Below are 72,089 nucleotides of genomic sequence, written 5' to 3' on the forward strand. Positions count from 1 at the left end.
AGATGTTGCAAAACTACAACTCCCAGCATGCCCGAACAGCCAACGGCTGTCTGGGCATGCTGGGAGTTGTAGTTTTGCAACATCTGGAGGTCCGCAGGTTTAAGACCACTGGTTTAGGAGGTAATACTTACGTGTCCCCGCCACTCCGGACCCGTCACCGCTGCCCTGGATGTCGCCCTCCATCACTGTCGCCGCGTCCCCGGGGTGTCCCCGTCGCTCCGGAACATCTCTGCTGCCCAGGATCCTCGCTCTCTGTCGCCGCCATCATTTCGCTACGCACGCCACTTCTCTTGGATGACGGGACGGCGTGCGCGACAACGTGATCACGACGAAGGAGAGCGCCGGCCATGCAGGGGATACCGGCACGGAGCAGTCATTCGCCGATCGGACACCAAAGAGGCAGATAAGGTCCCTCCCGGTGTTCTGTAAGCTGTTCGGGACGCCGCAATTTCACCGTGGCGGTCCCGAACAGCCCGACTGAGCAGCCGGGTTAGTTTCATTCTCGCTTCAGACGCGGTGGTCAGCTTTGATCGCCGCGTCTGAAGGGTTAATAGAGGGCATCACCGCGATCGGTGATGTCCTGCATTAGCAGTGGGTCCTGGCCGTTGATGGCCGCCGGGACCGCCGTGATATGACAGGGTTTTAATGTGTATTTTCCCGTATAAGACGCACTAACTTTCCCCCCCAGTTTTGGGGATGAAAAAGTGCGTCATATATGGCGAAAAATACGGTATATAATGAAGAAATTTAAAGTGGGTAGTTTTTCCTGATATATTTATGACTGGTCAGAGCTTCAGAAACCACAGAACAGAATGGAGTAATGGGTCCAGCATGCATGCTTCTGCTCTACAGTCTATGGGACTGCCACACAGAAGCCAAGTACAGTGTTCTGCTATCTCCATCAATCTTATAAAGTTGAATAGAGCAGTGTGCAAGCTTGACCATCACCTCATCCAAATGGGTCAGTTGTGACCTCATTTGTTATCCCCTAATAAATGTTTGTGGTATAGCCACAACAGCCACAAAAATATTTTTTTCTGCAGATTTTCTGCTGCTAGATCCTCTTCATTGAAAGCAAAATATGCACTCATTGTGAGTTAGCAGTGAGTTTCCCGCTGCAAGTTTCCAGCGGAATTTCCATTGTGGAAAATCTGCCACAGACCCCATTGAAGTCACTTGGGTCTGCGGCGGATTTTCGGCAGTGGAAATTCAGCGGATGTAAATTTGCCACTGAGAGCCTGTCCCCATTCAAACTTGCAGCAGGAAACGTGCAGCTAACTTGCAAAAAAATCGGCCCGTGTGAACCAGCCCTAAGTCAACAAAATAACTAAACAAGGTCTAGTTGTATGACTAGGTCACCATGGTGTAGAAATAGAGTCTACACATAGGCCCTGATTTACTATTGTAAACCCGACCTATTTTGTCAGGTTGTGCACCAAAATGTGTGGCATTGCACAACAAATTGTGTCTGTGCAGAATTTTAAAAAACTCTCCATTTTACTGTGAAAACCTGAAAAAGGGGCATGGCAGCAGGGTGAGGGGGTGTGTTCCCGACATTTTCGAAAAATCCCAACATATTTTCTAAGGTTTCCACAGAAAATGTGGTGGATTTAAGCTGAGGAAAACCCGACAGATCAGAGCATGTGTGAGAAAAGCAAAGTGTAGGAAAAAGTGCAAAACGTAGGGAAACATTAGTAAATACTGTGGAAAAATACTTTTCGAGAATCAAAACCCTACACTCCACTCATAGAAAATCAGGGCCTTAGCCTTCTCTATTAGACTCCACCTCCTTGATAATCTCAATGTACACTGCAGTAATCATACCAGCAGGCACAATGGGGCAAAAAAGTATTTAGTCAGCCACCAATTGTGCAAGTCTCCCACTTAAAAAGATGAGAAAGGCCTGTCATTTTCATCATAGGTATACCTCAACTATGAGAGACATTTTCTGATTTTTAAAGAATTTATTTACAAATTATGGTGGAAAATAAGTATCTGGTCAATAACAAAAGTTAATCTCAATACTTTGTTATATACCCTTTGTTGGCAATGACAGAGGTCAAATGTTTTCTGTAAGTCTTCACAAGGTTTTCCCACACTGCTGATGGTATTTTGGCCCATTACTCCATGCAGATCTCCTCTAGAGCAGTGATGTTTTGGGGCTGTAGCTGGGCAACACAGACTTTCAACTCCCTCCAAAGGTTTTCTATGGGGTTGAGATCTGGAGAATTTCTAGGCCACTCCAGGACCTTGAAATGCTTCTTATGAAGCCACTCCTTTGTTGCCCCGGCGGCGGTGTGTTTGGGATCATTGTCATGCTAAAAGACCCAGCCATGTTTCATCTTCAATGCCCTTTGTCCTTGTCCCTATGCTGTAAAACAGCCCCAAAGCATGATGTTTCCACCCCCATACTTCACAGTAGGTATGGTGTTCTTTGGATGCAACTAAGTATTATTTCTCCTCCAAACATGACGAGTTGAGTTTTTAGCAAAAAGTTCTACTTTGGTTTCATCTGACCATATGACATTCTCCCAATCCTCTTCTGGATCATCCAAATGCTCTCTAGCAAACTACAGACGGACCCAGACATGTACTGGCTTAACAGGGGGACACATCTGGCACTGCATGATATGACTCCCTGGTGGCTTAATGTGTTACTGATGGTAGCCTTTGTTACTTTGGTCCCAGCACTGTGCGGGTCATTCACTAGGTCCCGCCGTGTGGTTCTGGGATTTTTGCTCACCGTCCTTGTGATCATTTTGACACCATGGGGTGAGATCTTGCGTGAAGCCCCAGATCGAGGGAGATTATCAGTGGTCTTGTATGTCTTCCATTTTCTAATAATTGCTCCCACAGTTGATTTCATCGCACCAAGCTGCTTGCCTATTGCAGATTCAGAAAACAAAGGAAGTGGCAGCGCTCCGTGATGTAATAAAAGAGGATCATTCAGAATATATGTCAGGATTCGGCAGGCTGATGGTGGATCCTCTGTATCAGAGAGGGATTGGCGTGGACCGTACCGGTGGACCGGTTCTAAGTTGCAACTGGTTTTTACCAGAGCCCGCCGCAAAGCAGGATGGTCTTGCTGCGGCGGTAGCAACCAAGTCGTGTCCACCGGTAGCGGCTCCACCTCAGTGACTGCTGAGACTGGCGTGGTACAGGAGGACTAGACAGAGGCGAGGTCAGACGTAGCAGAAGGTCAGGGCAGGCGGCAAGGTTCGTAGTCAAGGGCAACGGCAAAAGGTCTGGTAACACTGGTAAGGGCACTCACAAAACGCTTTCACTAGGCACTGAGGCAACAAGATCCGGCAGGGACAGGAAGGGGAAGTGGGTTTATATACACATGAAGCAGGAAGCTAATTGACACTGATTGAGCCAGGCACCAATTAGTGGTGCACTGGCCCTTTAAATCTTAGAGAGCCGGCACACGCGCGCCCTAGAGAGCGGAGCCGCGCGCGCCAGGACGTGACAGCCAGGGAACGGGACAGGTGAGTAGATTGGGATGCGACCCGCGGGCGGGCGCGTCCCGCTACGCGGATCGCATCCCCGCCGGCAGTGACAGTGCATCGCTCCCGGTCAGCGGGTCTGACCGGGGCGCTGCAGAGAGGAGAACGCCACGAGCGCTCCTGGGAGGAGCAGGGACCCGGAGCGCTCGGCGTAACAATATATAAAAAGCTGCATAGCTGCTCACCTGATCCAGTTGTGTAACCACATACACCACAATGGTGAGCGTGTGATAACTGGGTGTCCGCAGCCCACCGGCTAAAACAATTTGTGGAAAGGAGGTAGCTTCAGCAGAAATGCCGGTTTGGCATGGCGCTGGACACAGACATCAGAGGGTGAGTAAAAGCAATGGTGTTTTACTCACCCTCTGATGTCTGTGTCCAGCACCATGCCAAACCGGCGTTTCTGCTGAAGCTACCTCCTTTCCACATATTGCAGATTCAGTCTTCCCAGCCTGGTGCAGGTCTACAATTTTGTTTCTGGTGTCCTTCGACAGCTCTTTGGTCTTGGCCATAGTGGAGTTTGGAGTGTGACTGTTTGAACTTGTTTTCAGTATAAATGACACCTGTCCACAACCTCAATACAGGTGACGAGTGGAGGACAGAGGAGACTCTTGAAGAAGTTACAGGTCTGTGAGAGCTAGAAATCTTGCTTTTTTGTAGGTGACCAAATACTTATTTTCCACCTTAATTTGCAAATAAATTCTTTAAAAATCAGACAATGTGATTTTATGAAATTTTTTTTCTCATTATGTCTCTCATAGTTGAGGTATACCTATGATGAAAATTACAGGCCTCTCATCTTTTTTCTTATTCAAAGAGAGTTTTATTATAAGAAAACATGGCAAAAAACAAAACATCAGTACAATGTCAACAGTAAAAAGAGGCGATAAACAGTAATCTGTAACTGTTGGGTGATAACCACTACTACATTAAAATATTGGTATAGTCCTCATGGTTCTATATATTATGGAGTCCAATAGTTGGTAAGAGTACACTTCGGACCAAAAACATACTATGGTCTCTCTCATCTTTTTAAGTGGGAGAACTTGCACAATCGGTGACTGACTAAATACTATTTTGCCCCACTGTAAGTTAGTCATTGACCACATCATTAATCCTGGATCCTATATAAGCTAGATAACTCCTATAAAGGGTAACTGCAAAGTTTAACTCCTGCCTGTTCTTCAGATTGGCCTAGTGAGACGCAGGTCCACACTGGGCAGTCAAACTGCAGAGGCAACAATATGAAGCCCAGTGAGTTCCAAGCACTAGCCCTTATCTAACTAATAGGACTCATGCACTGAACTCATTGGGCATCATACAATAGTCTTCTTGGCAGCTTGACTGCCAATGGGACCGGTGTGTCTCCATACCAATACGAAGGGGAAGTTCAACTTTGCAGGTGCCATTTAATTCCTTACCTATGGTGGATAAAGCAAGCACATGGCATCTGTCAGACTAATGCACAACCCTGTGTTACCACGGGCCCATACCTTCTATTACATTTTTATTACAAAAGCAAGACAGAAGCAGTAACATCACTTATTGTTATTATGTAATGATTTCTGCCTTATCGTACAGTTATATTTCACAGGATGAGTAGTTCACAGAGCATATATGCCATTGCAAGATAGACAAATTTTGCAACGCAAACAGGAATACAAAACATGTCCACTGCCATCTTTATTTTTGTAAAACATCTCCCAAGTTGAGCGTATACTCCAAAAAGGGCCACACACACCTTGTATGTCTTTAAGTTCTCATTCGCGCTCAGTCTCTCATGAATCCTTTTTGTAATCAGGTGTATAAAATATGATCTGGAATCCATCCAAATACTCCTAAACTCCTAAAATTCCTCAGAATGTTGAGACCAAAAGAATGTATTTGGCACATATGAGGTTCCCATAAATCCACCATTGGGAAGAGGACTTCCATATTCTTTCCATCATATAGTTTTTCTGCAGTTTAAGCTGTATCTCCAACATACTCAAAATTCATGAGAAGCAGGAATCGAGAAGGACTTTCTGTAAATCTTTGCATCTATCTCAGTTCCAGGATAAGGCGGTGGTGGGATATCATGAATAGAATCCAGTGCCAGAGCTTGTGCATAGGAGGGTGGTCCATTTTGTGTTGGGGGAGGTGCCGTATTCTGAAGTGGAACCAACTCGTGTGTCCTTGATCTGACCGACGCGTTTCTACGGTCATGGTCTTCTGAGCTATAGAGAATAAAGCACATTCAAATAAATTAATCATCAAATTAATTAAAGTACATGAGACTAATGAGAAAGATATAGCTCAGACTGTTTCTGGTGCATTTGCAAAAGTAAACATACCCCACTATTCATGATTGACCATGTAGCTCCCCAAATGATGGCGAGAATCTCTGTCTTCAGAACCCCAACTGCCCAACTTTTTTGCCCGCTGTAGTCAGTAGTGGAAAATAGAAAAAGAATTTGTAGGGCATACTATAGCCAACAAAAACCTCAGCATCCATATCTGAGATATTTATAGTGTTTTGCTGTTTTTTAAGGCCTGGGCCTCAATAATATCATTTATAATGATAATATATCGCCATCTTTCATTCACCATCTCCATGATGGAATGGACCAGTCCTGAGAAAAAAAAGGTGCAGTGGTGCTGGCATAATTCAGGAGAAGGGGTCTGTGACTATAGAAAACTTGTCTGCCTGGGTAGGGTCAAGGAGATCTCTCGTTATTATTGGAATCTCCTGAAGATTCTAGAAGTTTACAGAGAATGGATCATCCTCATGAGGATTAAACCAAAATTGTCTTACATAGGGAAAAGGGCATCTAGTGAATTAAAGGGGTATTCAAGGAAAAAACTTTTTTTTAATATATATTTATATATATACTGGCTCCAGAAAGTTAAACAGATTTGTAAATCTTAATCCTTTCAATAATTATTAGCTGCTGATGTTGAGTTGTTGTTTTCTGTCTGTCAACAGTGCTCTCTGCTGACATCTCTGCTTGTCTCGGGAACTGCACAGAGTAGAAGAGGTTTGCTATGGGGATTTGCTTCTAAACTGGGCGGTTCCCGAGACAGGTGTCATCAGAGAGCACTTAGACAAAAAAAGAACAACTCAACTTCAGCAGCTCATAAGTACTGAAAGGATTAAGATTTTTTAATAGAAGTAATTTACAAATCTGTTTAACTTTCTGGAGCCAGTTGAGATATATATATATATATATATATATATATATATATATAAAATGTTTTTTCCTGGATAACCCCTTTAAATACCAAATAATGCAAACCCAAACAATACTAAAAAACGCAGGGCAGTAAAACTTTAAAACAGGCATACATATAATAGGACCGATCAACGCTGCAGATCACTCATCACCACTGCCGGGATGTTGCGGATCCCCAACCACAAACCTGAGTAACTAAATGTATGTGCTGCAAATTCTTTAGTATCAAGATGTATGGGATATCGATGTACTATGCCTATATTTTCAGCTTGCTTTTAGGGAATGCTACTACTGATGTTGGCTTACTGGCAAGTGTAACCACGTCTCTGGGATATCTATTTAGGATTACTGTTAGGTCCCGTTCACAATACAGATATCCTGCGCAAAATTCTCATGAAATTCTGCTTGTATCACCCTCCCATAGATCTCCATGTGAATTCCGCTACTTTTTTTTTATTTTACACATCAGAACTTCTGATGAGGAATTGGATTCCAGCAGAAGATTGAGCGGAAGATACCAAGCCACCTGCATTTGTGGTTGCGTAACCTCTATGCAGTGGTAGTGAGTGATCTACAGTAGTGTTTTGCCTTTTTTTTGGCCTATAGTTATAGAGGGGGCAGAATTTGCAGTTGCGCATGTCAGAGTGCCTCAGGGGACTTAAAGACCCTTCTGATAAATAAGAAGACACCTGTACACATGGCACATGTGCCATGTGTACAGGTGTCTTCTTATTTATCAGAAGGGTCTTTAAAGGGTTTTTTTTAATGGGAAAAAAAAAGTTTTCAAATCAACTGGTGACAGAAAGTTAAACAGATTTGTTAGAAGTTACTTCTATTTAAAAATCTTAACCCTTCCAGTACTTATCAACCGATGTGTACTACAGATATACTACAGAGAAATTTGTGAAGTTCTTTCCAGTCTGAACACAGTGCTCTCTGCTGACACCTCTGTCCGTGTCAGGAACTGTCCAGAGCAGGAGTGTTTTTCTATCGGGATATGCTCCTAATCTGGACAGTTCCTGACATGGACAGAGGTATCAGTAGAGAGCACGGTTGTCGGATTGGAAAGAACTTCACATTTTTTTCTGTAGCAAACAGAGGCTGATAAGTACTGGAAGGGTTAAGATTTTTTAATAGAAGTAATTTACAAACCTCCTATTTTTTTTTTGTTTGAACATGTGTCTGCACTCTTCCCCACCCCCTCAGCCCAACCCTATATAAGTAGTAGTTAGCTACACAAGGGCCATTTCTTTCCTAGCAGCCTCCCAGTCTGACTGGGAGAGCATGGTAAGTGAGCTGTTACACCTTGTTCACACTGGTGTGGTGCTGTGCGGCGTCCGTTGCTGTCATGGCGCCGTGTCTCCAGGGGGGGGGGGGGGGTGTAGGGGTGCGGCCCATAGACTGGTTTGAGTGGCATTGGGGCCGCTCTGCCAGTGGGTCATTCCCCCCCCCCCCCCCCGTGGGCACTGGTGTCGTGGCGGTGGTGGTCGCTGCCCGGTGCTACGCCATTTTATGCTAGGGACGTTAGGGACCCACTCTAAATAGGTGGCCTTGACGTGGCGAGTGGGCTTGTACTTTTTGATCAAAAATGTATACTAACAACCTGTTAGTTTTTGATATTATGCTGAGAAGCAAAGTAATTAGATCATTATACAAGATTATAGATGTGCGACCATGTCTGTTTCTTCTACCTGAATTTACAAATCTGTTTAACTTTCTGGTACCAGTTGATTTGAAAACATTTGTTTTCCACTTGTTTCCATCGAAATTCCCCTTTAAGTCCCCCGAGGAACTCTGACACGCGCAACTGCAAATTCTGCCCCCTCTATAACTACTGCACTGGCATACCTGTCAAGATATAGTGTATAGTATGATTTAGTGTTACATACATGAGGCTATACGATCGCAATATATGCCAGAAGTTTTTCCCAACATATAAACTAAATATGAAGCTGGAATGTTTTATGTTGTTCAAAAGATGGCCGCTTCTAGCGGGTGGAAAATAATAGATTTTTTCCCCTTCTTTATGTTTAGTGCTATTAAGGAAACAGTTGGCACTAAGTTACTGAGTGGAGGAAAATATTAGATATTCTGTACGGTGTCCCAGGCTCTGTAATTACAGGGGGATAATTGCAGCTTTATATGTTTTCGCAGGCAGGCAAAGCTATTATTCTGCTATAATTACACAGCCCTGAATCTCCTCATGCACGAGCTTTAAGACACCAGGAATTTCTTTAGTAAACTGCAGAGAGAGCTGGGATGTTATCTCTTTGCCGAGCTTGAAAAGTAGCTTAGTACTGCGCACATTTCACGGTCGTTTGCATTTGTATCCAGATCAGATGCATCACAATAAACTCACCAGACGACTTTTCTGTTTTATAAGAAGAAAAGGTTGGAACATAGTTTGGCCACTAGGGGAGCTAAAGATCTCTCCATAAACTCTATACAGTAACCCCCCGACCTACGATGGCCCCGACATATGATAAAATCGACATACGATGGCCTCTCAGAGGCCATCGTATGTCGATGTCAGCATCGACATACGATGCTTTTATATGTCGAGGCCATCGCATTAACTGCTATCCGACAGCGCAAAATGCTTAAGCTGCTGTCGGATAGCAGTTTAAGCATCCCTGGCAGGTTCGCTCACCTATTCCCGCTGCTCCGGGTCCACTTCGCGATCCTCCGGTGTCTTGCGCATCTTCTCCAGGGTCTGGGCCTCGCTTTCCGGTGTCGTTATTACGTCACTACGCACACCGCGCCGGCGCAGCAGCATAATAATGTCACCAGAAAGCGAGGCCCGGACCCTGCAGAAGATGTGGAAGAAGCCGGAGGATCGCGAAGAAGACACCGGAGCAGCGGGACAGCATCGAGAGCCCCTGGGACAGCATCGGGAGCCCCTGAGGACCTGGTCCGGAGCGGCGGGGACAGGTGAGTACAGCTTCCTATACTTTACATTGCACGGATCCCTCAACATACGATGGATTCGACAAACGATGGGTCGTTTGGAACGAATTACCATCGTATGTTGAGGGACCACTGTACAGTGGTCCCTCAAGTTACAATATTAATTGGTTCTGGGACGATTATTGTAAGTTGAAACCATTGTATGTTGAGACCAGAACTTTATGGAAACCTGGTAATTGGTTCTAAAGGCACCAAAATGTCATCCAAAAATAGGAAAAAGTGAGGATTAAAGAAAAATAAGTAGATAACTAATACAGATAAAGCAAATCCTTACATATAAAAGTAGGAAAGATCTGCTGGGAGCTGTAAATCACTGTCTATGTCAGTGTTTCCCAAGCAGGGAGCCTCCAGCTGTTGCAATACTGGGAGTTGTAGTTTTGCAACAGCTGGGGCCACCCTGCTTGGGAAACACTGGTCTACGTAGAGGACAGGAGCTTCTTTGGGGTCCTGTACAGTTCACACAGTGTCCTAAAAATGTAACATGGAGCCGCCCTCACCTGGTGTCCAAAGGAGCAGCTAAACATGATACAGGTAAAGTGTACAGAACATGTAATACCAGACACCAGTCAGTGCATGCACTTCAGTAATACATGGGTTTTACCAGTGAATGCCCACTTTGATTGGTCGGTTCTTCCGGCCATTGACATGTATCACTGATCTGGACTGTAGGTAGCATTGTATGTTGAGTCTGGTTTCAACTTACGATGGTCCAGAAAAGACCATTATATGTTGAAACTATTGTATGTTGAGGCCATTGTAAGTCGAGGGATCACTGTAGTCATATTTCACAGTTACATCTGTGATTATCATTACGCTGGATAGAATAGAATAAGAACACAGATTTCACAGCGTTTTGTTAGCACATTTCTTATTGTATCCCCTATGTTTAATGGAACATTCATACCTACATGTCCCTTTAAGAGACTGAGCATCTGGTATCTGCCAAAAACGCTCTCAAAGTCAGTTTTATGAAATAGCTTGTAATTTCTGCATGCACAAAAGTAATAGATCTGGAAGAATTGGCTCCCTCTAGGGAATTGGCAGATAGCAATAAGTTAGACTCCACCTTCATACCCACTTTGCAGGACAAGAAGGTTAATATTAGGAATGCTTACTTTTGGAATTTTCACATAAAAAGCTACAGGACTGCGAGAAATTTCATGGACTACTAACCGATTTGTTAACAACTGCATCTAGTCTGTCAAAGGACTGCAGATATTGCCAATTGTAAGGAAGAATTTAAAGGGCTTGTCCAGGAATAGAACAAGAAGGTATGTTTTTTCACCAAAAACAGCACCACAGATACACTTATAGGCTGAATCTGCTATTGTGGCTCTGACTCATTTAAAGGGAATCTGTCAGCTGTATTTGCTGTTAAGAGCTGTATACACTTTTGGGTACCTATTAGGCTATGTTCACACGTTCGGCACCCGCGGTCCCCACAGAGATTTTCCATGCAGACATTCCGCAGACTGCGGGCGTCGGCATAAGCTGCCGGCATTAGGACCACACCGGAATGCGCCGTCTCATAGATGGCAATGCATTCTGTGCGGATTCCACAGAAATTCCGCCATGTGCTCAGCGCAGCAAAATCACATTGAATACAATGGGACTCTGCTACAGTGGAATCTCTGGCGGAATTCCAATGCGGAATTCTACACAGAAGTTCCGGACGTGCGAATATGGCCTTAGGCTAAGTTTCCACTTTGGAAACTTTCCACTGCAGTTTTTGAGCCAAAGTCAAAAGTGGATCCATAAGGGAGGAGAAGTGTAAGTCCTTCCATTATATTTCCCATTCCTTTTGAATACACTTCTGGCTTTGGCTCAAAAACTGCAGTGGTAGTTTTCCAAAAACTGCCAGAAAAAAACAAGTGGAAACTTAGCCTTAGGGTATAAAAGCAACCTGTATCTTTCCTGAAGCTGATGGTAATTGCTTATAAAATCGTCTTTTTATTTTTCATTCAAGTGTCAAGAAGGTGGAGGTGAGCTGCTCGAGTGCCCCAACCTGACACACCTCTTTGCCTAAGCTCACCTCCCAGACCTCACTAATTCCATTTAAGTGAAGGGAATTGAGCTGTATTAAAGGGGTATTCCAGGAATTTTTATTATTTGACTATGCTGCAGGGGCTGTAAAGTTAGTGTAGTACATAATATAGTGTCTGTACCTGTGTGTGACGGTTTTCTCACAATTCTTCTGTGATTTTCACCCACTATTTATTTTTACCAGCATACAAAATGACTGTTCTCAGATTTTTCCCAGGTTGCAATGCGGCCGAGACCTGACTCACTAGTCAGCTGCTTCAATGAGTGGAGGGATCACTTGGTGGGAAAGAGATCAATCTCAACTAATGCAACAGCTGTAGGCACCCTGATTGGAAGCCACAGGTCTTTTGAATGGATGCAGCTCATTTTTGTTTCAATGGGTGGGGTGGCTGATGTGTGGGAGGGAGTAAAATGGAATTGTGGGATTTGTAGTAAAAAAAGAAAGGTCAAACAGGAAATACAAGTTCACAAAAAGCTAGCCACAGTGTTATGGTAATCGCATGACATAGTTATTTAGCCCCAAGACAAGCGCAGATCCTTCCTAAGCATGTCCATTACTGCCTTCCAGGTACGTACTAAAATCACCTTATGGTGGAGAACCCCTTTAACAGCCACAACCCATTGACAGGTTTGGTGCAGACCCCTTTTCTCTAATCCAAAATAATCCCTAAATTATAAGTGGCCTATAGGTTATCAGATGGACACTGCTCATAGGATTGATTTGCATAAAATATATAAATTATAGTACAAATGATAGTAAGAGAGAAACTTTAATAGAATAAATAAACCACATTTTTGGGCTCTAACATGCAAATCTGGAATATTTCTGGTGCAATGAAACAAACGTGCGTTTTGGGCCAATCAGGTGTCTCTTCCTGTTGCACCCGTGTTGTCAGAGGGAATCCCTTTCAGTTGTGCAGTTTCTATTTAGCCACCCATGTATACACAGGACATAAGCATCATCTTCCAGGATAAGGTTCTCAATCTCAACCTTGGTTAGAACTGTACATGAAGTACATGAAAGATTTTGGCCGTGATTTACTATTGCAAATCCGACCTGTATTGTAAGGCGCATAGCACCAGAAATTCTGTCTGCGCCAGAATTGAAAAAAAAAAAAAAACCCAACCAACTCTCCATTTTACTGAGAAAACCCAAAAAAGGGGTGCGGTTGTCTGGAAAAGAGGCATGGTCTACAAAAGGGAGAGTGGCCCCGACATTTTCAAAAAAATCCCAACATATTTACTAAGGTTTTCACAGAAAATGTGGTGAATTTGAGCCGACGACAACCCCACAGCTCAGAGCAGACAAAACGTAGGGAAAAGTGAAAAATGTAGGAAAACCTTAGTAAAAACCTGTCGGGAAACAAAACCCACAAAGTAAACTACACCCCTTTCTTAGACAATCAGGGCCATTGCCTGCACCATGTTGTTACTTACAAGTGATTATGTCTTCTTGGGTAACAATAGACTGTGTACCAATAATAACCAAGAAGTCCAAATATAACCAGGAAAGTTCCAGCACAAATGAGACCAGTTAGTAGTCCGATCACATCAAGCTTGACTGCGGTACCTTAGAGAAGAAAAAAATACATAAAAAATTAGATAGATAATGAGATAGATAGATAGAACATGATGGGGAAGGTTTATCAATCTGTGCAACAGGCACAGACTGCAAACCCCCATTTTGCTAACATATTTTGTAATTTTTTACAGTTTGTACCACTTTCCCTAAAGAGGCAGGACTGGAGGTGCAGCTACACATAAAGGGAGCATGGCCTCTTCATACACCACATTTATGACAATTTACTCCTGCACACATGCATAAGAAATCTGTTCCTCTGTTCACACCACGTTTTTCAAGTACGGTTCCCGTATACGTTTTCATTATAGAAACGTATGGAACCGTATTGAAACCCGTATACATAGACAAACAATTGAAAACCGTAAGCACCCGGATACATCCGGATGCGTACGGTTTGCTTGCAATATGGTTTTTCCCGTACTGAAAACTGTGGTTGACCACAGTTTTGTCTCTGGGTTAAAAACCGTATTGCAACTGCATACATTTTTTTTTTAACATGGACAATGGGAAACGCACATGTATACGGTTCCATACGGGAAACCGTATACGGTTTTTACTTTGCACATGCGCATTTGCATCCTAAAATCCCCACCCAACACCCTTCCCATTAAAAATGTTTTAATAAAAACAGACGGAACCGTATGCACTTTAAATACAGTATACGGTTTAAAAAACACATACGGTTTACTTTTTCCCATACATTTCCATCTGTTTTTTTGCCATGGTTTTCTTTAGAAAAACTTATTGAAAACAGTAAGGCAAAAACATGATGTGAACCCAGCTGCTGGCTTAGATTTTTGCACCTGTCATATGGGCAGCTTTGGATATGTTGGATTTACAGAGAGGCGTGTATCTCTCAGTACATCAAATGCGGTGAAGTGTTTGAAAACACTGGTTTTAGTAAATTTTGGGTAAAAATAAATAACATTTCCCCATGGGTCTTTTCTTAAAAATCTTTGGTCTGTTTCTCTTATACAGCCTCCCTTTCACATATAGGGGACATTTATCATTGTATGTATACTGTTTGTTATTATGTTGTGCTCTTTTTTGCGCAGTGTTTTTTTTGCGTCTTTTTTGTGCACATTTTTATATATAGAGAACTTCAATGTTATGGTGGTAGGTGGATACTTTTTTACAGTGGATAGTGAGTTATTATTATAAGTTGAGCACTAAGTTTGTGTACGGCAGCATTATTTTGCGCAACCCTACACCATCAATGACACACAGATATGATCCACAACTTTTGGGTACCGTGTGGGGTTTTCTAATTTTGTGCAAAATGTATTATCTGCCCTGCGCATGAATGATAAATTTTGCGCTACAGCGTACAAAATAAAGGGGAGGAAAGGGGGTAAAAAACATCCATGACACATCGAGATTGATAAATGTCCCCCACAGTACAGGCTGCTGTGTCCTGATTAGAATTATATCCATCTGACAGCTCTTTTTCTCTTGCTTCTCTTGCTCTCCAGTAGTTATCCAGGATTAGAAAAACAGAGCTGATTTCTTCCAAATACAGCACCACACCTGTCCTCAGGTTATTTGTGGTCTTGCAGCTCAGTTCCATTCAAGTAAATGGAGCCAAGTTGTTCTACCATGAACTTCCTGAGGACAGGTGTGATGCTGTTTTTGAAATTTGCTCTGTTTCGCTATTCCTGGATAACACATTGCATTCAAATGGGTTTTTAGTCTTTAAAGCGTCGCTTTAATTTGTGGTAACTTTTAATTTGTTGTTTAGACATGTCAAAAGTTTAGCTCCCACCAAGACTCAGTCCTGAGACTAGTTAAAATCGCGAGTTATAACTAGGGATCAACCGATTATCGGGTTGGCCGATATTATCGGCCGATAATCACGATTTTGGGCATTATCGGTATCGGTAATTATCTTGCCGATAAGCCGATAATGCCCCGCCCCCTGCACCGCCCCCACCCCACCGCAACCGCCCCCCCCGACCCGCCGCACCGCACTGCGTCGCACCCCCCACCGCACCGCCCCGGCCCCATTGCCTCCCCCATCCCCGGTTTTATAATTACCTATTTCCGGGGTCCACGCTACTTCTGGCTCCTGCTGCGTCCTGCGTTACGCTGTGCGCAATGACGAGTGACGTGATGCGACGTGACGTTACCGTCAGTGCGCACAGTGACAGCTCAGGAGGACGCCACCGGAGCCAGATGTAGAGTGGACCCCGGGCCCCGGGAACAGGTAATTATAAAACCTCGGATGGGGGAGGCAATGGGGCCGGGGCAGTGCGGTGGGGGTGCGACGCGGCGCGGTGGGGTGGTAGGGGGCGCTGAGCGGTGCGGCGCGGCGGTGGCGGTGATAGGACTCAGGACCCCCGCACAGGCAGGAGGAGAGAAGCGGGTGGCGTGGGCGGTCTATGGCACCACAAAAGCCACTGCAGTTCATTGATTTAAAGCGCCCGCTTTAAATCAATGATCTGCAGCGGTGTTGCGGGGGATAAATAGCCGATAATTTATACCGGAATATCGGTATAAGTTAATCGGCCCTAACCTCCACCGATTATCGGTATTGGCCCTAAAAAAACGATATCGGTCAATCCCTAGTTATAACCCTGCGACATGAGTGGCAGCACTGCCTCACCAGCTGCCAAAGCAGACTCATTCACTACATTAGGGTCTATGGTAAATGAATTGAGATTGAGTGACAACCAGTGAGTTAGGTCGGTGCTACCGCACACTTTACCCAGCTTTAACTCACGATCTCAGGGGGATGTCATGACAAGTTTCAACTTATTGCTTGTGAACATTAAGGTTAAATATATTAAAGTGTAGGGGAGGGATGTGGGAGGGGGTTTGGTTGGGTTATTTTGAATTCTGTATTGTTACTGTATACAAAAACTTGCCGGTTTTGCTGTACAATTAATGTCTATTGTATAACTTGTCAATAAAAAAATTAAATGGTCACTGCCGCCATAAACTACTTTTTATTTTTTGATAGACTATATAAAATTAGGATATTTGGCAATTTGTTTGAATTAAAGCGTACCTCTCAGATCCCACAAAAAAAAAAAAAAAAACAACAACTATTATATGTTACTTAGTACCTCATTCTGATCATGTACATGTCATTTTTATGTCTCTATCCCCTCTCCTGCGTTGCTTCACACAGTGAAGCGATCGGTGGTGAGGAGGGCCCCGTCTGGGGAGGCCACCCGCAGATGATCCTGCGTTAACCCTGTATTTACAAAAATAGTTTTTATGCTATAAATAAACTAAAATATGAAAAAAAAGTATAGAAATTTGGTATCGCCGTAACCGTATCAACCTGCATAGCAAAGATAACATGTCATTTATACCGCATAACGAACGACCCAAATTTTTTTTATAAAAAACATCCGCAGAATAGATATTTTTTTATGTATACCACCTCATAAAAAATTGAATAAAAAACTATCAGAGAGTCACATGTACCCCAGAATGGTACCAATGAAAGCGTGAACTTGTCTCTCAAAAATATTTTTGCACCCCAAGGCCTCTGCGTCTTTATATGATTTCAACAAAATATTCTAAACTAAAAGGACTCCCCAAAATCCACACAGCAAGCCTTCATGTCTGAGTGTCTTTGTCAACACCTACTGTGTTACAGGAAAAAATTGATAGAAATGAAAAACCTGCAAAAAAATGAAATTTTTTAATTCAGCCGTCACATTGCTTTCAATTCTGTGAAATGCCTAAAGGGTTAATAAACTTCTTTAATGTCATTCTGACTACTTTAAGGGGTGCAGTTTATAAAATGGGGTGATTTATGGGGGTATCTAACATACAGGCCCCACAATTCCACTTCAGAACTGAACTGGTCCCTGAAAAAATCAGATTTTGAAATTTTCTCTAAAATCTTGAAAATTGCTGCTAAACTTATAAACCTTCTAACATTCTAAAAGAGTAAAAGAATGTTTATCAAATGATGGGAACATAAAGTAGACCTACTGTAGATGTGAATTAATCATTAATTTGGTGCGGTATAACTATTTATCGTACAAGCAGAAAATGTAAAGTCTAGAAAAATGCTAATTTTTCATTTTTTTTCGCAGAATTTTGGATTATTTTACAAAACATGTTAAATATATCAATCAAAATTTACCCCTAATATAAAGTACAATATCTCACGAAAAAAACAATCTCTGAATCGCTTTCATAAGTTAAAGCGTTCCAAAGTTATTAGCAAATAAGTGGATGCATGACAGATTTAAAACATTTGTCTTGATCATTAAAGGGGTACTCCACCCCTAGACATCTTATCTACCTTTGGATAGGGGATAAGATATCAGATCGCCGCGGTCCTGTTGCTGGGGATCCCCAGGATCCCCACTGCGGCACCGGGCTATCAATACAGCATAGAGCGAGTTCGTTCCGCACGTAATGACGGGCAATACAGGGGCCGGAGCATCGTTATGTCACGGCTCCGCCCCTCGTGACATCACGGTCTGCCCCTTTCAATACAAGTCTATGGGAGGGGGCATGGCGGTCTTCACGCCCCCTCCCATAGACTTGCATTAAGGGGACGGGCCGTGATGTCACGAGGGGCGGAGTCATGATGTCACGCTGCTCCGTCCCCTGTATCGCCCGTCATTACGCACAGAGCAAACTCGCTCTGTGCTGTAATGATAGCGGGGTGCCGCAGCGGGGACCGTGGTGATCTGACATCTTATACCCTATCCTTTAGATAGGGGATAAGATGTCTAGGGGCGGAGTAACCCTTTAAGGTCAAAACAGGCTGTTGAGTAAAGGGGTTAATGCAGGTACTACAGCTCCCGACATGAAGCAGAGTGCATACCTGCAGTTAAGGACAGATCACAGCAGGTGTCACTCCGGACACCCGATGTGATCGTCCTATCTATTGCAGAGATGCGGAGCGGCTCTATACAGCGCTCGCATCTCTGCTCTATACTCCGGCCGGCCAGTGATATGAATAAAAAAAACATCAATCATTCATATTTCCTGCTGAGGGTGGTGATTGGCTGCAACCATCCAGCCAATCCCCACTCTGGGCGGAAAATATGAATGAGTGATGTGAATTTCTATTCATATCCCTGGCCGGCCGGAGTATAGAGCAGAGATGCGAGCGCTGTATAGAGCCGCTCCGCATCTCTGCAATAGACGATCGCATTGGGTGTCAGGAGTGACACCCGGGGCGATCTTTCTATTAGTACAGGTACTACTACTCCCATCATGGAACAGTCTGTTCCATGCTGGGAATAGTATTACTACCTAAAAAGTTTAAAAAAAAATAGAGAAGAAAAGTCAAACACACACACACACACTTTATTCAAGATAAAAATTTTGCTATAAAAAATAAAAATTTTGTTAAATAAATTTTTTCCCATCCCTACTGCATTTTTTCTTTTGGTACCCAACAAATTTAGAGAAAAAAAATGCCAAAGGGGCCAAAAATACTATTTCCACTCAAAGGCAAAAACGCCAGAAAAACTGCCAAAACTTAGGGAAAACCTGTGGCAGTTTTTCTGGCGTTTTTGCTGGTATTTTTTTTAAGTGTTAAAAAGAAACAAGTGGAAACCTAGCCTTATGTCAGCCAACTTGCCTGAGTTGTTTTAACAGCATTTGGAGATATACTTTACACAAAGGCGTGTCTTGTAGCTTCTGGGCCCGATGCTAAATCTGCAACAGGGCCCCATATGCCAATTATACTGTATTACTGATCTCTTATGGGGCAGATGTACTTTGGGGCACCGGCTGCCAACTCTGCACCTTCTATAGCTGCACCCCTGGCTTTACAGCAAGCCCTGGATATAGGCACAATGTTATAGACTTATTGGTCAAAAGGAGAACTGCAAAAGTTCATGATAATTTTATAATATAGACAGGTAAATGTAAAATTAGAAAAAAAAATATCACTAACATTAATACATTTTGAATAATAATAATTAATAATTATAATAATAGGATTTTTTTTTAACTGTCTCTTTGAGTTAGATGTGGATCCAGCAGGAAGAAATCCTTCCTTTATTTCCTTTTTTGCTTTAACATAAATAAAAGAATGTATAAAAGACTGCTACCAAAGCTGCAGCATAAAATAATGCAATGTGTGTAACCATTCTTAGGGGAGTAAGTATTTTGGGATCTAGGTGTTTGTTGAGTAACAATTAAAAAACACTGTCAAGAGTTTACGCAGTGCATTTTATGTAACCGATTTTGTCAGATTTGAAGGGAAGACCTTTGTTACAGCACTTGTAATTATCTCAGCTTCTTATAAGACTGTTCTGTGTATGTTTGAGGTAAACAGCTATTATAAGCAGTGCATAGTAAGATAAGCATCCAGAGACAGCAGTGAATAGCGCTATCACAACGCTCTCTGCAGCTGTTCTTATCCACAAAAACATTGTCACATTTATCCATGGGCTGTGACTGGTATTTCACCTCCGCTTCACTAAAACAAATGGGAATGGGTTGTAATACCGCACACAACCTGAAGACAGGTGTGCCCCTGTTTTTGGAAGAAAGCAGCTGTGTTTTTCTATCCCTGAATAACCTTTTTTAATTACATTGAGCAGAACTAAAATACACTGTGCGCCCTGAGTAGGATTATAACACAATGTGCCCCCTAAATTAAAATATAATACACTGTGCCCCCCTGAGCAGGAATATATTACACTGTGTCCCCCCTGAGCAGAATTATGATACTCTTTGTTTCCTGTGCAGGATTAAAATACACTGTGCTCCCCTGAAAAGGATTATAACACACTGTGCCCCCTGAGCAGGAATATATTACACTGTGCCCCCTGAGAAGGATTATAACACACTGTGCCCCCTGAGCAGGAATATATTACACTGTGCCCCCTGAGCCGGAATATATTACACTGTGCCCCCTGAGAAGGATCATAACACACTGTGCCCCCTGAGCAGGAATATATGACACTGTGCCCCCTGAGAAGGATTATAACACACTGTGCCCCCCTGAGCAGGAATGTATTACACTGTGCCCCTGAGAAGGATAATAACACACTGTGCCCCCCTGAGCAGGAATATATTACACTGTGCCCCCTGAGAAGGATTATAACACACTGTGCCCCCCGAGCAGGAATATATTACACTGAACCCCTGAGAAGGATTATGATAATATTTGCCTCCTGTGCAGGATCAAAATATACTGTGCCCCCTGATTAGGATTATAAAATACTGTGCCCCCTGATTAGGATTATAAAATACTGTGCTCCTCTGAGTAGGATTTCAATAGACTGTGCCCCCTGAGTAGGATTATATAATATACTATGCTCCTCTGAGTAGGATTATAACATAATGTGCCCCCTGATTAGGATTATAATATACTGTGCTCCTCTAAGTAGGATTATAATATACAGTGCTTCTCTGAGCAGTATAACATACTCATCTGCCTCCATTCCTACAAGATGCCAGCCTGACCTCTTATGCCCAGGACTTGCATTGTAGGAAAGGATGCTGGTGGCAGGAGCTACGTGCTCCCTCCCAATCACAGATGCTGATCCCTAAGGATGTGGTTATTGTTGAATACAGGGAAACTGGTTTGGAGATCCTGCATCAGATTGTTTCTCCAAATTTTAACAACAGCTTCAGAGAACTGAAGAGAAGTGGCTAAATCCACCCATGAGGTACTGGGGAAGATTTATAAAAACCTGTGAATGAAAGTGGAAGAGTTGCCCATAGCAACCAATCAGAATACTTCTTTAATTTTTTTTAAATGTCTTTGAAAAATAAGAGCCAATCTGATTAGTTGCTTTTACGAAACTGCTCCACTTTTACTCTGCACAGTTTATGATAACTCTCTTCTATTGTATTTAAGAACAGACTATATACACTGAAAACATCTTACACAGATCAGCAAATGTACCCAACACGATAAACCTTATTGATTTGCATTATATGAAATAACTATTGTTACAGTAGTATGTATTGTTAAAAAAAAAGGTCTGGCTTTACCTTCTTTTGACATTCTCTGAGAGTATTCCTTCCAGAATTCCACCTTAAAAGAAAACAAAAATAACAGAAAAGAGATCATTGTAAAGGCAATTATAATATGGTTCACTTAGGCTAGGTTTCCACACACTGTCTGTTTTTCTGTATTTTGTATTTTCTGTTCTGGGTCCTGTTCAGACATTGTTTATGTCTGAACGGTTTCTGTGTTAAAGGGGTTATCCAGGAAAAAAAACTTTTTTTTTAATATATATATCAACTGGCTCCAGAAAGATAAACAGATTTGTAAATTACTTCTATTAAAAAATCTTAATCCTTTCAGTACTTATGAGCTTCTGAAGTTAAGGTTGTTCTTTTCTGTCTAAGTGCTCTCTGATGACACATGTCTCGGGAACCGTCCAGTTTTGAAGAGGTTTGCTATGGGGATTTGCTTCTAAACTGGGCGGTTCCCGAGACACGTGTCATCAGAGAGCACTTCGACAGAAAAGAACAACCTTACTTCAGAAGTTCTTAAGTACTGAAAGGATTAAGATTTTTTAATAGAAGTCATTTACAAATCTGTTTAACTTTCTTCAGCACTGGGAGGATATATAAGACCTCTTTAGGTGCGGTTCTGTGCTGGTGATTAGACCTGTATACTGGCCATGTTGACTTGATGTTGACTATGTCTGTCTGTTTACACATCCTGAGTTTTAACCATGGTTATCTGTCCTGTTTGATATATAGATTTTAGCCTGCTTTGTTTTAGATTATTTGTTGGGTTTTAGTATTCTTGTATATTCTTTCTGCATTTGCTTTGTGTTGCCTTAGTCTGTATTCACACTATGCGTTTTGTCAGTCCTGTTTTGACCTTGTTTGATTCTGTAACTCCGAGGATAGAATCCTGTTCTGAGCCTTGGGCTAATCTGCTTATCTAGGAGTGAGTAAGTCTTTTGTCTGTACCCGTGTTTGCTTGTATTTAGGATTTTTGTTTTGTTTCACACTGTGGAGAGTGCCCGCTGGCTAGGATTCTATTTGACTTTGGTATTTTTGCCCCTCCATGCTTGGAGTAGGGTGTCTAGTGTGTTCCTTGTTCTGAGTCCAGTGTAAATAGTGCTCTTGATTTCCTGACCCGTTTAGTGTTCTGACATTCAGTTAATCTGTTCATCCCCTGCATCTCCTGGTTTTGTTTGCTATAAACGTATCCCCATATTTAGTCTTGTTCATATTATCATATCTGCCGTTAACCTTGATTCCGGTTTCTGAACTGTATGTATTTATGCTGCCTTATTTGTATTTATATATCTGTTTGTTGGTTCTGTTATGTTCCTGACTTGTTTCCTGACATGTACAATGGGTTTGTTTGGTTTGACTCGTACGCCCATGCACTTTAGCGCAGGAAGGGACCAGCGCCCAGTCGTCAATCCATTGTTTAGGGTGGATGGGCAAGTAGGCAGGGAGAGTGGTCTTATGGACAGCTTTAGGGCTCACTTCTACCAACCCCCCCTACTGTTCATGACATCCGTGTTTTTTTTTTTTTTGTTTTTTTTTTTACCTTTAGACGTCTACGGGAGAAAAATACCACAAAATCAGCATGCTACAATTTAGAAAAATTGTCACTGAGCCATAAAACACAAACAAATACATCATATAGGTATGTTATTTTATATGTACGCCTTGAACAGTTACTTTATTTGGTTGTTTAAACGAATGGCATCTGCTACCCTGCAATACACTAAGCGGATGCTGACAGATATGTCTAACAAGATGCAAAATGCAGTGTGAATACTTTTGCAGCATTTTGGCTGTAAGAGCATTATGGGAGATGTAGTCCAAAACATCTGCAGTGCCGAAGGTTGCGTATGCCTGTCCTAAGGCATGCATTAAACAGATTGATAGAGCCCAATTCACCCGATGGAAAAGTTGCTAATTTGGCCTCCAATTGAGATGTATAAGTCAGGGTTTGCCAGTAGGAATAGCATGAACTACCCCTGCATCCTGTAAAACGTGAACGTAAAACGTGTATGTAAAAAAAGACATTTATTTCACACACTGCTAAAGCAGTATGAACCTGGCTTTAGAAAAATATGTCAGCTTTCTTCTAGAACAGCACCACAACCGCTCAGAGTTTGTGCCTGGTATTGCAGCTTACCTCCATTGAAGTAAATCTGGTTAAGCTGAAGTGCCCCACACAACTTTAGAAAAGTGAGTCACTTTGAGCACTGTTCTTCCAATGCTGTTCCACCTCTTTAACCATATACAGTACAATGTAAAAACATAATATCACATAGAAAGGTATATTCATTACCACTGCATTGTCGTCTTCAAATATCTCCCTGGCTTCTTCATAGTTACATTGCTCCTCATAACATTCTCTCTCCAGATTTCCAATGACAAACATCTCAAAGTCAAACTGGTTGTAGTGCAGTCTGCGTCCCAAGAAGCTGCTGGCGTCCTTTCCATGTTTAAACACTAAAATAAACATAATCATGTCTTCAATAAATGCTGTATAACTGCAAATAAGTTTACATTCTTCTGCCTCACCGGATGCATGTGCTTCTACTCTGCCCCCAATGCCTTATTCAGTGTGTGTGTGTGTGTGTGTGTATGTATGTGTGTATATATATATATATATATATATATATGAATCTATATGTATATGAATATATATATATATATATATATATATATATATATATATATATATATATGTACACACACAGTGGGGCAAAAAAGTATCACCCACCAGTTGTGCAGGTTCTCCCACTTAAAAAGATGGGAGGGGACTGTAATTTTCATCAACTATGAGAGACAGAATGAGGAAAAAAAAAATCCATAAAATCACATTGTCTGATTATTGAAGAATTTATTTGCAAATAATGGTGGAGAATAAGTGTTTGGTCAATAACAAAAGTTAATCTCAATACTTTGTTATATACCCTTTGTTGGCAATGACAGAGGTCAAACGTTTTCTGTGAGTCTTCACAAGGTTTTCACACACTGTTGCTGGTATTTTGGCCCATTCCTCCATGCAGATCTCCTCTAGAGCAGTGATGTTTTGGGGCTGTCGCTGGGCAACACAGACTTTCAACACCCTCCAAAGGTTTTATATGGGGTTGAGATCTGGAGACTGGCTAGGCCACTCCAGGACCTTCAAATGCTTCTTACGAAGCCACTCCTTCATTGCCTGAGTGGTATGTTTAGGATCACTGTCATGCTTAAAGACCCAGCCACGTTTCATCTTCAATGCCCTTGCTGATGGAAGGAGGTTTTCACTCAAAATCTCACAATATATGGCCCCATTCATTCTTTCCTTTACACGTATCAGTCTTCCTTGTCTCTTTGCTGAAAAACAGCCCCAAAGCATGATGTTTCCACCCCAATGCTTCACAGTAGGTATGATGTTCCCTGGATGCAACTCAGCATTCTTTCACCTCCAAACACGACAAGTTGAGTTTTTACAAAAAAGTTCTACTTAGGTTTCATCTGACCATATGACATTCTCCCAATACTCTTCTGGATCATCTAAATGCTCTCTAGCAAACTTCAGGTGGGCCCGGACATTTACTGGTTTAAGCAGGGGGACACATTTGGCACTGCATGATATGAGTCCCTGGCAGCGTAGTGTGTTACTGATGGAAGCCTTTGCTACTTTGGTCTCAGCTCTCTGCAGGTCATTCACAAGGTCCCTCTGTGTGGTTCTGGTATTTTTGCTCACCGTTCTTGTGATCATTTTGACCCCATGGGTTGAGATCTTGCGTGGAGCCCCAGATCGAGATTATCAGTGGTCTTGAATGTCTTCCATTTTCTAAAAATTGTTCCCACAGTTGATTTCTTCACACCAAGCTGCTTGCCTATTGCAGATTCAGTCTTCCCAGCCTGGTGCAGGTCTACAATTTTGTTTCTGGTGTCCTTCGACAGCTCTTTGGTCTTGGCCATATTGGAGTTTGGAGTGTGACTGTTTGAGGTTGTGGACAGGTGTCATTTATACTGATAACAAGTTCAAACAGGTGCCATTAATACAGGTAACGAGTGGAGGACAGAGGAGACTCTTTAAGAAGAATTTACAGGTCTGTGAGAGACAGAAATCTTGTTTTTTTGTAGGTGACCAAATACTTATTTTACTAAGGAATTTACCAATTAATTCATTAGAAATCCTACAATGTGATTTCCTGTATTCTTTCCCCCCATTCTATCTCTTATAGTTAAGGTATACATATGTTGAAAATTACAGGCCTCTCTCATCTTTTAAAGTGGGAGAACTTGCACAATTGGTGGCTGACTAAATACTTGTCTGCCCCACTGTATATATTCTGACACTGTGGCAAGGAAAGGGTGTATTTCCCTAGCTAACCCTGGAGAAATTTCCACCTGTGGGCTAATTAATGAGGTAGCAGAAAGGGGAAGTGTGTTTAAAAGGAAGTCAGACAATGTAGTCTGTGCTCTCCCCAGAAGACAGCAAGGTGGCGGTGGGGGGGAGGGGGGGGGAGCAGGGGTCCAGATGAGGAACACACAGCCCAAGCTGTGAGTGGCCTCAAGTGTGTGTGAATAGTGAGTAGAAGGTTGCAGGAGGCAGAAGTTTAACTGGCCGGGAAAAGCCCACCAGTTGATAGTCAGGGCACGCTGTATTGTTTAGTTAGTGACTAGACGGTCTAAGGTTTTGTTTGTTACTGTCTTATGTTTTTATTTTTCCTTCAACCTGTCTTATAAAGCTGGAGAGGGGCCGGACTTGCATGATGTACTGTTGTTTGCCTGCTGATTGAAGTGGAAACGTGTCCTGTGGTGGTGTCAAGGACGATCCCAGGGAGAAATCCTTACAATATATAAAAATATATATCTCAAAACCTGTGTAGAATAAGATTGGTATAGTTGCCCATAGCAACTGATCAAATAGCTTCTTTCCTTTTTCAGAGGCCCCGGTATCAGGGCAGTTTATTACTGCGTCAGTGTTGGGATCTTCGAGGTAACTAATATCCTGGGTTAGCGCTTCTCCTTGCTCCAATATCACTCACAAGCCTGGCTGTTTTTGTCACACAGTATTATTGTATGATGAAATAGCTACCTAGGACGAATAGCATTTTTAGATTAGTAGTATATTGTAATACACCTTAGCAAATTGGCAGTTTACCTTACAACTTCATGGTGAACATGTCACCCCTCGTGCTACATTATAGTGAATGTTTCAGATCTTGCGCCCACTAGTGAGATTTTGTTCTTAAAATCCCAGCCTTGGCAGGGCCAGACCACATGATTGTGCAGCTGGATGTTGCCCACCCTGATGTAGATAAAAGGCTTTCTTATATAAAAATAAAGGACAAAGGATGAACAGTAGGGCAACTGCTGATTTTGCTCTATTGTACACCTGGGAATTTACTACCATATTTAATCTTGCAACAAACCAAAGTGATACTGTGTCTAATGAAGGACTGTAAATCTGAGATATGACTTAAAGCTTCTAGGCCCGAATGAAAAATCTACAACAGTGTTCTATATCATATGTACAGTATATTTCTGGTGCCTTTCTATGTGATGAGTCCTTTGGGCCTGCTTGGGTGCAATGGCCACTTCTTCACCTGCTATAGCTACGTACCTCCTTGATTTCTGGATCCAAGTGGAATTCTTGCACAGGGTGGAAATCCAAACACTTCAATTATCAGCTGGTAGATCAGGAGCAAATGCAGAACGAAGCTCTGGTATCTGCAATGTGTTAATGTACAACATGTTAATTCTTGTAACTGGGATATAAAGATTCTTAGTTCTGATATAATAGCTTTGATGGTAAATCTGATATTGTTAGGTTCTCACTGTTTAGATGTTTAAATTATGGGGAGATGTACCCTGATTTTGTTACATGTAGGTTACATTTATCTTGAAAATGTAGTGTAACATTCTTGACTTACGTTGGAAACACTGAAGCAGATTTACTAAGCTGTTGTGCCTGAATTTTGGTTCTATGGGGGAGATTTATCAAAACCTGTGCAGAGGAAAAATTAACCAGTTGCTTCTTTTATTTTTTAGAGGCCTTTTCAAAAACGAAAGAAGCAATCTGATTGGTTCTGCACAGATTTTGATAAATCTCCCCATATATGTGTGAAAATTGTGGTGCACAGCATTCACAATACATTTATTATGTTGCGTGCACCAGATAAGAAAAAAGTTAAATGTGCTACACTTGACATTTCATTTTCACACACCAGAATAAGCATAGCTTTGGAATTTCTATGTCTAAGCCACGTTTACAAACTCAACACGACAAAGAAAAAGTGGAGCATTAAAAGCCAAGTCAGTGTGAGGAAAAACTTTTACAATTAGGCATATTTAGCATTTGGTGCATCTAGCACAAAAATGATGAATACATCTACATACTTAGACAGCCTGTCTAAAAGATAACTGGTGCAAATCTCCGCATGGACAATCCACAAGCTGCGGGCGCCGGCATAACAGAATGCGGCATCTCATGAACTGCAATAAATTCAGTGCGGATGCCTCAGAAAAAATGGTCAGGCTCATTCTTTCTTCGGATACTGAAATCGGAATTTACAAGCCAGATATGTGGTGTGGAAATTCCGTCGTGTGCACAGCACAGCAGAATCCCACTAAATACAATGGGATTCTGCTGCTGCAGAATCTCTGGTGGAGTTTCAATGTGGAATTCTGCACAGAAATTCCAGACGTGTGAACATGGCCTTAGTTAATCCCCTCCTCACACAAACAGATGTAGGCCATGTTCACATGGCAGAATTTCTGTATGGAATTCCGCTAAAGAATTCCACCGAATTTATGGCCCATTATGTATAATGGGATTCCGCTGTCCCAATGACACAGTGGAATTTTCGTGGCGGACATATCACCATTGAAATTCTGCATTACACAAAATTTAAAGACCTGTCTTCAAATTTTGTGAAATGGCAGGCAGAATACCATTCTACTCAATGGGGCTTGAATTTTGGCAGAATTCTGTGTTTAAAGAATTCCTGTGGAATTCCACAATTCCGTTCAGCAAGCTTTGATTAACAGAATTTGTGCTGAATTGCAGAAATTCTACCGTGTAAACACAGCCTTACTATTTCTTTCCAGTCAGAAGCGTAACTTGTAGCTTCTGGGCCCCGATGCAAAATCTCCAACAGGGCCCCATATGCCAATTATAATACTAGTCTCTTATGGGGGAAGATGTGCTTTGGGGCCCCCTTAGGTACCAGGGCCCTGGTGCGACTGCTACCTCTGCTACTTCTATAGCTACACCCCTGTTTCTAGTATTTAGACAATATACAGAAACGTTAACCAGGCAGTCTTCGGTTGGGCCAGATCTATCACCATGGCTCATGCTGTTTGATAAATTTGGTTCACTTGAGGCACTGGGGGTGATAAAACAAAACTGTCTGATTTGCCCATAGCTGTTTGCCCAGTAAATCAGCACATCAGGACATCAACCTCATTGATCCAATGTGACAAGATGACTTGTGGGTATTCAGTAATTGTTGGTGCCAGAGGAGGTCATGGTAGAGATTGTTTCATTATAACAACAGTTTCTAAAGTATTTGCCAGCCCAGGAGGGAGAGGTGTTCGGGCCCCCTTGCCACCAGGGCTCTAGTGAGACAATAGCTCAACCTTCCTTACAGCTACACCACTCCCTCTGTTGATGTGTTACCATGCTGATGCTACAATGTTATACTGTAGGAAATAAACTTTTTACATCTGACAACTTTACAAGGATTATCCATTTTAGACAGTTTTTCTTTTCTTTTCGCTAAAAGAGTCTCCCAATGATAAGAGGATCACAGAATATCCTGCTGCAGCAAACCCTATCAACCAGCTGTAATCTATGGAGAAATCCAACAGCAAATGTTTAAATTCCCTACAGCGCCAACCCTGAGGAAATGAAGAATTTCATGATTTCCATTAAAATCAATGAGCTGTCCATCTAATACAAGGACATATTTGTCTTTTTTCTGGAGGAACCATCTGGATTTAGGTAATAAATGAAGTCCTTTAGGTAATATTTAAAAATTGCAGAATTAAAGGGGTATTCCAGGAATACCCCTATCCAAACTTTTTTTTTTATATATATCAACTGACTCCAGAAAGTTAAACAGATTTGTAAATTACGTCTATTAAAAAGATCTTAATCCTTCCAATAATTATCAGCTGCTGAAGTTGAGTTGTTCTTTTCTGTCTGGCAACATTGCTCTCTGCTGACATCTCTGCTTGTCTCGGGAACTGCACAGAGTAGAATAGGTTTGCTATGGGGATTTGCTCTCATTCAACTCAACTTCAGCACCTCATAAGTACTGAAAGGATTAAGATTTTTTTTAATAGAAGTAAAGTACAAATCTGTTTTACTTTTTGGAGCCAGTTGCTATATACATTTTTTTCTTCCTGGATAACCCCTTTAAAGCAGCATAGTGGTTACTACAGTGAATCCTGGTGAAGAAAAATACAATACAGACCTCTCTCTCTCTCTCTCTCTCTATATATATTTATATACAAACACACAAGAATAAACTGACAGACTAGTTGTATATAGAGTATTATTTAATATTTAAATCATAAACGTCCAAGCCAGGGCCCTTGCTATGGACTATACATATCAATAGAATAAAATAGATTGATATATTATTATTATTGCACAATGCATAAATATAAAAGTCAATTGAACAGCCACCTAATGTATAGTAGTGTTACTGTATTCAACTAGATGGCAAATGGGTTTGGCAGATGGTTCAAATTGTTGAGACAGATAGATACAATGATGCCTGTAGCAGAATGCGTGCGCCTGAACAGTGGTCCCAAAACTGGGGGGTTCCAGCTGTTGCAAATGCAGTGGTCTGTAATATTAGGGTATAGAGCAGCTAAACGCGTTTTGGGGTGACCCCTTCTTCAGTAGTGATATATCAAATACCCCATGTTGGTTATGAACTTATATAGTCCATGTACTTTGATTGACATCCATTTCAGCTTATTATAAAGTACGGACTGGATTAAGAGTGCTTATGTGATTACATAAAATCAAACAAATATAGAGCATTAGAATATATAACAATATATACAGCTAGTCACATGTAATAGATAAATATATGTATAAATAAAAATATATATATATATATATATATATGCATAAATATGGATACATACATAAAATTCTAAAAAGGAGTGTGTAAGGAAACTCAATAGTTACTAAATGAGCTGACTTGACTGGGTAAGATACATGGAGAGAATATATATGCATGTATATGCATAACATAAATGCCCTTAGGGCTAGGTCTCTGGCCCCATTTAGGCACTGGGATACAGTCTGGCACTAGATGGGGCGAGAAAACCAAACACCTCCAGTTCGGAATTGAGTCCCCTTGGTTCCATAGTTTCTAATTCATAGATTTTCCTTGCTTCCGCTCTAGACATTTTTGCAATATAGTTTCCCCCTCTCCAATCTTTTTTTAAATTCTTTGTATACCTGTGTATATTAAATTTGATGGATCTTGGTGGTGGTGGTGTTGTGAAAAATGTAAGGACAGAGGGTGTTTTGTGTTACCTTTTTAATACAGTAATCCTTCAACTTACAATGGCTTCAACATACAATAGTTTCAACATATAATGGTCTTTTCTGGACCATTGTAACTTGAAACCAGACTCAACATACAATGCTACAGACAGTCCAGATCTGCGAAACGTGTCAATGGCTGGAAGAACTGACCAATCAGAATGTATTACTGAAGTATATGTACTGAGTTCCTGTCTGATAGCGCCCCCTACAGTACAAGGAGGTATTAGATGTTCTGTACTACTCTTTATCTGTGTCACAGTTACCTGCTCCTTTGGACACCAGGTGAGGGCGGCTCCATTTTACTTTTTTAGGACATTGCGTGTTCTGTACAGGACCCTGAAGAAGATCCTGTCCTCTACATAGACAGTGATTACAGCTCCCAGCAGATCTTTCTTACTTTTATATGTACAATCTTGCTTTATCTATTTTAGTTATCTACTTATTTTTGTTTAATTCTCACTTTTTTCTGTTTTTGGATGACATTTTGGTGGCTTCAGAACCAATTAGGTTTCCATAGAGTTCTGGTCTCAACATACAATGGTCTCAACATACAATGGTCGTCCTGGAACCAATTCATATTGTAACTTGAGGGACCACTGTATTATAAATGTATTCAGAGATGCGTGATTTTAATGACTATTTGGTCCTACCTACATATTGTTTGTTACAACTACATTGAATGACATATATTGAACCTTTAGTGTTGCAAGAAATGTTATCCAGAATTTCCCATTTAAAACTATTTACTGTGGAACTAATTTCTTCAGTTTTCTTGTGAAAATTAGTTATTTTACAATTTGAACATGTGTTGCAACGATATAAACCTTTTAAATGAAGCCATGATTTATCAATATGGGAGCCAGGGTTGTTCTGTATGGTGGGGGCTACCTGTAAACTAAGATTAGGGGCTTTCGTATAAATAATGGGAGGGGTTGATGATATGATAGTGTCTAAAAATGTTGGCTTGGTGTAATTAATGCCAGTTCTTTTGAATGATTCTTTCCACTTTTTTATATTCAGAGTTAAAAGGGAGAATAAGACGTACTTGATTGTCTCCTTTAGATGTCAGGGGTGTATCCACAAAATATCAGCGTCTATCCTGATTTTCTATTTTATCTTTTGCTTTTTGTAGGATTGTGTTGGGGTAACCTTTCTCTATAAATATATTGGTGAGGGATTGGGCTTCTAACTGGTACTGATTATCATTGGTACAACTGCGTTTTAGTCTTCTATACTTTGCGAATGGAATATTTAACAGCCACCTGGGAAGATGGCAGCTAGACAATAGAATAAAACTATTTTTTGCAGTGGGCTTGTGAAGGGTGCAGAGTTCTATTTTACCGCCAATACTGGTAATTTTTAATTTGATCTACCATCTGCAAGTCACAATCTATCTACTACAGGCATCATTATATCTATCTATCTATCTATCTCAACAATTTCAACCATCTGCCAACCCCATTTACCATCTAGTTGGATACAGTAACACTACTATACTACTATGCATTAGGTGGCTGTTCAATTGACTTTTATATTTACCCATTGTGCAATAATAATATATCATTCTATTTTACTTTATTCTATTGATATGTATAGTCCATAGTAAGGGCCCTTCTTGGACATTTATTGTTTAAATATTAAATATTACTCTATATACAACTTGTCTGTCAGTTTATCCATATATTTATATATATATATATATATATATATATATATATATATATATATATCTAGAGGCATTCTTTACCTTATTTCATTTTGGCACAAAGGGTTATGTGCAACACAAGTACCTCAATATATATATATTTTTTTATTTGTATATAGTGTGAGCCCCCCAACTTTTCTTATTACAGTGAAACCTCTCCAAATGCCTTCTTTGAGAAGATCCTCTCCTTATTTAGACTTGATCTCCTGTGACAAATGTTTAGTCATGCTATATATTATGTATACTGCCCATTCTCTTGGGAAAGACTGTTGGCATTCTGCTGTGATTCTGGTGATTATTCTAATGGGTTTTTCATGTAATTTTAAAAAGCTCCCATTGATTTCAAAGGGAGCATCCATATGGAACCACACATCTTTTTAAACAATATAATGCTGCTAGTTATGAGTGTGTGAATGCACTTTGGTGTCTTCATACGTGGCATTGGGAACTTTGGGCCCCCTGAAGCACCAAGTCCCTGGTGTGACTGCTACCTCTGCACCACCTCTGTGTATGTCTCTGATGGCAGCCACTTATGACTGCCAGTACATGGCCCACAGGGTTCATAATCCAGCTTTCCACTGACTCTGAATGTCATACAAATCTACATTGCTACATAAATTTACCTTCCCCACTGCTTTTGAAAAACATCTGTGCTCTGCCTTTGTAGGTGTTCCTAAACTTTTACTGAGGCATGAAACGTAATGACAGCGCACAGAATAGGGAAAGGCCAGTTCTGAAGTAATCCATATGGTCAAGTGCTGCTTAATGTAACAGGTCACGGCAGGTGGTGGATCCTCTGGGCCTGTGTGGATGATGACGTGAGCCGTGCCAGGGAGCGGAGTCTAAGGTGCCGCTGGTTTTCACCAGAGCCCGCCCCAAAGAGGGATGGTCTTGCTGTGGCAGGCAGCACCCAGGTCGCTACCCCTGGCAAGACTCATCCACACAGGTAGCTGGGAGGTGGCGTGGCAAAGAAGGAGACTGGCAGGATGTGGCAAGATGGCAGTAAGTCAGGACAGGTGGCACAGGTGCAGGGTCAGGTAAGGTAGCAAGGAACAGGTACACAGTAACAGAGACACTGGACTTTCACTATGGCAAAAGGTAACCAAAGATCTGGCAGGGAATCAAGGGAGGAGATGATATTTAAGGGAAGGGTGCAGGTGTAGACACTTGATTAAATGAGCACTGGCCCTTTAAGAGTAAGAGCTCCCTAGGAGGCGGGGGGCATGTGCGCCGAGGCTGCGAGGACACGGAGAGGCGGAAAATGAGGGAGGTGAAGGATGGGTTGGGATTCGCATGCGGGCGCGTCCCACAATGCGAATCCCAGCCCCGCCAGCAGCGGGGACATGAGCAGAGAGTGTTCACGGCTGGCGTGTCCGGACGGAGCGCAAGCGTTACACTTAATAATATACGCAGGCCCTAGTCACCTATGCAGTAAAGGCCTCATTGATGGCATGGTTGGCATATCAGATAATTGTTCTTAGGCTGATGACTAGTATATTGTTGCACATACATAACAATGTTAAGGTACATTGTAGTTACATAACATCAGTATTTTGTTTTGAGTGGCTGATCTATCACTACATGTGTTCTTAAAGGGATACTTCAGTAGAAAACTTTTTAAGTTTAGTAAAATTTTTAAGATTTGTAAATTTCTTCTATTAAAATATCTTAATCCTTCCAGTACTTATCAGCTGTTGTATGCTTCAGAGGAAGTTAAGTTCTTTGTTGTTCTTCTTTTCTGTCTGACCACAGTGCTCTCTGCTGACACCTCTGTCCATGTCAGGAACTGTCCAGAGCAAGAGAGGTTTGCTATGGGGATTTGTTCCTGCTCTGGACAGTTCCTGACACAGACAGAGGTGTCAGCAGAGAGCACTGTGGTCAGACTGAAAATAACTACACAACTTCCTCTGCAGCATACAATATCTGATAATTGCTGGAAGGATTAAGATTTTTTAATAGAAGTAATTTACAAATCTGTTTAACTTTCTAGCACCATTTGATTTGAAAAAAATTTTTTTCCCACCGGAGTACCCCTATAAGAAGCCAGGCAAGTCCTGCACTTCCTAAAGAAGTCAAGGTAACATTACTGTGTTTTTTTTTATTTTTTTTATTTTTATTTATTTATGCTACACACCTTTTAATAATGCATTGTGGGTACTCAACGAAAATGCCACCATTCCACAAATGCTGGAAATGAATCAACAATTGCTCCACACCCCTATGTTCCTCAGCCAACAACTACACTACACATTGGTTCACATGCAGAAGATTTTGTTGCAGAAATACAAATCCACAATCCTATAAAAAATATGTTATGTGTGTAATATATAATTTATCATAACAACATATCTGTCATATTTGAATGAATCCCAAATTAATGTATCACCTGGTTCTAAACTATGAAAAAGTCTGGGCCTTTAATTTCATAATATAGTGAACCACCACCTTTATGACTTTATACATTAGTACACGATTCAGTATTATATATATGGAGGAAAAAACAGTCCTATGTCCTGGTGCTGCTCCTAGCCCTCCTCCACCTGAAGAATCCAGCTTAAATACTAAGGGTAATGCTAATTTATATGGCACAGGTTTTATGCAATTACTAGTGCCAACATTATCAGTGCCCAAGGCATGAAGAGGATCTTATCAGTGCATGGTAATGGCCCATTGTAAATACCAGCCAGGGACCACCTTTTTGTTTTGGGGCAAATAGACTGCATAAACTGGAGGAATGATTTAGTATTTTTTGTTTACAGTTGTGGACTTGTGTTATACATGTAAAGTACATATGCATTTACTACCTGCTTTTTTGGATCATCCAAAAGTTTAATGAATTAAAAGGAGTCACCTGACACTGGCAAAGAAGATAGGCCATTAACATAACCAGGAGATCTACCCAACTAGCTACCTAACTGGCTACTTAATTACTTACCTGGCTGCCTACTTACAAACCTGGCTGCCTACCTTTCTACATATCTGCCTACCTACATACCTGGCTACCTTACTACATAGCTGGCTGCCTAACTACATACCTGTCTGCCTACCTACATTCCCGGCTACATAACTACCTACCCTGCTGCCTATCTACATACCTGGCTGCCTACCTACATACCTGGCTACTTAACTACATACCATGCTGCCTACCTACATACCTGGCTGCCTAACTATCTACCTACATACCTGGCTGCCTACCTACATACCTAGCTGCCCAACTACATACCTGGCAGCCCAACTATATACCTGGCTGCCCAACTACATACCTGGCTGCCCAACTACAAACCTGACTGCCATGTTCTAATCCTTCGTTTTTGGCCTTCATGAGCTCCTCCATCATACTTTTCCACAACGTCCACACCCTCGTCATTTTCTACAGCCTTGGTGCTATCCTCCCTCATCCTCCTCCTTAGCCTCCCTCCCCTCATTATCCTCATTAGCATCCATGTCCAAATCACTCATCCTCCTTCTCTCTAGCATCTGAGCCCATAGCCTTCATGACCTCCTACCTCAACCTCCTCTTTAGCCTCTTAGCCCTCTAAGCCACTCATGAGCCACTGAACTGACTCAACTCCTGTCTGCGGCCTGACAAAACTGGAGCGTTAGACTTTGGCATTTGTCTGACTGACCTGCTGAGTCTGTCTCTCCTGTTGTCCAACATCTGTTGCAGCCAACTATCAATAATAGGGGAAACTAGCCACCAGCCTAGTGGGGGAACCTGTGTACCTACTGGTACTACCAGGGGCACTTGTTTACTTACTAAGGGGACCTAGTTACCTACTGAGGGGCCTGTTTACCTGTTGCGGTGACCTAACTACCCCCCCCCCCCCCCACCAACCCACTCATCTACCCACTTTATTATATGGTACACCAAGGAGGGCATAATTACCTTGTGGGTCACTTTTGCTAAGAATTCTGCAGACACAAGTTGTTGCTGAAAAAAATCCTTATGGTGTTCTGGCCCGGACAGAAAATAAGAGAAAGTGAATGTCGCCTGTGAGTCACTGGATGTAACTGCACTATAATTTCTTATACATTATGTGGGGTTGATGAAAGTAGTCATAATGTGTCAGTATTATTTAATCGTCATGTAGGGTTATCATTGGCAATAATAGGGTTATATGATAACCATATATGTATGTATGTATATACATTTTTTCTGTTCGTGTGTATGACTAATAAGGTGCATTCACTGCAACACTTTAATCAAAAAATGGCAGCTTAATTCTTCTATTACAGGGGTATTCTGGGAAAAAACTTTTTTTTTTTTTTTTTTTTATATCAACTGGCTCCAGAAAGTTAAAGGGGTTCTCCGGTGCTTAGACATCTTATCCCCTATCCAAAGTATAGGGGATAAGATGCCTGATCGCGGAAGTCCCGCCGCTGGGGACCCCCGGGATATTGCACGCGGCACCCTGTTTGTAATCAGTCCCCGGAGCGTGTTCGCTCCGGGTCTGATTACCGACGACCACAAGGCCGGCGGCGTGTGATGTCACGCCTCCGCCCCCATGTGACGTCATGCTCCGCCCCTCAATGCAAGCCTACGGGAGGGTGCGTGATAGCTGTCACGCCCCCTCCTGTAGGCTTGCATTGAGGAGCGGAGCGTGACATCACACGGGGGCGGAGGCATGATGTCACACGCCGTCGGTCCTGTGGTTGTCAGTAATCAGACCCGGAGCGAACACGCTCCGGGGACTGATTACAAACAGGGTGCCGCGTGCAATATCCCAGGGGTCCCCAGCGGCAGGACCCCCGCGATCAGGCATCTTATCCCCTATCCTTTGGATAGGGGATAAGATGTCTAAGCACCGGGGAACCCCTTTAAACAGATTTGTAAATTACTTCTATTAAAAAATCTCAATCCTTTCAATAATTATCAGCTGATGAAGTTGAGTTGTTCTTTTCTGGATGACAACAGTGCTCTCTGTTGACATCTCTGCTTGTCTTGGGAACTGCACAGAGTAGAATAGGTTTGCTATGTGGATTTGCTTCTAAACTGGGCAGGTCCCAAGACAGGTGTCATCAGAGAGCACTTAGACAGAAAAGAACAACTCAACTTCATCAGCTCATAAGTACTGAAAAGATTTTTTTTTTATAGAAGTAATTTACAAATCTGTTTAACTTTCTGGAGCCAGTTGATATATATAATTTTTTTTTCCTGGATAACCCCTTTAAGCTTTTGCATTAGGTTTCTCAAAACTTTCTGGGGACACCCATGGCACCCATGCACACCATGATTCTGTCATTAGTCCATGCCCATGTTGTAAACTACTGTTAAACACATGGTCATGTGCAGGGCTCAAGTCCTGCAGGAGGAATCTATGGGAACTTCGAGGGAGATTTATCAAAACCTGTTAAGAGGAAAAGTTGCTAAGTTTCCCATAGCAACCAACCAGATCGCTCCTTTCATTTTTAACAAGGCCTCTGCAAAATGAAAGAAACAATCTGATTGGTTGCTATGGGCAACTTAGCAACTTTTCCTCTGAACAGGTTTTGATAAATCTTCCCCAATGTTCCAGCACTTTTTCCACAGCGGGAACAGTAGAGGGGATTCATCAAAACTTGTGCAGAGGAGAAGTCGACCAGTTGCCCATAGCAACCAATCAGATTGCTTCTTTCATTTTTGAAAAGGCCTTTGAAAATATAAAATAAGTAATGTGATTGGTTGCTATTGGCAAGTGGTCAACTTTTCCTCGGCACAGGTCTTGATGAATCTCCCCTAGTGTTCCCATTAGCAGGAGTCCTGGAGGACAAGCCCTGGAGTGGATGTCTTAGCTTCCCACACTTTTTTCCCCAGGACTTCACCCCTGGTCATGTGTATATTTGTGAATAAACCAATAAACATAATAGATCGTATCGAAAAATGATGAGAGAAAGAATGGTTGGCTTCACATAGGGTTATCTATTGCTGGACTGTACAATTGCATCAGAACCCAACCCAACCACAGTACCCTCTGCTCTGAGCCTCAAAATGATAGTCAGAAGCTTTTAGAAGAAAGTAACACATGGGATCTGGGTTAAAATGAGATCTGATTCTTTATTCTTACTCATTCCACTCAGATACAATGTGGTGAATGCTAGGTCCATAAAGAGAGGGCTTCTGGAGGGGTAGTGGGGGAGGGAATGTTGTCCTAGGGGGGAGGTAAGAATACACAAACCTTTGGTTAAGTCACTTTCCTGTTGACCACCACTGGAATAACCGGTATTCTGCAGAAGACCCTAAAATGAATTCCGACCCTACATTATACTTAAACTGCAATGGCTTGGTAGTGCGAGCTGAAGCCGGTAGTACTACAATTACTACAAGATCAAACATAGACTGTCTGCTCTAGTTATGCTACGGTTACAATAATAACCTTTCACTCTGAACAATAATAATCCATACAGTGATATAAAAAAACACACAATACAGGTGTCTTGCTGTTAGTCACCCAAGGAAGCAAGCAAAGTAGACCCTCAAGTCTTTCAATATTAAAAATTAGCAACACAATGCTAAATAATGTCAGACAATTCCAGGGCTGCACCTGGGTAGGTGCACCGTGCCAGGATCATGGAGGTGGCAAATGGTACTGATAAACTGCAAACGAGCACTGCACCATTTAACCCCTTAAGGACGCAGCTCATTTTCACCTTAAGGACTGAGACCTTTTTTGCAATTCTGACCACCGTCACTTTAAGCATTAATAATTCTAAGATGCTTTTGCCGATTATTCTGATTCTGAGAATGTTTTTTCGTGACATATTCTACTTTATTTTAGTGGTAAATTTTCATCGTTGCTTGCATCCTTTCTTGGTGAAAAATCCCAAAATTTCATGAAAATTTAGAAAATTTAGCATTTTTCTAACTTTGAAACTCTCTGCTTGTAAGGAAAATGGATATTCCAAAAAATGTTTATATTGATACACAAATACAATATGTCTACTTTATGTTGGCATCATAAAATTGACATGTTTTTACTTTTTGAAAAAATTAGAGGGCTTCTAATATAGCACCAATTTTCAAAATTTTCATGAAAATTGCAAAATCTGAAGGGACAGATGTTACAGAACTACAACTCCCAGCATGCCTTGGCAGTCTAGGCATGCTGAGAGTTGTAGTTTTGCAACATCTGGAGGGCTACCGTTTGGTCACCACTATAATAGTGGTCTCCAAACTGTGACCCTCCAGATGTTACAAAACTTCTACTCCCAGCATGCCCAGACAGACTTTGGCTCTCTGGGCATGCTGGGAGTTTCAGTTTGGCAACCACTAGGAATGCAGCAGTAAAGATCGCTTTACTGCCACCTTCCTAGATGCTCCACGACGTTGCATCCCTACCTGCGCCGCTGATCTCCGCTGATGTCACCGTCGATCGGCGGTCCCCACGGCATCTTCTTTGCAGGTACTGGTCGCCATCTTCTCCCCCGTTCTGCCCGACATCCAGGGGTGGGCAAATCGGGGGGGGGGGGGGGGGGGTTTCGATGCCCCCCCCCCGTCTTCAAGTACCATTGGTCAGCACTCATTGCTGACTAATGGCAGGGGATAGGAGGAGGCTGCAGCACTGCAACCTTGCTCCTATCCCTCAGGATGATCGGGCTGTCACTGACAGCTCAGATCATCCCTATTTTCCGGGCGATCGGGTCACCAGAGACCCGATCAGCCCGCAGAAAATCGCATGTCTGAATTGACATGCGATTTCCTGCGATCGTCAACATGGAAGGGTCTCAGGACCCCCATCGGCGATGTGCCGGGTAGCCTGCTGAATGATTTCAGCAGGCATCCCGGTCCGATCCCCAACCGGTTAGCGGCGGGGACCGGAATTCCCACGGGTGTATTCCCACGTCCTTAGGGACTCGGAATGCAGGGCGTATACATACGTCCTGCGTCCTGGACAGGTTAAAGTTAATAAGCACCCACTCAGTGCCCCCTTCAGCATGCCAGCACCAGATGCTCAGAGCTGAATGGAGCTGTAGGGGATCAGTGCACCGGAAGGATGTAGAGGAGCTGCAGGGGAGTGATAACTAACTTCTAAATGCAGGCCCAGAGGGGGCCTGTACTATACATGGGCACAGAAGAGCATATCCACTATGTAGGGACAAATACAGTAGAAGGCACTATTTCTGTGTAAGGCAATACACAGAGTTTGTAAAGAGGTCAGGATGGTGCTGGAGAGAGAAGCCTAAAATATTTGTCTGGCAGATGCTGCAGTTATGGCCAGAAGACATTTTCATGATGGCCCAGGCCGGATGTAATGTACCTATGTAAAGCTGGTATCTTCCACTATATGGTGAGTGTATGGAGAAAATATTGGTCTTCGTACAGTGTATTTTATTCAGTAATAGTTGTGTGGTATTAGCCAGTCACTATGTGGTGTTAATGATAGTGGTTCTGATATAGTGGTGTTATTTCCCCCAAATATACTGGTATTATTGGCAATATTGGTATTGCTATACTGGATTTGGTAAGTAACAGTATGATAGTAATATGTATGGTGATAATATTTTTCCTTGTATACCAGTATTATTGGTAATATTGGTTTCAGTATACAGGATTTGGTCAGTTACAATATGATGGTAATATGTATGGTGATAATATTTCTCTTTGTATACCAGTAATATCGGTAATATTGGTCTCAGTATACAGAATTTGGACAGTAACAGTACAATGGTAATATGTATGGTGATAATATTCCTGCTTGTATACTGGTATTATTGGTCTCAGTATACAATATTCGTTCAGTAATTGTGTAATAGTAATGGTGATAATATTTCCTCCTTGCATACTGGTATTATTGAATATATTGGTCTCAGTATACTGGATTTGGTCAGTACCAGTATGATGGTAATATGTATAGGCATATATGTGTTGCTTCGAGGTATACAGGTATTTTATCATACATAGAAATCTGTCTTACATATGTTAACCGTGCTGTTGAGGGGTTTGTCTGGTACTCAAGCATGTATCATCATAACTAGTGACTTTCCATAGTTTTGTTAATACTTTACATCATTGTTGCCCAAACTGAGGCTCTCTGGCTCTTGCAAAACTACAACTTCCTTTCAGGGTATTAAGGGAGTTGTAGTTTGCTAATTTATTGTCTTGTATGGAAAAGACGTTTGTAAAGGGGAGGAGTTAATAAAATGCCAACCGGGTGGAGCAAAAAATTATTCTGCAACCAGGTGTCCATGACCTTAAGATTGGCCTTGAACAGTACTCTCTTGTCAAGCCAGGCACCCAGTGTAAGTGTGAATATTTTCCAGCTCCGCTCATTCTCAAGGGCAGCCTTAAAAACAAGAACCCTGGAAAATTTCTAAAACAAGCCCTGTACCTGTAAGGCTGGTTTCACACGCCAGAATTTCCAGCTGAAGATTCCGAGTGTGGCTAGCGCCAACTGAATCAGTCAGCGATAGGACCGTGCAGACACTGCCATCCTTAAAGACAAGCAGGTTCAATGTTTTGGTGGAATTATTTGATCAGAATTGTGAATGGGTAAACGGAACACCCATTCGCCTGCATGTAAACCTTCATGCAGCAGAATTTCAAACTGAATTTCCTGAGCGAAATTCCTGTCGTAAATTCTGTAGTGTGAACCCGGTCTAATTGATGTAATTGATGGAACTACATAATTGTAACAAGGATGAAGTTAGTTAGGGTGTGACCCCTATGGGAGTTCTATCAGCAACCACCCAACAGAGGAGATGATTCAGTAGGTAACAAAATAGTTTGCTTAAAGGGGTACTCCGCCCCTAGACATCTTATCCCCGATTGCGGGGGGTCCTGCTGCTGGGGACCCCCGCAATCTCGGCTGCGGCACCCCAGACATCCGGTGCATGGAGCGAACTTCGCTCAGTGCAGGATGACTGGCAATGCGGGGCAAAGGCTCCTGATGTCACGGTCACGCCCTGCTCGTGATGTCACGGCCACGCCCCCTCAATGCAAGTCTATGGGAGGGGGCGTATACTTGCATTGAGGGGGGCGTGACCATGATGGCACGAGCAGGGCGTGACCGTGACATCACGAGCCTCCGGCGCTGCACCTGACGCTCTAAGCAAACACCAGGTGCAGCAGGGAGATCGCGGGGGCCCCAACAGCAGGGACCACCACAATCAAAGAGATCCTTTGGATAGGGGATAAGATGTCTAGGTATGGAGTACCCCTTTAACTCAATATAGTATCTCTTTACTCACTCATGGGCAACTGGTTTGGTAGTTTCAATAGTTCCAAGATTTACAAGCTTGGAGGTTCTCAAAGCATATGCTCAATTCTAAGGTTACATAACAGTCCAAAGGATTGGAAGTTGCAGCTTTGGATAGTCTAAAGACATTAGTGAAAATTCATCCTAATCTGCTGATTTTGACAGGACAAACTGCCTGTTAAGTGTGTATAGAGGCTTTCCAACATTCCCCCCCCCCCCCCCCCTTGCAACATATAACGTCGGTGAAGAGAATAATCGGCATGTTAAATTTGAACCTCAGATCTTTTTTTTCTTAGAGATAAAACTTCTCCACAGGTGTCTGGCAGCAGCTTTCTTACGTATCCCCATTGAAAATACATGCACATACTGCAGAGCATGCATATACATAGGAGAAATAGGTCAAATAGCTGTCGTCTGAGACAGCTATTGATTACGTATGATGTCTCTTAAGGCTCTCCTCAGCCTCCTCCAGTCACTACCCCTTCTGGCTCTACAGTAGCAGGGCTAAGCAGCAATGACTCTTGTCCATAAGTCCTGTGGTGCCCCTTTCAGTCAGGGCCCAAGCAGTAAAATAACAATGATGGTAGGAGTTCAAGCTAACATTCCTATCATGGCAGCATGATCAGTCTGCATCACCATCCATTTACCGTCTCCTACAAAGCTTAAATATTCAAGAACACAGCAGCATGGCAGGGTGGTATTTCCTCTTTGCCATGTCGTGCAATCGAACTTACCAACTATGAAATAAAATGATGGAAAATGGACACATAGCATATGAAATAACTCATTGTTGAAAAAGTTCTCAAACTGGGGCTCAGTTCAACTCCCTTCCAATCCTGTCAAGGAAAACATAGGTAATCACGATTCCCATGGAAGCATCCCAGGACTAAAGCTGGCCATACATATAAAACATCTGTTGGTCAAACGATTATTCGTCAGTCAGCTATCACTTCTGATCCTCCCCCCATATGCATGCATGGATCCACTGAGTGTGCATGAGTACTCGAAAAGCAGAGGGAAATAAGCTGCTGCCATGCACCTCCAGCAATGACGTGCTTGAACTACGACATGACTGATCCTTCTCTTGCTTGACATCTGCCCTGGGGGAGTGTTAGGAGACCACCGTGCAGGTTACATGGCCAGCAGGTCCTGCTCCATCTCCATTCAATCAAATCAGCTCTGAGACTGCATCAATAACTCCAGCCCAGATACACAAGTATTACACAAGAACATCTATCATTTTCCTAAAGTCACATGTCTGAACAAAGGTTCACACCCCACACAATTATAACACGACGTCCATTAAAATCATTGCATATTGTTGCTGTAAGTATTCTTAAGACTTCATTCTGACTCTCCCCTTCCCCTTTATCACTGTATATATGGCTTCCAGAGCATATTCAGAACATATTCAGAAGCTACAAAAACAGCTTAGTAGAATAATCAATTGCACGGACTTACCTCAATTTAGGGGCCCCATTCACATTGTTGAATAGATTCATCAGTACCTGAAGTCCTGCAGTCCTAAGAAAGGTGAACAAACGTCTTCACTCCACCTTTACAATGTCTGAATAGGCCAAATATCAAAGTCCAAGGAATAGAGAGAACGTTTCCAAAGAATGTACACTTCAGTGTGCTCTACGCTCAGAAGCAGCCCATAGAAATCTGTATCAGTCTTTGTAGCTGGGACTAGACAAAGTCCCATCTACTCATACACCAGGAAGTCAAGAGGCAGGTGACTCCTCCTTACGTACCTGCCTTGTCTTGTGATACGTCTGTGTCACTCGATAGGTATCTAGCTAATACAATTAGGAGAGGCGGTTCTGGTTTCTTGTTATTCCTACTTATGACTCTATTAGGAGTAATAACCTGACAACTCAATCGTGAGGAAAAAGTAACATTGTCGGAAGAAAAGCAAATAACAAAGGCAGATGCTAGCAACAGCATAGAGAATTGCTGCTGTGCACTGCAATGTGTTATATATAAGAAGACAGCAAACCAACACTATGGTATCACTAAAAATTATGGGAGAGGTTTATCATTGCTTTTAGAGCATTTTTCTTGTCTATGTTTTGACGCAGTTCAGGCACAAGCAGCATATTTAGCGACTTTCATGCATCTTTTGATGTAGACAGTCTCCCTCTTTTTGCCTACCCATAGAACTTTTTCTTTTTGACCATGCAGTGGTCACATATTTATCATTTGCGACTTTTGTCAAAAGTCGCTATTTTGGGCGCAAAGGTACTTTTTTAGGCACAAAGCTACACCATCTAGCAGTAGGCGTGAGAATCACTTCAACTTTCCACAATTCAACCTTTAACCTCTTGTGGAAGACAGTGTCCCACTCCCCTTCTATGACACACGCTCAGTGTGTCATAGCTGGGTGGTCCTAGCTGGGTGGTCCTGGCGGCTATCTGCCACCAGGACCAATCTCTAATGCCAGACATCACTGATCATGATGATGCCCGGCTTTAACCCCTTAGATACCACAATATAATTGATTGTAGCGTCTTAAATGCAAGTAAAAATGTCCCGGCAGCTCTGTGAAAGTAAGTAAAAACACCTAACCTCCCAAATTCAGGACCTGGGAAAGTGTCTACTGTGCTCCCTCACAAGCATCTAGAAAAAGTATATGTGGTAGAGCTTTTCCCATCACAGCAAAGCTGCGCAAAATTCATCATCCTGCGGCACCTTCTTGATAAAGAAGATGCACCCACCACCCAAATAAACGTGGAAAAATAGCTCTACTGTAGACATTCTTTGATAAATCTGGGCCTATATCTTTATCAATTCAAATATTAAAAACACCAAGTCAGGGGGGTACCTAGAGCATTTGGCACCCGGGGCGGACCTTTTGATGGCCCCCCTCCCCACTTGCACCCCCCCTTTAATTACACCCCCTCCCTCCCCTCCCCCCAGGGGCGGACTGACAACACTCAGGGCCCTCGGACCAGGCTCTGCAGCTCATCAATCTTCTGCCACGCTCCTATTCCACCCAAATCCCACACACAATATAAGTGATTATATACAGGACCATATGGTGGTAGATATCAGCTATACACAGGATGCGTATATAAGCGATTACAGTTAAATTTTGGGACTCACAATTACGTCTTTTCTGATCAGCGGCGTCCTCTTTCCTTTTCTTCTCCATCCGGATAAGACCGCCATGTGGATCTCTTAACATCTGCAGGAAAAACATGTCAGACTCTGCATTTTTCCAGTGCTCTCCCCTTCACTACAATCTTTCCATCTATAGGCCCACAAACTGTAATAATGCCCTCCTTGGTGTCCTGCACAGTAAAAGGGCATGTAGGTGGGTAGCCAGGTAAATAGGTAACTAGGTAGGTAGATCAGGAAGCCAGATATGTAGGTAGGTGACATGTTAGGTAGGTAAGGGGCTAGCTAGGTAGTTAGGCAGCCATGTATGAAGGCCAGGTATGTACATAGTTAGGTAGCTGGGTATGTAGGTAAGTAGTTAGGCATCCAGGTATAAAGTTAGGTAGCCCCCCCTTCCCTGTAGATATAGGCAGCAGAGTTAACCCCCTCCCCCAAAGGTATAGGCAGCAGAGTTAGCCCCCCACCCTTGCCCATAGGTATAGGCAGCAGAGTTAAACCCCCTTACCAATAGGTATAGGAACAGAGCTAACCCCCCTTTCTCTTTAGGTATATGCAGCAGAGTCCCCCCACCCCCCCACCCCCTTTCCCTGTACGTATAGGCAAAATTACACCCCCCTTCTCCTTTCCCCATAGGTATAGGCAGAGTTCCCCCCCCTTCCCCATTGGTATAGGCAAAGTTACCACCCCCCATATCCTCCCCTTTCCCCATAGGTATAGGCAGAGTTACCGCCCCCCTCTTTCCCATAGGTATAAGCAAATACACCATCACCTCTTTCCCATAGGTATATGCAGTGTTACCCCCCTCTTTCCCATAGGTATATGTAGTTACACCCCCCTCTTTCCCATTGATATATGCAGTTACCCCCCCTCTTTCCCATAGGTATATGCAGTTATCCCCCCCTCTTCCCCATAGGTATATGAAGAGTAACCCCCCCTCTTCCCCATAGGTATATGCAGAGTAACCCCCCTCTTCCCCATAGGTATATGCATAGTAACCCCCCTCCCCCCTTTTTCCCATAGGTATATGTAGTTACACCCCCCTCTTTCCCATAGGTATATGCAGTGTTACACCCCCCTTCCCCATAGATATATGCAGAGTAACCCTCCCTCTTCCCCAAAGGTATATGCAAAGTAACCCCCCTCCCCCCTGTTCCCCATAGGTATATGCAGAGTAACCCCCCCTCCCCCCTAGGTATGTGCAGAGTAACCCCCCTCCCCCTCTTCCCCATAGGTATATGCAGAGTAACACCCCCCATCTTCCCCATAGGTATATGCAGAGTAACCCCCCTCCCCCCTGTTCCCCATAGGTATATGCAGAGTAACCCCCCTCCTCCATAGGTATATGCAGAGTAACCCCCCTCCCCCTGTTCCCCATAGGTATATACAGATTAACCCCCCTCCCCCATAGGTATATGCAGAGTAACCCCCCCCTCCCCCTGTTCCCCATGGGTATATGCAAAGTAACCCGCCCCCTCCCCCCTGTTCCCCATAGGTATATGCAAAGTAACCCCCCTCTCCCCTCTGTTCCCCATAGGTATATGCAAAGTAACCCCCCCTCCCCCCTGTTCCCCATAGGTATATGCAAAGTAACCCCTCCCCTCCCCCATAGGTATGTGCAGAGTATCCCCCCTCCCCCATAGGTATATGCAAAGTTGAGGGGGGAAAAAAACTAAAAAAAGGATGCTCACCTGATATCCCACGCAGCGATCTCCTCAGCAGCAGGGGCCTGCGTCTTCTGCCCTCCACAGTACAAGCGCCGATGAGTGACGTCACCGGTGCCTGTACTGCATGGGGGCGGAGGTCACGTCTCCTCTGTGTAAGCTGCAGAGGGGACGCCTTCTCCTGTATGTGCGTGTATCGCGCATACAGGAGAAGACACCGCTGTCTGCTGGGAATCTGGGACGAGTGTCCCAGACCTCAGCAGCGGCGGCGGGTCAGTCCGCCCCTGGCACCCCCCTTGTGAGTGGCACCTGGGCCCCCCCCCCTTGGTACGCCACTGCACCAAGTAACTATATGCATAGTGTGGTGAGGGTGTTGGAAGAGCAGATGTTATTAACCCTAAGGGTAGATGGTATTAACCCTTTGTGTTCGTGATGCCAGGGCGTGGTTATCCTCTACATCACCTGCGGCATGGCCGCTGGTTCCTGGGCCAGGCACGGGGCAAATAATTACTCCGAAGCAAGGTTACAGAACAACGGCACTTTACTGAGGCAGACAGGATGTTAAAGTCTTTACAGTTCAGTTTAGGCTCAAGGAGGTGCTCAGTGAACTTTAGAAAGCTTGTTGGCTTGCTGGGACTTGTAGAGGACTTGGACTGACTTGTGCAACCCACGCTGACTTTAGTGACTAGACAGACTTGACTATCTTGACCATACTTGTCCCCTGTATTTGTGCATACCGCCTGGCTTTGACTTTCACCTGCAGGGGTTACTGGTAGTAGCTGCGTGGCTGCGTGATTAGGCCTTTGCCTCCATCAGGAAAACCAGACAACTCTCAGGTCTTCACTTGGCTGTACCTCAGCAGAAAACTGAACTGACTAGACAACTCCTCCTAGATATATATGGGAGCAATTTGAAGGAATCCCATAGGTCACCAATAGTGTTGAGCGGCATAGGCCATATTCGAATTCGCGAATATTCGCGAATATATGGACGAATATTCGTCATATATTCGCGAATATTCGCATATTCGTTATATTCTCGCTTTATTTTCGCATACGCGAATATTCGCGTATGCGAAAATTAACATATGCGAAAATGAACATATACAAAATTAGCATACGCGAATTTTCACATATGCGAAAATTAACATATGCTAATTTTCGCATATGCGAATTTTCGCACGCCAGTCTCACACAGTAGTATTACAGCCTTCTTTACACCACACAAGCTGGAAGCAGAGAGGGATGATCACTGTGATGTGTACTGTGAAGAAAAAAAAAAAAGAAAAAAACGAAAATTCGTAATTACGAATATATAGCGCTATATTCGCGAAATTCGCGAATTCGCGAATATGCGATATTCGCGAATAATATTCGAATTGCGAATATTCGCGAGCAACACTAGTCACCAACAAGTCACCTGTTCATATTGCACCTTCCTTGGTAACATAGGACTTGACAACAAAGATTTAAAGCAACAGAGGCATGAAAATACAGTACATTAACTCATACATAACTTTATGGAATACACAGAGTCCTTAGGAGGGATGTGGGCCCAGGAGAAAACTGAAATGGAAGCCGCCACACAGGACGGACAGGTGTACAGGATAACAACTCCTGTACTGGGCCACCACACACAGTATTCAAGAGAAATCAAATAAAATGACCAAACTATAGAAGGTCAAACAAAGTAACAGTATTATACACACTAAGGGTCAGTGTAGTCTACAATACACATACAAGTACATATGCAAAATCATGTGGTAAATTGAACCTAGTGTTCAAAAAGGTCTAAGGCTGGGTTCACACTACGTTTTCTCCCATACGGGAGCGCATACGGCAGGGGGGAGCTAAAACCTCGCGCTCCCGTATGTCACCGTATGCGCTCCCGTATGTCATTCATTTCAATGAGCCGGCCGGAGTGAAACGTTCGGTCCGGTCGGCTCATTTTTGCGCCGTATGCGCTTTTACAACCGGACCTAAAACCGTGGTTGACCACAGTTTTAGGTCCGGTTGTAAAAGCGCATACGGCGCAAAAATGAGCCGACCGGACCGAACGTTTCACTCCGGTCTGCTCATTGAAATGAATGACATACGGGAGCGCATACGGTGACATACGGGAGCGCGAGCTTTTAGCTCCCCCCCGCCGTATGCGCTCCCGTATGGGACAAAACGTAGTGTGAACCCAGCCTAACCCAGTGGCATATAGCAAGACTTGTGCCTATGAACCATGCTCAGCAAAAAAGGGTGTACTGCATACGAACTAAAGTGAACGGTCATACAGGTGAAGAACTTCACTTCCCCATAGTAATAAGAATCGGTAGTGATGGACCCCGAAGGCATGTTTTGCAATGAAATTTATTGGGGGGCATTTACTAAGGGGTTTAGTCATTTTTTTCTGACTATTTTTGGCGCAAAATTGTCGCAATTGCGCCTACCCTATAAATTGTGCGACTTTCCCTAGCAAGAGCTAGAAAGTCAAATTTTTTTTTCCCGCTTAATTTACGCAAGTTTTCAGTTTTGACTTGCAGTGGTCAGGAATTTATTAACTGAGACAGTCGCAGTTGCGCAATAAACTGTCGCAACGGCCGTAAAAATTGACTAAATTTACTCCAGCTCCAACATGGAGCAGGAAAAGCTGCTGCCGCCCGGGCTCCGACATACTTTCTCCCCGCTACCCTCACTGCGCTACCGGGGCACTACAGTCACTACAGTGATTTACATCCCACCCCTCTCACCTGCCAGCGCCACACAACTCCCATCTGTCTGCTGTTGCAAGACTACAAGTCCCAGCATGGCCTTACAGTGAGGACACGCTGGGAGTTGTAGTCTTGGAGCAGCGGGAGCTGAGCGGCGCGGGCGGGAGACAAGGGGGGGGGGGGGGGTAGCGGGGAGGCCGTGTGAGGAGCCCGGACGGGAGACAAGGGGGGTAGCGGGGAGGCCGTATGAGGAGCCCGGGCGGCTGCACTGTAATGTCAGCCCGGGCTCCTGCCCTGAGAGCCATAGGCTTTGGCTGTCAGGGCATGCTGGGTGTTGTAGTTTTGCAACAGCTGGAGGGCCACAGTTTGCAGACCACTGGTGTGTGGTCTGTAAACTGTAGTCCTCCAGCTGTAGCAAAACTAAACAGCTGAAGGGGACCGGCGAAGAAGTTCACTTACCCTTCCGAGGCTCCAGCGACGATCGCTGACGGAGATCGTCGCGCGGCACTGTCGCGCGGCAGTGTCGCGCGGCAGTGTCGTGCAGCGCTGGATCCTACGGAAGCCGGTAAGTTGCGCAGGCTTCCCAACCAGGGTGCCTCCAGATGTTGCAAGACTACAACTCCCAGCATGCCTGGACAGCCATTGGCTGTCCGGGCATGCTGGGAGTTGTAGTTTTGCAACAGCTGGAGGCACCCTTGTTGGGAAACACTGGCCTAAAACAGTGTTTCCCAACCAGGGTGCCTCCAGATGTTGCAAGACTACAACTCCCAGCATGCCTGGACAGCCATTGGCTGTCCAGGCATGCTGGGAGTTGTAGTTTTGCAACAGCTGGAGGGCCACAGTTTGCAGACCCCTGGTTTGTGGTCTGTAAACTGTAGTCCTCCAGCTGTTGCAAAACTAAACAGCTGAAGGGGACCGGCGAAGAGGTTCACTTACCCTTCCGAGGCTCCAGCGACGATCGCTGTCGGAGATCGTCGCGCGGCACTGTCGCGCGGCAGTGTCGCGCGGCAGTGTCGTGCTGCGCTGGATCCTACGGAAGCCGGTAAGTTGCGCAGGCTTCCCAACCAGGGTGCCTCCAGTTGTTGCAAGACTACAACTCCCAGCATGCCTGGACAGCCTTTGACTGTCCAGGCATGCTGGGGCTTGTAGTTTTGCAACATCTGGAGGCACCCTGGTTGGGAAACACTGTTTTAGGCCAGTGTTTCCCAGCCAGGTTGCCTCCAGATGTTGCAAAACTACAACTCCCAGCATGCCTAGACAGCCTTTGACTGTCCAGGCATGCTGGGACTTGTAGTTTTGCAACATCTGGAGGCACCCTGGTTGGGAAACACTGTTTTAGGCCAGTGTTTCCCAGCCAGGTTGCCTCCAGATGTTGCAAAACTACTACTCCCAGCATGCCTAGACAGCCTTTGACTGTCCAGGCATGCTGGGACTTGTAGTTTTGCAACATCTGGAGGCACCTTGGTTGGGAAACACTGTTTTATTCCAGTGTTTCCCAGCCAGGTTGCCTCCAGATGTTGCAAAACTACAACTCCCAGCATGCCTAGACAGCCTTTGACTGTCCAGGCATGCTGGGACTTGTAGTTTTGCAACATCTGGAGGCACCCTGGTTGGGAAACACTGTTTTAGGCCAGTGTTTCCCAGCCAGGTTGCCTCCAGATGTTGCAAAACTACAACTCCCAGCATGCCTAGACAGCCTTTGACTGTCCAGGCATGCTGGGACTTGTAGTTTTGCAACATCTGGAGGCACCCTGGTTGGGAAACACTGTTTTAGGCCAGTGTTTCCCAGCCAGGTTGCCTCCAGATGTTGCAAAACTACAACTCCCAGCATGCCTAGACAGCCTTTGACTGTCCAGGCATGCTGGGGCTTGTAGTTTTGCAACATCTGGAGGCACCCTGGTTGGGAAACACTGGCCTAAAACAGTGTTTCCCAACCAGGGTGCCTCCAGATGTTGCAAAACTACAAGTCCCAGGTTGGGAAACACTGTGCCCGGCCTCCGCCCCACCTTACTGTAAGGGCATGCTGGGAGTTGTAGTCCTGCAGCTGGGGGCAGGGGACAAGCTTGTCACATTTATTATCACCTGCTCACACATCTCCTGCACCACACAACTACAACTCCCAGCATGTCCTTACTGTAAGGGCATGCTGGCAGTTGTAGTCGTGCGGGGCGGGAGATGTGTGAGCAGGTGATAATAAATGTACTAACCCATTTTTTTTGTTTTCTTCTCATTTCAGATCCGTTTATCCTGTGGACTCCTTCGGATTCGGTGGACTACTTCGATGACCAGCGTTTTTCTTTGTTTGATTTTAATAAAATGGTTAACGAGGGCTTGTGGGGGAGTGTTTTTTGTAATAAAAATTTTTTAAAACCTGTTGTGTTTTTTTCTTACTTTACTAGACAGGCTTAGTAGTGGAAGCTGTCTTATAGACAGAGTCCATTACTAACCTGGTGTTACGCCGAGCGCTCCGGGTCCCCGCTCCTCCCCGGAGCGCTCGCTTCACTCTCCCCGCGGCAGCGCTCCGGTCACGTCCTCTGACCCGGGGCGCTGCGATTCCGCTGCCAGCCGGGATGCGATTCGCGATGCGGGTAGCGCCCGCTCGCGATGCGCACCCCGGCTCCCCTACCTGACTCGCTCTCCGTCTGTTCTGTCCCGGTGCGCGCGGCCCCGCTCCCTAGGGCGCGCGCGCGCCGGGTCTCTGCGATTTAAAGGGCCACTGCGCCGCTGATTGGCGCAGTGGTTCCAATTAGTGTGTTCACCTGTGCACTTCCCTATATCACCTCACTTCCCCTGCACTCCCTTGCCGGATCTTGTTGCCTTAGTGCCAGTGAAAGCGTTCCTTGTGTGTTCCTTGCCTGTGTTTCCAGACCTTCTGCCGTTGCCCCTGACTACGATCCTTGCTGCCTGCCCCGACCTTCTGCTACGTCCGACCTTGCTTTTGCCTACTCCCTTGTACCGCGCCTATCTTCAGCAGCCAGAGAGGTGAGCCGTTGCTAGTGGATACGACCTGGTCACTACCGCCGCAGCAAGACCATCCCGCTTTGCGGCGGGCTCTGGTGAAAACCAGTAGTGGCTTAGAACCGGTCCACTAGCACGGTCCACGCCAATCCCTCTCTGGCACAGAGGATCCACTACCTGCCAGCCGGCATCGTGACAGTAGATCCGGCCATGGATCCCGCTGAAGTTCCTCTGCCAGTTGTCGCTGACCTCACCACGGTGGTCGCCCAGCAGTCACAACAGATAGCGCAACAAGGCCAACAGCTGTCTCAACTGACTATTATGCTACAACAGTTACTACCACAGCTTCAGCAGTCATCTCCTCCGCCAGCTCCTGCACCTCCTCCGCAGCGAGTGGCCGCTCCTGGGATACGCTTATCCTTGCCGGATAAATTTGATGGGGACTCTAAGTTTTGCCGTGGCTTTCTTTCCCAATGTTCCCTGCATCTGGAGATGATGTCGGACCTGTTTCCCACTGAAAGGTCTAAGGTGGCTTTCGTAGTCAGCCTTCTGTCCGGAAAAGCCCTGTCATGGGCCACACCGCTCTGGGACCGCAATGACCCCGTCACTGCCTCTGTACACTCCTTCTTCTCGGAAATCCGAAGTGTCTTTGAGGAACCTGCCCGAGCCTCTTCTGCTGAGACTGCCCTGTTGAACCTGGTCCAGGGTAATTCTTCCGTTGGCGAGTATGCCGTACAATTCCGTACTCTTGCTTCAGAATTGTCCTGGAATAATGAGGCCCTCTGCGCGACCTTCAAAAAAGGCCTATCCAGCAACATTAAAGATGTTCTGGCCGCACGAGAAATTCCTGCTAATCTACATGAACTTATTCACCTAGCCACTCGCATTGACATGCGTTTTTCCGAAAGGCGTCAGGAACTCCGCCAAGATATGGACTCTGTTCGCACGAGGCGTTTCTTCTCCTCGGCTCCTCTCTCCTCTGGTCCCCTGCAATCTGTTCCTGTGCCTTCCGCCGTGGAGGCTATGCAGGTCGACCGGTCTCGCCTGACACCTCAAGAGAGGACACGACGCCGTATGGAGAACCTCTGCCTGTACTGTGCTAGTACCGAACACTTCCTGAGAGATTGTCCTATCCGTCCTCCCCGCCTGGAAAGACGTACGCTGACTCCGCACAAAGGTGAGACAGTCCTTGATGTCTACTCTGCTTCTCCACGTCTTACTGTGCCTGTGCGGATGTCTGCCTCTGCCTTCTCCTTCTCTACAGTGGCCTTCTTGGACTCTGGATCTGCAGGAAATTTTATTTTGGCCTCTCTCGTCAACAGGTTCAACATCCCGGTGACCAGTCTCGCCAGACCCCTCTACATCAATTGTGTAAATAATGAAAGATTGGACTGTACCATACGTTTCCGCACGGAGCCCCTTCTTATGAGCATCGGATCTCATCATGAGAGGATTGAACTTTTGGTCCTCCCCAATTGCACCTCGGAAATTCTCCTTGGACTTCCCTGGCTTCAACTTCATTCCCCTACCCTGGATTGGTCCACTGGGGAGATCAAGAGTTGGGGGTCCTCTTGTTCCAAGAACTGTCTAAAACCGGTTCCCAGTAACCCTTGCCGTAACTCTGTGGTTCCTCCAGTAACCGGTCTCCCTAAGGCCTATATGGACTTTGCGGATGTTTTCTGCAAAAAACAAGCTGAGACTCTACCTCCTCACAGGCCTTATGATTGCCCTATCGACCTCCTCCCGGGCACTACTCCACCCCGGGGCAGAATTTATCCTCTCTCTGCCCCAGAGACTCTTGCCATGTCCGAATACGTCCAGGAGAATCTAAAAAAGGGCTTTATCCGTAAATCCTCCTCTCCTGCCGGAGCCGGATTTTTCTTTGTGTCCAAAAAAGATGGCTCCCTACGTCCTTGCATTGACTACCGCGGTCTTAATAAAATCACGGTTAAGAACCGCTACCCCTTACCCCTCATCTCTGAACTCTTTGATCGCCTCCAAGGTGCCCACATCTTCACTAAATTGGACTTAAGAGGCGCCTATAACCTCATCCGCATCAGAGAGGGGGACGAGTGGAAAACGGCATTTAACACCAGAGATGGACACTTTGAGTATCTGGTCATGCCCTTTGGACTGTGCAACGCCCCTGCCGTCTTCCAAGACTTTGTCAATGAAATTTTTCGTGATCTGTTATACTCCTGTGTTGTTGTTGTTACGCCGAGCGCTCCGGGTCCCCGTTCCTCCCCGGAGCACTCGCCTCATCTTCGTTGTTGCAGCGCCCCGGTCAGATCCACTGACCGGGTGCGCTGCGGTCCCGCCTTCAGCCGGGATGCGATTCGCGAGGCGGATAGCGCCCGCTCGCGATGCGCACCCCGGCCCCCGTACCTGACTCGCTCTCCCTCGGTCCTGTCCCGGCGCGCGCGGCCCCGCTCCCTAGGGCGCGCGCGCGCCGGGTCTCTGCGATTTAAAGGGCCAGTGCACCAATGATGGTGCCTGGCCCAATCTTCCCAATTAGCTTAATTGGCTCCCACCTGTTCCCTGGCTATATCTAGTCTCCTCCCTTGCACTCCCTTGCCGGATCTTGTTGCCTTAGTGCCTAGTGAAAGCGTTCCCTTGTCTGTTCCTAGTCCGTGTTCCTGACCTCCTGCCGTTGCCCCTGACTACGATCCTTGCCGCCTGCCCCCGACCTTCTGCTACGTCCGACCTTGCTTCTGCCTACTCCCTTGTACCGCGCCTATCTTCAGCATCTTCAGCAGCCAGAGAGGTAGCCGTTGCTAGTGGATACGACCTGGTCACTACCGCCGCAGCAAGACCATCCCGCTTTGCGGCGGGCTCTGGTGAAAACCTGTAGTGGCTTAGAACCGGTCCACTAGCGCGGTCCTCTCCATCCCTCTCTGGCACAGAGGATCCACTACCTGCCAGCCGGCATCGTGACAGTAGATCCGGCCATGGATCCCGCTGAAGTTCCTCTGTCAGTTGTCGCTGACCTAACCACGGTGGCCGCCCAGCAAGCCCGACAGATCGCCCTTCTAACCCGTCAGCTGTCGGAAATGTCCACCATTTCGCACCAACTTCAGTCGCAACTTCTCCAGCAATCTTCTCCTCCGCCAGCTCCTGCACCTCCTCCGCAGCGAGTGGCCACTCCTAGCCTCTGCCTGTCCTTGCCGGACAAATTTGATGGGGACTCTAAGTATTGCCGTGGCTTTCTTTCGCAATGTTCCCAGCACTTGGAGATGATGTCGGACCAGTTTCCTACTGAAAGGTCTAAGGTGGCTTTCGTGTTCTGCCTTCTGTCTGGAAAAGCCCTGTCATGGGCCGCACCGCTCTGGGACCGCAATGACCCCGTCACTGCCTCTGTACACTCCTTCTTCTCGGAAATTCGAAGTGTCTTTGAGGAACCTGCCCGAGCTTCTTCAGCCGAGATTGCCCTGCTGAACCTGGCCCAGGGTGTTTCTTCCGTTGGCGAGTACGCCATTCAGTTCCATGCTCTTGCTTACGAGTTGTCCTGGAATAGTGAGGTTCTCTGCGCGACCTTTAAAAAAGGCCTATCCAGCAACATTAAAGATGTTCTGGCCGCACGAGAGACTCCTGCTGACCTACATGAACTCATTCATCTAGCCACTCGCATTGACATGCGTTCTTCCGGATGGCGTCTGGAGCTCCGCCTGGATATGGACTTTGTTCGCACGAAGCGTTTTTTCTCCCCGGCTCCTCTCTCCTCTGGTCCTCTGCAATCTGTTCCTGTGCTTCCCGCCGCGGAGGCTATGCAAGTTGACCGGTCTCGCTTGACACCTCAAGAGAGGACACGACGCCGCATGGAGAATCTTTGCCTGTACTATGCCGGTACCGAACACTTCCTGAAGGATTGTCCCATCCGTCCTCCCCGCCTGGAAAGACGTTCGCTGACTCCGCACAAAGGTGACACAGTTCTTGATGTCAACTCTGCTTCTCCACGCCTTACTGTGCCTGTGCGGATATCTGCCTCTACCTTCTCCTTCTCTACTATGCTCTTCTTGGATTCCGGATCTGCAGGAAAAATTTTTTTGGCCTCTCTCATCAACAGGTTCTACGTTCCTGTGACCAGTCTCGCCAGACCCCTCTACATCTATTGTTTTTACAATAAAAGATTGGACTGTCTCGTACGTTTCCACACAGAACCCCTCCTAATTTGCATCGGACCTCATCACGGAAAAATTGAATTTTTTTTCCTCAGGTTCTTTGGCCCCAAGAAGAGGGGGAGACCCAAGGGGGGGGGTACTGTTACGCCGAGCGCTCCGGGTCCCCGTTCCTCCCCGGAGCGCTCGCCTCATCTTCGTTGTTGCAGCGCCCCGGTCAGATCCACTGACCGGGTGCGCTGCGGTCCCGCCTTCAGCCGGGATGCGATTCGCGAGGCGGATAGCGCCCGCTCGCGATGCGCACCCCGGCCCCCGTACCTGACTCGCTCTCCCTCGGTCCTGTCCCGGCGCGCGCGGCCCCGCTCCCTAGGGCGCGCGCGCGCCGGGTCTCTGCGATTTAAAGGGCCAGTGCACCAATGATGGTGCCTGGCCCAATCTTCCCAATTAGCTTAATTGGCTCCCACCTGTTCCCTGGCTATATCTAGTCTCCTCCCTTGCACTCCCTTGCCGGATCTTGTTGCCTTAGTGCCTAGTGAAAGCGTTCCCTTGTCTGTTCCTAGTCCGTGTTCCTGACCTCCTGCCGTTGCCCCTGACTACGATCCTTGCCGCCTGCCCCCGACCTTCTGCTACGTCCGACCTTGCTTCTGCCTACTCCCTTGTACCGCGCCTATCTTCAGCATCTTCAGCAGCCAGAGAGGTAGCCGTTGCTAGTGGATACGACCTGGTCACTACCGCCGCAGCAAGACCATCCCGCTTTGCGGCGGGCTCTGGTGAAAACCTGTAGTGGCTTAGAACCGGTCCACTAGCGCGGTCCTCTCCATCCCTCTCTGGCACAGAGGATCCACTACCTGCCAGCCGGCATCGTGACAGTTGTATATCTGGACGATATCCTAATTTTTTCTGCCAATCTAGAAGAACACCGCCAGCATGTCCGTATGGTTCTTCAGAGACTTCGTGACAACCAACTCTATGCCAAAATTGAGAAATGTCTGTTTGAATGCCAATCTCTTCCTTTTCTAGGATATTTGGTCTCTGGCCAGGGACTACAGATGGATCCAGACAAACTCTCTGCCGTCTTAGATTGGCCACGCCCCTCCGGACTCCGTGCTATCCAACGCTTTTTGGGGTTCGCCAATTATTACAGGCAATTTATTCCACATTTTTCTACCATTGTGGCTCCTATCGTGGCTTTAACCAAAAAAAATGCTGATCCCAAGTCCTGGCCTCCTCAAGCAGAAGACGCCTTTAAACGACTCAAGTCTGCCTTTTCTTCGGCTCCCGTCCTCTCCAGACCTGACCCTTCCAAACCCTTCCTATTGGAGGTTGATGCCTCCTCAGTGGGAGCTGGAGCTGTTCTTCTACAAAAAAATTCTTCCGGGCATGCTGTCACTTGTGGTTTTTTCTCTAGGACCTTCTCTCCAGCGGAGAGGAACTACTCCATCGGGGATCGAGAGCTTCTAGCCATTAAATTAGCACTTGAGGAATGGAGGCATCTGCTGGAGGGATCAAGTTCTCCTGTTATTATCTACACCGACCACAAGAACCTCTCCTACCTCCAGTCTGCCCAACGGCTGAATCCTCGCCAGGCCCGGTGGTCTCTGTTCTTTGCCCGATTTAATTTTGAGATTCACTTTCGTCCTGCCGATAAGAACATTAGGGCCGATGCTCTCTCTCGTTCCTCGGATGCCTCAGAAGTTGAACTCTCTCCGCAACACATCATTCCACCTGACTGCCTGATCTCCACTTCTCCTGCCTCCATCAGGCAGACTCCTCCAGGAAAGACCTTTGTTTCTCCTCGCCAACGCCTCGGAATCCTCAAATGGGGTCACTCCTCCCATCTCGCAGGTCATGCGGGTATCAAGAAATCTGTGCAACTCATCTCCCGCTTCTATTGGTGGCCGACTCTGGAGACGGATGTTGTGGACTTTGTGCGAGCCTGCACTATCTGTGCCCGGGATAAGACTCCTCGCCAGAAGCCCGCTGGTTTTCTTCATCCTCTGCCTGTCCCTGAACAGCCTTGGTCTCTGATTGGTATGGATTTTATTACTGATTTACCCCCTTCCCGTGGCAACACTGTTATTTGGGTGGTCGTTGATCGATTCTCCAAAATAGCACATTTCATCCCTCTTCCTGGTCTTCCTTCTGCGCCTCAGTTGGCTAAACAATTTTTTGTACACATTTTTCGTCTTCACGGGTTGCCTACGCAGATTGTCTCGGATAGAGGCGTCCAATTCGTGTCTAAATTCTGGAGGGCTCTCTGTAAACAACTCAAGATTAAATTAAATTTTTCTTTTGCATATCATCCCCAGTCCAATGGACAAGTAGAAAGGATTAACCAGATCTTGGGTGATTATTTGCGACATTTTGTTTCCTCCCGCCAGGATGACTGGGCAGATCTCCTCCCATGGGCCGAATTCTCGTATAACTTCAGGGTCTCTGAGTCTTCCTCCAAATCCCCATTTTTCGTGGTGTACGGCCGTCACCCTCTTCCCCCCCTCCCTACTCCCTTGCCCTCTGGTCTGCCCGCTGTGGATGAAATTTCTCGTGACCTTTCCATCATATGGAGAGAGACCCAAAAATCTCTCTTACAGGCTTCATCACGCATGAAGAAGTTCGCGGATAAGAAAAGAAGAGCCCCCCCCGTTTTTTCCCCTGGAGACAAGGTATGGCTCTCCGCTAAATATGTCCGCTTCCGTGTCCCTAGCTACAAGTTGGGACCACGCTATCTTGGTCCTTTCAAAATTTTGTGTCAAATTAATCCTGTCTCTTATAAACTTCTTCTTCCTCCCTCTCTTCGTATCCCTAATGCCTTTCACGTCTCTCTTCTCAAACCACTCATCCTCAACCGTTTTTCTCCCAAATCTGTTCCTCCCACTCCTGTTTCCGGCTCCTCGGACATCTTCTCGGTCAAAGAAATTTTAGCTGCCAAAAAGGTCAGAGGGAAAAATTTTTTTTTAGTGGACTGGGAGGGTTGTGGTCCTGAAGAGAGATCCTGGGAACCTGAGGACAACATCCTAGACAAAAGTCTGCTCCTCAGGTTCTCAGGCTCTAAGAAGAGGGGGAGACCCAAGGGGGGGGGTACTGTTACGCCGAGCGCTCCGGGTCCCCGCTCCTCCCCGGAGCGCTCGCTTCACTCTCCCCGCGGCAGCGCTCCGGTCACGTCCTCTGACCCGGGGCGCTGCGATTCCGCTGCCAGCCGGGATGCGATTCGCGATGCGGGTAGCGCCCGCTCGCGATGCGCACCCCGGCTCCCCTACCTGACTCGCTCTCCGTCTGTTCTGTCCCGGTGCGCGCGGCCCCGCTCCCTAGGGCGCGCGCGCGCCGGGTCTCTGCGATTTAAAGGGCCACTGCGCCGCTGATTGGCGCAGTGGTTCCAATTAGTGTGTTCACCTGTGCACTTCCCTATATCACCTCACTTCCCCTGCACTCCCTTGCCGGATCTTGTTGCCTTAGTGCCAGTGAAAGCGTTCCTTGTGTGTTCCTTGCCTGTGTTTCCAGACCTTCTGCCGTTGCCCCTGACTACGATCCTTGCTGCCTGCCCCGACCTTCTGCTACGTCCGACCTTGCTTTTGCCTACTCCCTTGTACCGCGCCTATCTTCAGCAGCCAGAGAGGTGAGCCGTTGCTAGTGGATACGACCTGGTCACTACCGCCGCAGCAAGACCATCCCGCTTTGCGGCGGGCTCTGGTGAAAACCAGTAGTGGCTTAGAACCGGTCCACTAGCACGGTCCACGCCAATCCCTCTCTGGCACAGAGGATCCACTACCTGCCAGCCGGCATCGTGACACCTGGGCTTAGCGCTAGCCACAAAAACAGCTAGCGCTAACCCCCTATTATTACCCCGGTACCCAACGCCACAGGGGTGCCGGGAAGAGCCGGTACCAACAGGCCTGGAGCGTCAAAAATGGCGCTCCTGGGCCTAGGCGGTAACAGGCTGGCGTTATTTAGGCTGGGGAGGGCCAGTAACAATGGTCCTCGCCCACCCTGGGAACGTCAGGCTGTTACTGTTTGGTTGGTATTTGGCTGAGAATGAAAATAGGGGGGACCCTATGCGTTTTTTTTTTTTTTAAATAAATAATTAAATATATTAAAAAAACGCATAGGGTCCCCCTATTTTTATTCTCAACCAAATACCAACCAAACAGTAAGAGCCTGACGTTACCAGGGTGGGCGAGGACCATTGTTACTGGCCCTCCCCAACCTAAATAACGCCAGCCTGTTACCGCCTAGGCCCAGGAGCGCCATTTTTGACGCTCCGGGCCTGTTGGTACCGGCTCTTCCCGGCACCCCTGTGGTGTTGGGTACCGGGGTAATAATTGGGGGTTAGCGCTAGCTGTTTTTGTGGCTAACGCTAAGCCCGGTTTAGTAATGGACTCAGTCTATAAGACAGCTTCCACTACTAAGCCTGTCTAGTAAAGTAAAATAAAAATAAAACACAACAGGTTTTAAAAAAAATTTATTACAAAAAACACTCCCCCACAAGCCCTCGTTAACCATTTTATTAACATCAAGCAAAGAAAAACGCTGGTCATCGAAGTAGTCCACCGAATCCGAAGGAGTCCACAGGATACACAGATCTGTAGAAGAAGTAACCAAAAAAAAAAAAAGTGTAAGTACATTTAGGGAGAAAAAAACTGTGTTAAAAAAATGTAATAAACACACACACACACACACACACTAAACGCCGTTTACCACTTCTGAGCCATGACTACAATTTACAGTGATCCCTCAACTTACAATGGCCTCAACATACAATAGTTTCAACATACAATGGTCTTTTCTGGACCATCGTAAGTTGAAACCAGACTCAACATACAATGCTACAGACAGTCCAGATCTGTAAAACGTGTCAATGGCTGGAAGAACCAACCAATCAAAATGGGCATTCACTGGTAAAACCCCTGTATTACTGAAGTGTATGCACTGACTGGTATTACATGTTCTGTACACTTTACCTGTATCAGGGTTAGCTGCTCTTTTGGACACCAGGTGAGGGCAACTCCATTACTTGTTTTGGACATTGCCTGTACTGTACAGGACCCCTGAAGAAGCTCCTGTCCTCTACATAGACCAGTGTTTGCCAAGCAGGGTGGCCCCATTTTTTGCAAAACTACAACTCCCAGCATGCCCGGACAGCCTTTGGCTGTCCAGGCATGCTGGGAGTTATAGTTTTGCAACAGCTGGAGGCTCCCTGCTTGGGAAACACTGACATAGACAGTGATTTACAGCTCCCAGCAGATCTTTCTTACTTTTATATGTAAGGATTTGCTTTATCTATATCAGTTATCTACTTATTTTTCTTTGTCACTTTTTCCTATTTTTGGATGACATTTTGGTGCCTTTAGAACCAATTACCCTGTTTCCATAGAGTTATGGTCTCAACATACAATGGTTTCAACTTACAATGGTTTTCCTGGAACCAATTAATATTGTAACTTGAGGGACCACTGTAGTTATTGAATTATTTAGATGTGGTGAAAAAGCTAAAAAAAACTCAAAAACAAAAGATCCAGAAGGAAACCAGCAGCCAAACCTATTCAGACAGCAGGAAAAATGAACAGACTATTTTTTCTACTACATGAAGTAAATTTCCCACTTTTGCCTATGTGTGCCAAATTTATTAATGCCGTGCAGCAATTTAGTAAATTTGTCGCACATAGTCAAATATGAAGTAGAAAAAAACAGGGTAAAAACCAGACTACATAGTAAAAGATTAGTAAATGCCCCCCATTGTGTGTATTGTTTGTGTGTTTGATGTGTGTATTGTTTGTGTGTTTGATGTGTGTATTGTTTGTGTGTTTGATGTGTGTATTGTTTTGTGTGTTTGATGTGTGTATTGTTTGTGTGTTTGATGTGTGTATTGTTTTCAATCCGCATACTGTATATAATGGATCAGCTTTTTCAGACTCCTGAATGGCAACTCTCTAGTTTTGCAATGATAAGGGGTTGTTCGATTAAGACAATTCTTCTGCCTAAGGCTATGTTCACACTGAGGAATTCAAGAGTAATTCGCGAGGAATAATTTCGGTCAAGAAATTGTTGCCTTCTCCATCAAGCGGAATTTGAGCGGAATTTTCATGCGGAAATGAAGAGGAATTGTGGTGTCCCGGTACCGGATTACATCCGTTACCTTGTGGTGAGGTCCCCAAAGTCAGAGTCCCTAGGTACCGGTGGGATCCTCATCAATAGTTAGCCCCTTGTCACCCTTTAATAGTTAAAATTATTGAAATTCAATGTGTAAATATGTAAATAGAGTGTACTTACCTTGTTGTGGCGTCACAGGACCTGCGGGTCACGTGATGCGATCCAAAAACTCTATGGTTTTCTGGTTCAAGGACCTTTGGAGGAAGTCAGGTGATCGCCCACCATGCATTGTAACGGTGAGTGACAGCTGACACGGACCAATCCAAAACGGCCCTGCCCCTGCCCATATAAGGGAGCGGCGGCCATTACTTGCTCTCTTTCCTCGTGGACTGCTGATGAAGAAGGATCTGCGCAGCTGTCATCAGCAGTGACTAGGCCCAAGCCTTGCGGCAACGGCCTTCTTTACAAAACTATGAGTTATCTCAATCCCTGTTAACTACGCAAGATCACCGAACCTAAATAGACCCCTAAATCTGGACGGATCTCTGCCCCAATCCTAATTCTAATAATCCTTCGGATAAGTCAATGGTCCTCAGCATCTGTCAATCACTGCCGTGCTGTATAGAGACTGTATTGCTAAGACTGTTGCTGTTAATTGGATGTACTGCAAGTAAATGTACTCAGTAAAGTTTATGCAAGTTCAAGTTCATCTCTAGTGTGGACCTTCATTCATTTAAGCACGCACCTATCGTTTCTGGGAAGGTTGGCGATAGGCCGAAGATTTACCTCAGCGTATTAACCGTCACCCTGGCATCACGAGTGACAGGGGTTAAATTAACCCCTCATATACCGAAGCAACACCCCAACTACACTATACCCCAAGGCAGTTACCACAGAATGAAGGAGGAGGCTATTTTATCTACTTTTCTGAAGTACTCTGTGTGAACGGGGCCTATGTCTGATTAGGGCAGTGTTTCACAACCAGTGTGCCTCCAGCTGTTGCAAAACTACAACTCCAAGCATGCCTTTGGCTGTCCGGGCATGTTGGGAGCTGTAGATTTGCAACAGCTGGAGACATATGGAAGTCATAGTGCAATGTAAACCATTCAAAAGCCTGAGGCAGTTGTGGAAAAAAATGGCTCTGGACTCTGAGAACTCAGCATAATAAAGGGTAATGTGCCCCTAATTGAGAACAGGTAACCCCTTTAGTTCACTTGACCATAAGGGCACATGCCACAGATATTTTGCCAGGTTCACCAGATATCTGGCATCATTATTCACCACATTCTAATGTCTGCCAGTGACCTTTGGTGCCCCACATATTGATAGTCTGCCACTACTCTCACCCAGCTATTCATGGCACAATTATACCCAGGAGGTGACATGGCTCATAAACCCCATACATACCCAAATATACTTATTTTAATTTAATTCCGGGGAGAATCTTAATTAACTTCCTTGTGCTGGGTTTTTTAATTTGCATATGTTTAGATTAATTGTATGTTTTATTATTATCTAATTAATAATGAAGTAGATGTAGTTTAATTTTACCCTGTCCAATTATATGACCCAGTAAGACATACCCACATGATAGTATGTAGGGTATATAGGAAATTATATCTGTCGACACCAACAGGAAACACCAAATTATTAACACTGTCGACACCAAATTATATCTGTCGACACACGTGCCAGGATATAATGCAGTTATTATTAACCAGTTATTTACTATACTAGTCAATGTCAGCATAGAAATAGGAAGCCACACATACTTTGGGTTGCAAAAGCAGCATTCAAAGTGAAACCTCAACTCTGGAGCTATAATAAAATATTTAGGAATGGCTTACCCAGCAATTACATATAATGATAATAGTATGTAAAATTCCGGACAATTGTACTACATGTCTGTCATTAGTTTACAGGCCAGGCTTCGGGAAGAGTCCAGGCCATGGTCTAATGCAGAAACAGTTTTATGCTTTTATTATGATATTGTTACTTATTATTGCTATACAGTACTGTGAAATCATTATGGTCCTTGTAAATTAGATGTGCAATCACTGTGTTTATTATCCATGTACTGTGACATCACTGTGTTTATTATCCCTGTACTGTGACATCACTGTGTGTATTATTCCTGTACTGTGACATTACTGTGTTTATTATCCCTGTACTGTGACATCACTGTGTGTATTATCCCTGTACTGTGACTTCACTGTGTTTATTATCCCTGTACTGTGACATCACTGTGTATATTATCCCCTTACTGTGACTTCACTGTGTTTATTATCCCTGTACTGTGACATCACTGTGTATATTATCCCCTTACTGTGACATCACTGTGTTTATTATCCCTGTACTGTGACTTCACTGTGTTTATTATCTCTGTACTGTGACATCACTGTGTATTATCCCCTTACTGTGACTTCACTGTGTTTATTATCCCTGTACTGTGACATCACTGTGTATATTATCCCCTTACTGTGACATCATTGTGTTTTTTATCCCTGTACTGTGATATCACTGCATTTATTATCCCTGTACTTTGATATCACTGCATTTATTATCCCTGTACAGTTGCATCACTTTGTTTATAATCCATGCACTGCTACATTACTGTTTATTACCCCTGTACTGTGACATTACTGTTTATTATCCCTGTACTGTGACATCACTTTGTTTATTATAGTAACCACTGCAAAAAAGCGCACACCAATTATGAAAAAATGTGTATACTTTATTGAATTATGTTATAACATTAGAAAAAGAGCAAGGCTAAAATCATTTAAAAACTCTATAAACTAGAGTACACAACATGGGAGAGGGGCCATGAACCCCCCCTCCACACAATCCCGTCTAACAAGGTACAGGTTATATATAAACAGTGCTGACTGTGGAAACCTAGAGAGCGGAGCCGCGAGCGCCAGAACATGACAGCCGGGGACCGGGACGGGTAAGTGGCTTGGGATGCGATTCGCGAGCGGGCGCGTCCCGCTATGCGAATCGCATCCCCATCGCGAATGTCAGTGCAGTGCTCCCGGTCAGCGAGCGCTCCGGGGAGGAGCAGGGACCCGGAGCGCTCGGCGTAACAGGGACAATTCAAGTAAATATCAACAGAAATGTAAGAAAAATTAATAATATATACAGGTTAGGAAAATAAGAATTCCAAAAAGGGGGGACATTTATCAACATACCAATAAAGTAAAAACAATTACCTATAAGACAACTGGAAGATAAATAGGGAGAAAATAAAATAAAATAAAAAATATTTATTAATTAATAATTAAAAATAATAAAGAAAAAGTAATTAATAGTAGAATGTAAAAAATAAGGAAAAATATTTATGTATATATATATATATATATATATATATATATATATAAAAATATATATATATATATATATAAAGTAAAAAATAAATAAAATTAAAAATATGCGTGTATATGAAAAAAATTTAGTTTAGAAAGAAATTAATACCCACCTAAATAATAGTGTAATCTAATCCATACCCCTACATTTATATATAAATAAATAAATAAATATTTTGATAGATATTAATAAAATTGTATGAATTCATTCTACATATATATATATATATATATATATATATATATATATATATATATATATATATATATATATATACACCGTATATACTCGAGTATAAGCCGACCCGAGTATAAGCCGAGACCCCTAATTTCAACCCAAAATCCCAGGAAAAGTTATTGACTCGAGTATAAGCCTAGGGTGGGAAATACATCATCCCCCCCTGTCATCATCCAGACCCCCGTCATTAACATCCTCATCATCATCCCCTTGTCATCATCCCACACATCCCCCCTTCATCATCCCCTTATCATCCCACACATCCCCCCTTCATCATCCCCTTATCATCCCACACATCCCCCCTTCATCATCCCCTTATCACCCCACACATCCCCCCTTCATCATCCCCTTATCATCCCACACATCCCCCCTTCATCATCCCCTTATCATCCCGCACATCCCCCCTTCATCATCCCCTTATCATCCCACACATCCCCCCTTCATCATCCCCTTATCATCCCACACATCCCCCCTTCATCATCCCCTTATCATCCCACACATCCCCCCTTCATCATCCCCTTGTCATCATTCGCCCTCAGTGGTCTTCAACCTGCGGACCTCCAGAGGTTTCAAAACTACAACTCCCAGCAAGCCCGGGCAGCCATCGGCTGTCCGGGCTTGCTGGGAGTTGTAGTTTTGAAACCTCCGGAGGTCCGCAGGTTGAAGACCACTGCGGCCTTCGACATCATCCAGCCCCCTCTCACCCCCTTTAGTTCTGAGTACTCACCTCCGCTCGGCGCTGGTCCGGTCCTGCAGGGCTGTCCGGTGAGGAGGTGGTCCGGGCTGCTATCTTCACCGGGGGCGCCTTCTCCGCGCTTCCGGCCCGGAATAGAGGCGTTGCCTTGACAACGACGCAGAAGTACGTTGGCAATGAAAGCACCTCTGCGTCGTTGTCAAGGCAACGTGACTATTCTGAGGCCGGGCCCGAAGCGCTTAGAAGAGGCCTCCCCGGTGAAGATAGCAGCCCGGAACCACTATCCCACTGGACAACCTCCTCACCGGACAGCCCTGCAGGACCGGACCAGCGCCGAGCGGAGGTGAGTAGTCAGAACTAAAGGGGGGTGAGAGGGGGCTGGATGATGTCGAAGGCCGCAGTGGTCTTCAACCTGCGGACCTCCGGAGGTTTCAAAACTACAACTCCCAGCAAGCCCGGACAGCCGATGGCTGGCCGGGCTTGCTGGGAGTTGTAGTTTTGAAACCTCTGGAGGTCCGCAGGTTGAAGACCACTGCGGGTGGGGGAGTTCACTCGAGTATAAGCCGAGGGGGGTGTTTTCAGCACGAAAAATCGTGCTGAAAAACTCGGCTTATACTCGAGTATATACGGTGTGTGTATATATATATATATATATATTTTTTTTTTTTTCTTTTTCTCTGTGATATCAAATCCATAGGTGATAAATAGAATAATAGAAAGCGAATAACTGCAATTTATAATACTAATGTCTACATATATATATATAGTGATTTCAAAAGTGATCCCGATACCAACCACCAATATATAATAATTAATAATAAATATAACCATATATGCATATGCATGCATATTTGCAAAATGGCCCCATCCAAATGTCCTTTAGTAAAAAAGATTGTGAAAAAAGAAGAAAAAAGGGGGAAGAAAAATTTCAAATAAGAAATAATTAATATATATATATATATATATATATATATATATATATATATAAATAAACAAAATGTCCCCACTTTTAACATTTGTATGATCAAGTGCATGGGAGGAAATTACCATGCAACAGTTCTCTGTCAGTAGTATTTTTAATATCATTTGTGGTACACGGTTTAGGGAGAACTGATGCACCACCTATCTAGTATCAAAATCAATACATACATTTATAATCATTTATAGTCAGAGGTCGTCCATACTTGGTGTGTTGATCCATAATATCACTTATTTATCCCCAATTATAAACATTAGACCAGGCTCTATCTCCGAGTCTTTATTTCTCGTCAGAGAACCCACCCATAGCAGTTTATCAAGTGTCCAGTGTCCAGATTATAGACCCAATTGTCATAATCTTAAATCACACTTGTGTTGTATCTTCCCTCTTTCTTCTTTTTCTTTCAAGAGAACTTGGTGCCCACATCATGACTGGAACTGATGCCAGTCTTCCGCTCCCACAAACATCCGTCTTCTTTGGTGAGTATATGAAGTATGATTCCTCATAAGTACTTGTACATGAATAATCACTATCCACCCCATATCTAAACTAGAGAAAAATGTTGTATTATAAATCTATGTAAAAATATAAATGTATATAAATATTATCAGATGTATATAAAAATAAAAATACTGATATGAAGCCATACATATATGATACAAAATATAAAATACTAATATAGGACCATACCGGTTTTAATGTAGGAATTATTATCAGGAAAATCTAAAGGTGATATTATTCCCCACACCTACACCTACCAGTATCCTTAATAAAGACAAAGGATACTGATATGGACCATACATATATAATGTAGGATATAGGTTATTGGTATAGGACCATAACGGTTTTAGTATAACAATTATAAGGAAAAACCATAAGGTGATACACTTTTTTCATCACTTTGTTTATTATCACTGTACTGTGACATTACTGTTTATTATCCCTGTACTGTGACATTACTATTTATTATCCCTGTACTGTGATATCACTTTGTTTATTATCACTGTACTGTGACATCATTGTGTTAATTATCCCTGTACTGTGACATCCATGTGTGTATTATCCCTGTACTGTGACATCACTGTGTTAATTATCCCTGTACTGTGACATCCATGTGTGTATTATCCCTGTACTGTGACATCACTGTGTATTATCCCTGTACTGTGACATCACCACTGTGTATTATGCCTGTACTGTGACATCACTGTGTGTATTATCCCTGTACTGTGTCATCACTGTGTTTATTATCCCTGTACTGTAACATCACTGTGCTTATAGCTCCTGTACTGTGACATCACTGTGTGTATTATTCCTGTACTGTGACATTACTGTGTGTATTATTCATGTACTGTGACATCACTGTGTTTATTATATCCATACTGTGACATCACTGTGTTTATTATATCCATACTGTGACATCACTATGTTTATTATCTCTGTACTGTGACATCACTGTGTTTATTATCCCTGTACTGTAACATCACCTTGTTTATTATCCATGTACTGTGACATCCACTGTGTTTATTATCTCTGTACTGTATCCTCACTGTGTGTATTATCCTTGTACTGTAACATCACTGTGTTTATAACTCCTGTACTGTGACATCACTGTGTTTATTATACCCATACTGTGACATTACTATGTCTATTAATCCTGTACTGTGACATCCACTGTGTTTATTATCCCTGTACTGTGACATTACTGTGTCTATTATCCCTGTACTGTGACATCCACTGTGTTTATTATCCCTGTACTGTGACATCACTTTGTTTATAATCTATATACTGCTACATTATTGTGTATTATCCCTGTACGGTGACATTACTGTTTATTACCCCTGTACTGTGACATCCACTGTGTTTATTATCCCTATACTGTGACATCACTGTGTGTATTATCCCTGTACTGTGACATCACTGTGTATTATCCCTGTACTGTGACATCACCACTGTGTGTTATCCCTGTACTGTGAAATCACTGTGTCTATTATCCCTGTAGTATGACATAGCTGTGTGTATTATCCCTGTACTGTGACATAATTGTGTTTATTATCTCTGTACTGTATCATCACTTTTGTGTATTATCCCTGTACTGTTACATCACTTTGTTTATTATCTCTGTACTGTGACGACACTGTTTAATATCCCTTTTCTTTGAAATCATTGTGTTTATTACCGCTGCACTGTGACATCACTGCATTTATTATACCTTTACTGTGACATCACTGTGTGATTTATCCCTGTACTGTGACATCCACTGTGTTTATTATTCCTGTACTGTGACATCACTGTGTTTATTATCTCTGTACTGTGACATCACTGTGTATATTATCCCTGTACTGTGACATCACTGTGTATATTATCCCTGTACTGTGACATCACTGTGTTTATTATCCCTGTACTGTGACATCACTGTGTTTATTATTCCTGTACTGTGACATCCACTGTGTTTATTATCCCTGTACTGTGACATCCACTGTATTTATTATCCCTGTACTATGATATCACTGTATATTATCCCTGTACTGTGACATCCACTGTGTTTATTATCCCTGAACTGTGACATCACTGTGTATTATCCCTGTGCTGTGACATCACTGGGTTTATTATCCCTGCACTGTGACATACAGTGGGGATCAAACGTTTGGCCACCCCAGGTAAAAAATTTTATTAATGTGCATAAAGAAGCCAAGGAAAGATGGAAAAATCTCCAAAAGGCCTCAAATTACAGATTAGACATTCTTATAATATGTCAACAAAAGTTAGATTTTATTTCCATCATTTACACTTTCAAAATAACAAAAAACAAAAAAATGGCGTCTGCAAAAGTTTGGGCACCCTGCAGAATTTATAGCATGCACTGCCCCCTTTGCAAAGCTGAGACCTGAAAGTGTCATGGATTGTTCTCAATCATCATCTGGGAAGACCAGGGCATGTCAATCTCAAAGGTTTTAAATGCCCAGACTCATCTGACCTTTCCCCAACAATCAGCATCATGGGTTCTTCTAAGCAGTTGTCTAGAAATCTGAAACTGAAAATAGTTGACGCTCACAAAAGGTGGAGAAGGCTATAAGAAGATAGCAAAACATTTTCAGATGTCAATATCCTCTGTTCGGAATGTAATTAAGAAATGGCAGTCATCAGGAACAGTGGAAGTTAAAGCAAGATCTGGAAGACCAAGAAAAATATCAGACAGAACTGCTCACAGGATTGTGAGAAAACCCCACGTTTGATTGCACAATCCCTCCAGAAAGATCTGGCAGACACTGGAGTTGTGGTACACTATTCCACTATAAAGAGATATGTGTATGTACAAATATGGTTTTCATGAAAGAGTCATCAGAAGAAAACCTCTTCCACGTCCTCAACACAAAAATCAGCGTTTGAACTTTGAAATGAACATATAGATAAGCCTGATGCATTTTGGAAACAAGTTCTGTGGAACGATGAGTTTAAAATTTAACTTTTTGGCCGGAATAAGCAAAGGTACGTTTGGAGAAGAAGGGGAACAGAATTTAATGAAAAGAACCTCTGTCCAACTGTT

At 44.1% G+C, this 72,089-nt stretch overlaps 1 protein-coding gene across 1 annotated transcript; it reads right to left on the bottom strand.

The window, feature by feature from the left end:
* Nucleotides 1–4,355: 4,355 nt before the first annotated feature.
* PRRG4 (proline rich and Gla domain 4) lies at nucleotides 4,356–44,268 on the bottom strand. The gene is made up of 6 exons (XM_056526609.1): nucleotides 44,095–44,268; nucleotides 26,806–26,912; nucleotides 23,524–23,687; nucleotides 21,243–21,285; nucleotides 13,166–13,298; nucleotides 4,356–5,722 (listed from the first exon to the last, which is right to left on the bottom strand). The coding sequence occupies exons 1-6, from the start codon at nucleotides 44,133–44,135 to the stop codon at nucleotides 5,494–5,496; spliced, it is 717 nt and encodes a 238-aa protein (XP_056382584.1). The 5' UTR covers nucleotides 44,136–44,268; the 3' UTR covers nucleotides 4,356–5,493.
* Nucleotides 44,269–72,089: the final 27,821 nt, after the last annotated feature.

This window comes from Hyla sarda, chromosome 6 (assembly GCF_029499605.1).
Source record: "Hyla sarda isolate aHylSar1 chromosome 6, aHylSar1.hap1, whole genome shotgun sequence".
NCBI classification, from domain to species: Eukaryota; Metazoa; Chordata; class Amphibia; order Anura; family Hylidae; genus Hyla; species Hyla sarda.

Coding starts and splice junctions, on each gene's coding strand:
- PRRG4 (XM_056526609.1), bottom strand. CDS start 44,135: ATGAATCTATTCAACAATGTGAATGGGGCCCCTAAATTGAG. Junction 26,913..44,094: donor AATGGGGCCCCTAAATTGAG/GTAAGTCCGTGC, acceptor AACACATTGCAG/ATACCAGAGCTTCGTTCTGC. Junction 21,286..23,523: donor TTGAAGACGACAATGCAGTG/GTAATGAATATA, acceptor TTTTCTTTTAAG/GTGGAATTCTGGAAGGAATA.